At 40.6% G+C, this 72089-nt stretch overlaps 2 protein-coding genes across 7 annotated transcripts; both read left to right on the top strand.

The window, feature by feature from the left end:
- The first annotated feature begins 49362 nt into the window (after positions 1-49362).
- Positions 49363-55307, top strand: LOC118121682 (protocadherin beta-15). The gene is made up of 4 exons (XM_035177729.2): positions 49363-52068; positions 53197-53258; positions 53342-53454; positions 53816-55307. The coding sequence occupies exons 1-4, from the start codon at positions 49513-49515 to the stop codon at positions 54085-54087; spliced, it is 3003 nt and encodes a 1000-aa protein (XP_035033620.1). The 5' UTR covers positions 49363-49512; the 3' UTR covers positions 54088-55307.
- Positions 55308-59120: 3813 nt separating this feature from the next.
- On the top strand, positions 59121-67162 carry LOC118121650 (protocadherin alpha-C2). Of its 6 annotated transcripts, none has more exons than XR_004698368.2 (3): positions 59121-61692; positions 63162-63238; positions 64141-67162. XR_004698368.2 is itself a non-coding variant. In XM_035177669.2 (3 exons), exons 1-2 carry the CDS (start codon positions 59260-59262, stop codon positions 63171-63173), a joined length of 2445 nt encoding a protein of 814 aa, XP_035033560.1. In that variant the 5' UTR covers positions 59121-59259; the 3' UTR covers positions 63174-63198; positions 64141-67162. The 6 variants fall into 6 exon arrangements, 4 of the variants coding, with proteins under 4 accessions (XP_035033560.1, XP_035033559.1, XP_035033558.1 ...); XR_004698369.2 differs by having other exon boundaries at positions 64138-67162; XM_035177669.2 differs by having other exon boundaries at positions 63162-63198.
- Positions 67163-72089: the final 4927 nt, after the last annotated feature.

Below are 72089 nucleotides of genomic sequence, written 5' to 3'. Positions count from 1 at the left end.
CCAATTAAAGCAGAAAGTCATGTTATTCTAAAAGGTTGACATACTTGTTCTTGTTGCTTTATTTGCTTCTGAAGTATGTTGCACAAGATCCAAACAACACACACACACATTACTCCCACTCTCATAAATCAAGACATTTTTGACCTTGACTGTCAAAATCTAAAATAAATTATAATAAAGACTTTAAAAAAAAGGTTTTAAGAATTCCGTTGGACCCTGGAGAAGGATCCAGGCTTTCTTATTTGTAAAACACATTAAAACAGGATGATAGTAACTGCCATTACTGTCAAGTCTTTAACAGCCTTTGGTATATAAGTATCATAGGGAGGAAACTGTTGCCCTGAGACATTGCTAAAACATTTAAACAATCATCGTGGAGCAAAAATGCGGAGAAAGCATAGTTATAAGTGCATCTTTGTTGGTATTAAGTTTTGTTAAAGGTGGAGTCTTTTCATCGTTATTTTCCAGTAATTATACAGTACCAGAAGACTCTTGGTACACTTGAATCTACCAAAACTGTGAAATACAAAGCCAGCATTGCAAATCAGTGGGTCGCCAATTTAATGTTTTGGAACTGCAGCACTGGAGTGTAGCGACACAGCTGGAGTGTGCAAAACAATAATTATTCAATTAAATTGGATTCCTGTGTGTTATTTTATTTAAAGTGTTTTTATCATTATTTTCTGCTTTAAACATTAAAAACTAATTTTACATTGAGCTCCAGCTAACTTTTTAACAACTTCGACACTTGAATCCCTTGTGATTTAACCGTAGACTTAAAGATATGATTACATCAAGAAAAACTATTAAACCTCAATCAAACACGCAGTTTTAATGTCCCTCCTGCAGATTCCAGAGCATAAAGTGTATGGATGCACTTAATTTGAAATCATGTCTAAGCATGCCTTCAATTACAAGGCTTTTCAGAAACATCTTTTCTTCTTAAAGCGCCACTATGTGAATCTTGCAGAGCAACAGCAGCCTCTGCCACCACAGGTTGTAATGAATTCCTTCATGTTAAGAAAACAAAGTCACAAAGGACACTTCAGCCAAGGTCCAACTGTGGAGTCGCACTCAATGAACTGAAGAGGCAACAACAAGTGTGGGAATGAAGGAGGCGACATTCTCCCTATTCAAAACTAATTTGACGATGTTATCTGGAGGGAAAATAGTTGCATAATGTTTCTTTAAAAAGATTAATACCAGCCAATCAGAGCGCAGGACAGGGTGACGGAACAGACAAAACGGAATGCCTGTCTCCTGGGCTGGGGTCAAATTCGTAAAAGAAAAATGTATCTCGAAGCTCCTCTTCATTTTTCTACAAGTGAAGCGTTTCACCTCCTCCAGCCTGCTCACAGAATGACACCGAGAAGCAGGAGGACCAATTGGATTCACTGCATCTCCTCTCGCTTGTGATTCCATGATTAAACACAGTTTGGGGACGAGTCAGTGGTTTCTCCTGGGGAAAGGTCGTGTAGTGTTCGACCCCCATCGTCAGTCAGTTGTGTATTATGAACTCACAATGACTGCAAGACTCCCTATCACACGTCAGGGGAGATGTGTAGTGGGAGGGTTATTTTGGAACCCCAACAGTTGATGTACCTCCTGTACAACAGCCTTTAATATTTCTCCTGGACAGTTGTCAGATCCTTGGCCGTGCGCATGATTCAAACTTTGATGTCACATGAGTGTATGCAACAATTCCCACTTGGTGCATTTTATGTGTGGCGCAGAAAACTCAGTGTAGTGCTCATGTCCATGGCTTCCACAGAACTGCAGAGGAGTTAAGTACAGCTGTCAGCTGTGCTTCAGAGGGCTAGACCTGCCTGTGTGTGTGTGTGTGATGTTACAAGATGCCTGTCCACTTGATAAATCGTTAAGAACACAACAGAGGACTGTTCTTCAAATATGTGTTAACCGAACCAACATGCTGTTATCCAGCTAAAATAATCCTGTTAAATCTCTCCCAGCCAATTTGTGTTCTTTGAACACAGTTTGAAGATTGATTTGTTAATCCTGGATTAAGTTATTCTGCACCCGTGCTTTAAATACGGGTACACAGTTGAAACCATGTTGAGAATTCATTGACTGACTGCTGAACATGAACATAAAGAATCTATATGTGAATATATTATGTGTCACTGCACTGTAGGGTGTCCTTCGCATCCTGCTCTCCAGTGTTTCCACATTGTCATCACTTTTACATCAGATATAACCATTGATTATCTACAAGTGACGTTAGTGCATGGAGGGAAAGAGGACGCTTTTAAGCAATAAATATATGCCTATATGGAAATTAAAAGTTACTAAAGTATCTTAAAATGTTGCTTCAATAACATTTACAGAAATGTGAGTTCTGCAGATAATTTAACTATTTACTTAAAAAGTTCCATTTTAAAATTCTAATTAATTGCTATTTTCATTGAACATGTAATAATCAGATTGTTTTCACGGTGTCTCAACATCTAAATTTAAGATTATTTAAAGTGATTGTTAGATATTATATTGTGTATAAAAGAGGGGATTCAATTGTTAAAATTACATTTTACAAGAGATCATATTGATTTATACGTTAAAATATAAAAGCATATTTATATTGACGTTCTTTTATTATAAATGTAAGAAGGTAAGCTATTTGTGAATGAAAGATTCATTCATCTACACCATTAGGCCAAAAATGTCTCCAGTCAATAGGCTGCACTTTTGCAGGTTTGGGCTTAAGGGCTCTGAGAACACCAGTAAAATGTTAAACCGTCATTGGCAAATCAAGAATTTCAGAGTCATGTCAAATCATCAGCATTCAAATCTGCAAAGCTCAGTTATCTACTCAGATCAGGACCCAGGTCTGAAGCTTAATTAGCTTTGCAGCTCTGTTTCTCTTCCCAAGATCCTTTCTCACCCCCTTTAACCTCACAAAGTAGCATTCTGCCACTGAATGTGTCCTGATGCTTGGAGCACTGAATTACTGGCTCTGTACTCGCCCCGCTGTCCTCTTAATGAGGCGGGCTTTTATTTTCCAGTCACACGCTCAATAAAAGCAGAAAACACAATGTCCTCGTCATTCAAAGCTTCCAGGATTATTATTTATGAATATTTTTTGCTATAATCATGCAACAATGATATTGTGCGTTGGCTTTGTTTGAGAGCTCTTTAATTGTTTCCCTTGGGAAGCCATTAGTTTAGGTAGACAGAGGTCTGCAACATGAATTACATCTGGATGAGATCTAAGCTCACATGGAAACGCAGAGTATAACCATCAACTATGGAAATGACAAGAGTAAATATACAGTATTGGCCTTTTTTCATTACAGACATTTACACATGTGACAGTGGGAAAATTACAGGTGTAAATAATCAAATGAATGATGGCTGGCTCCATGTAGCTGTCTCAGTTTCGGGGCGCTGGCATTATGCATGCTGACTCTGTAACTCGTTCATAAAATGTTCATAAAGATGGAGGATTTTCCTCCGCTTGTTCAAATTGTGCAAAGATTAAACCAAATTATTTATTTATTTTGTTTATTTATTTGCTTTTAGCCTGTTTAGCCTATTTGTAAGCCCAGGGGTTTATTTGTGAACTCATCTTAAGCTTATTATGTGGCTTTTACCATTCTTTGATTTAGTTTTTATTATCTCTGATGTTATTTTAGCACTTTGGTCAGCTCTGGTTGTTTTTAAATGTGATTTATTAATAAACTTGATTTGATTTGAAGTTATCACAAACATGATTGCCGCCATGTTGTGTTTTTGATGTGATCTGAAGCCAGCGTCTGCACAGCAGTGATCCTGGTGTGGAGCCGTGGGATTGATGCCCTGATGATAAACTTGTCAGTCTCAGCTGTCAATCATGATTCCATTTTACAGCTCAAAATCACTAATTAAAACCAAACTCACCAGAAATGGAATACATATATGAATGTTATAAGACTTGCCTAAAATGAGAGAACATATGAATAGTTTATTTCCCTTACATGAAAAAAAATAAAACAGGTATCTGCTATTCATTCAAGTGAATAAATGATGTCTTTCTCACACTAACTCTCCCTGTTTGTACACGATGGCACTGAATGGTTGACTCATGTCGATGATTAAAGAGCTTATGTAAAGAAATGAGGGCATAAACTGGGTCTTTCAATATAAAAATGACTGAAATGTACTATAATTTGAAAAGCGGTGGGTTTTTTCTACAGATCTATTCAGCTATTGGAGAGAATGGAAGACATAGTCAATCCCTTTTCCTGTTTGGAATCTGGGAATGAATATTCATAAACTGGTACAGTAGTTAGTATGCAAAAAGATAAGCTCAAAGTGCCATGCACTACACATCCCCTAGCAACAGGAATCCCCCTGGCAGGCACTAACTGAGGTGTCAACAAGCAGCTACTGATTGCCAGTTTGGTGCAGATACTGACTCAGTCAGCCCATAGCAAGGCTTTGCACAAGAGGAGAGAGCTGCATGTAGGCAGGCGTGGAGAAGGAGTCTCACTGTGTGTGTGGAGGGGTGGGAACGCTTTGGAAAATGTTCACATACATACTAAAAATATTTTAAATAATAATGCTCGGTTCCTTTCTCGTTTGTTCCCCGTCTCCTTTTCCTTTCTCTGTCAAACATACACTGCAATGAGCTGTGTCCTACAGGCTCAAGGATGCATTTTGCAAACTTGAACTTTGCAAAATTGTGAAAGAAGACAAAGGTTGTGATAAAGTAAGGTATGTGTACTTCTATTTCACAGCATGTATCAATGCAATAATACATTTACAAAAGGCATTGGACACTGTGGCTATTGTGCAGTGAGCTCTGACAACATGTTTTGAAGCCAATGTTTAAGTTTACCACAATTATCTTTGAAGAAGAAAATCTATGCAATTGTTCAATCAAGTTAAATGAGCAGGCATGAAGCATGACTTCAAGCTTTTAACACTAGAGACACACTTATTTGACTTATTCCTAAACCGATACCTGGGCTTTGGGTATTTGCTAATTAGAGTATCAATCTGATACCACTGTTTAATTAATAAGCTGTATGCCTCACTGTGTAGACGAATGGGCTCATTGTTTTAATCTACAATGCATACATACATAAGGCCTGACTTTTTAATTGTTTGTCGAACTTTGTAAAAACGAAAAGTAACAAATCTACGAAATTACTATAATAACTTTATTATCCCATAGCAGCAGTAACCTTAGAACTTACCTGTATTAAAACTATTGACCCAGTGTTACCTCCGCGGGGGGAGGTTATGTATTCACCCAAGATTATGCAAAAACTAATGGGCGAATTAGCACAAAACTTGGTGGAAGGATGTGGAATGGATCAGGGAACACCAGTTAGATGTTGGTGTTGATCCAAATTTATTTATCACTTTCTTTCACATTTCGAAAAAGGACGTGTTCAACATTTTTACTGATTTTGCAGAAAATATGGATCTTGATGATAAAAAAAACGAGGCATATTTAGGGATTTGATTTCTGCAGTGTAAGCATCTGCAATTTGGTGCAGCTTATTTGAATTGAAGGACTGTTGTGCCTTGGCGGCAGCGTGCGCTCTACTGAGTGCCATTTCAGTTTTTGATTGCTTCCCTGCTTATTGTAAAATGAGATTTATTTTGTAGATTAATTCATCTATTGTCAGGTTTTACTGACAGAACTGGTTTAACTGATTAATAGTTTCTACAGGACATATACATTAAAAATGTATAATATAAACAGCAGTTTGTTTCTTATTTCATATCAGGGGCATCGTAATAAAACATTGCTGGTAATGTTGTTGATGGTTGAGACTGGCAGACTAAAATACGATATGCACCGTAGACCTTCTCTCTGCTTGTAGCATTGCATGTGTGTGGATCTACATGCAGATGTAGACATATATAACATAGAATCGAACTGAATAACTCAATCAATGATAACAGATGAATTAGGATTGAGCAGATGCATTAGCGCATCCCTCTTTGATTCCAAAATGTAAATAAATGGCCACACATAGTATGCATTTCTAGTATATTCAATAAGTCAAGCCAAACATAAATGGGTCAGACCTGTGGATGTGTGTTTGGAACAACTGAAGTGGGCTCGGTTTAGATACATGCGCATGACATCATTTGCGAGGGGTGGGGAAAACAGGACATGGGTAAAATGCTCAAATGGGATTTAATGACCCAGAATTTGTTCAGCTGCCAATGGGGAAGGATGCTTGGCTGTGATTTGAAAGAAGCGTGAGATTTAGGAGCCACAGAAGTCATTTGGCTCTGAGGGACAGACGAGAGGGGGAGAGTAACGGATTGGGGGGGGGGGGGTTGGAAACTGCATGTGCTCAGGTAAATGTTGCAACTTGCTTGAATAATGACTATAACAAAAACTGTATTCATTTTAGAGAGATCAGAAAAGAGAGGAGAAGAGATAAATGGGATTTTGATTCAACATGGATTTCTGATCTGAGAGTAAGAGGTTGAGGTGCTGAATTAATAACTAATGATAATGCGGAAATCAACAGGGGAGAGTGAAGATAATCAATTTTACTCCCGTGGAGTAAATTTAAATAGTGGGATCAAACAATTCAGTGTCTGGTGTTTAGAATATTATACTTATTCAAGGAGGTCAACAGAGGATGTTCTCTCTCCGTGTGACAACTGACAAAGCAGAGCATCTGAAATGGGGGGCCCCGGTTCACTTTTCGCAGCACAGTAATTACAGGCTTTTTGCTCTGGCTTCTCCTACCCCCAGCGCTGCAGCTCCAATGTACTGCGTCGACAGAACCCTCCCTTTCTGCTACCCTCCATCAGCGAAACAGGAAGGAAAGATGCCAGAGTGAGAAAGGGGTCAGGAAGAGCTGTCACCATTCCTGTCCACCCTCGATGCTATCTGCACAAAAGACTCCTCTGGGAGAGAGGTCGCTCATCACCTCAACAGTTTGTTCCCGTGAGATGTCACACTTCCGAAAACTCACTCGTGAACCTGCACATCCCTCCTGCTCCCCTGGGTACCATCTACACCGTTGTAACTCTTTCTCATATCTAGATACTTTTTTTTTTCACCATTTTTTTTTTTGTTTTACAGTTGTTGCAGGATCATGAAATACCTCCACACATTTAACTTCTTTCCTGGTCAAACTGTGAACATCAGAACCGTCACTCTATGATGTAACACCGTTAAAAAAAGCTGGATTCAGCACGTCAATTTATGCCCGACACCTTTGTCTATTCAGCGTTAACTTAAATGTCACTACAAGTCAATAGCTACTTGGCAAAGCAACACCCTGAGCTGCAGCAGTAACCTCAACATCAGATCATAAAGTAGCACTTTTGAAGCATACACAGCCACACAATGCAATCATAGGAGTGATTCACTTAATGAATTTTTGTATTCTAATGGACCAGGCTGTGAACTCAACAAATCTCAATGCAGTTATTGTGCTGTTATACTTTCATCACTCATATTCGATCTTAAACCATAGAGTTATAGAAAGTCTGCGTCTAAATGTTTCAGTAATTAATATTTGTATTGAGTTTTTACTTAAAGGATATAAAATACCAAACAAAATTTTGCACTGGGTGACCCAGAGTTTGTTTTTCGATGCTAGTTGAAAATAACCATAGATTTGTATTTGTATATACCTTATATACAATTCCTTGCACTCATTATCCATTATTTTTTATTAAAATATTATTTTATTCTGATTTTGATTGTGGATCCCTTCGGTATGTCTACATGGAAACAGAAACAGCGCTTGCCCCACATTTTACCGCATTGTTTACCTTGTATCTCTATGCATGTGACAAATAAAAATGTTTGAATCATAGAATCACTGGGTGTAATCTCCACACCACACGTGATGAGACCGTCACATGTTATAATCATAGGCCTCATTTTAATACCTCGCAAAAACAGGCATAATCTGGATCCAGCCAACACACAGCAACATAATCTAGCCAAGACTGACTCTGAGTCAGTCTCAGAGTCTCTGAATCACCTGCTTCACTCATAGACACAAACTGTATTTTATTGAGGAACAGTATCAGGTGTCAGTGGTAGTGATTTTCAGGTGGGGACACACCGAGCAGATACGGATATCAAATATCAGTCTGAAACTGACCCGAACTAGCTGAACTGGCTACCAGAGACAGTAGGGCTGATCTATTCAAATCAATTCTATGTATGTTTCTATCTATATGTGTTGCCTATGTCATGCAACAGCAGTGCACCATTAGACCTGTACTAAGAGAGAGCAAACATACACCGAGGGAGATATGAACAAAGGGTTACAGCTACAAGTGATCTGTGGAGCCATTGTTTTGAGGGGTGAGAATAGCCCTGCAAATTGTAGCACAACCAACTTAAACAGTGGTGTCAGATCGGTAATCACTCATCAGTATTGGTATGAGGGCTACAAAGTCAGATTGGTGCATCCCTAGTTTTGGGTATCAGGTTTGCCTCCTATAATAAGAAAGCTGATTTCCATTCCTCTCACAAGCCCAAATTACTCTGTGCAAACACATGAATAAGCAAATTCTGTGGCATTCTGCATAAAAGGCACAAGTGCACGGGCCCAGGTTGGGGGATAAAACGGTTCATCTAGTGCTCTCAAGTCCCACTCCTTTATATCTGTATCAAAATGAAGGTAGTGTTTATTTTGGGGAAATACTTCTTGTATTTTTCTTTCCCTACTACTAACGTGGGATTTGCAAATGAGCACATTATTGTGAGCTGTTCAGATGTATGTTTATGCCCACTGGATGCTTTGTAGGTGCACAGGGAATTTTATGTTCAAATCTGGTAGCTCTACATATTTGTCCCTTCAGGGTAAATGCATGACTGTGTGTTCATGCTTTGCAGAAATAAAGCTGCATTGGCCTGTTCATAATAAACTCCCAGTGTTATACATTTTAATAATTTTTTTTTTGTGGATTTTCACTCTGCGGTAGAGCAATCCAATCTTGTTTCGTGAGGATTTTTTTATAGGTTGCACATGAGCCACAGCTCTAATTAAAAATATTTTCTTGACATTGTAAAATTAAGATTTGTGGCTGGCAGGGCTTCAACTCAGCGAAGAGCACCGTCAAATCGTCTCCTGCACAAAATACTGGCCAACAAAACAGATAGGCTGAGAAATGAAAATCCTCCTGAAGTCCCTGTGTAATTTATATTTCCTGTTAAAACACTCCGGACCTATGAGCGCACACACACACAAACGCATCCATATCTGCAGGCTATGAGAAGCTATGGGGGGATAACAATCACAGCTGATGTATTTGAGAGCATCACCTGAAGCCTCGTCTGTGTTCTTGCACTTCGATAGAAAATTACTGGGGACCGCTCTACAAGGATGTCTTTAGAGCATGTTGTTATAATGAAAATCCGAAATAGTAGTTAATGCATCGCAGGTCACAGATCGAGTTCAATAGAGGCAATCGGTGCCAGACAACTGAAATAAACCAGAGAAAAGTGGATATTGGAAAATTGCATCTGAAAATTAAAAAGGTTTAATGGAAAATGTACTATATATAAACAGTTTATCATTCAACTAAATAGAAAAACTTTTATCACTTATATTCATCACAAAAATATTAATTTCTAAGTTGCTTTTCTTTATAACGTGCATAGTCCTGAGGTCTGGTGCAATTATGTCTTCATGAGCTTTGTCTTCATAAATTTGGATTTGCCAAATCCCAAAGGTGGATAATAAATGTAAAATGTAAGTACAGTCAAACTTTCATAAATGCAGGTTGATTCTAAACGGTGTAATGCCTTCAGGTTTCCCTCCTTTTTGTCACAACTAATTGGGTGTTGCAGACGTGCTCCTGAACAAGATTATTCTCTTCTTCAGAACCCTCTCTCTTACACACACGCAAACACACCCTAGTACTTGTCATTCCCTATTCCCGAGCCACTTACCCTACCCCTAACCTAAACTAATTCAAACCTGAACTTTAAAACCGAGTCTTAACCCTCAAGCAGCCCTTTGAAGGACAAGTTAAAGTGCACACACACACACACACACACACACACACACACACACACACACACACACACACACACACACACACACACACACACACACACACACACACACACACACACACACACACACACACACACACACACACACACACACACACACACACACACACACACACACACACACACACACACAGAGAGAGAGAGGAGCTGGGGAATCGTCAGTGCTATTGCCCTAAATTAATAAATCACAGAGGAATAATTGTATAGCCTATTTCTTGTTATTTTCCTGTGGGTATACAGTTGGTGGTACAAGACACATTATTAATACAAATCAAGGCTTTTAATTCCCTTGTTAATCTGACTAATGAAGACACGCACTTACCACCTCTCAATGATAAGTCTCAAATCAACAGTGATGTGTGAAACTAGTGCAGTCCATCTATACTGACGACAATAGAGTGGTCTATAAGAATAATAATGATAGACTCTGCATTTATAGATGCTTTCCCCCCTCAATGCGCAGGTAGAGGCTGAGGCGATGCATGCAAATGTGCTGCATGTTCCTTTTCTCTACAAAGCAGATAGTGTCTCTGCTTCCCAAAACTCCCGTGTAGCATCCCACATTTCATACTCTCCTGGGCTGTAGTTATCACACACAGAAACTATACAATTTAGGGTAAACAGTTGTTCCACCAGCTGTCTCCGACTCTTCCTCACCGTCAGCAGACTCACAATTAAGCGCGACACGTGGACAGAAATGTGATTCTCACTGTTAAGAATCGCTTGTGTAATGAGGAAGTTATGAATAATACAGTAACTAAGTAATAACGTAGTCATTATTAAGCCCTAACGCCCATTAGGAGCCGCTCTCGGTTCCAGCACTGGCTTATGCGGGCTAATGTTGACCACAAAGGCTCAGTAACAGTGAGCAGACTTTGTCCTGACCTGCTTTCTTCTTTTATAAAAAAAGAAGCCTTATTATATCCAATTCCTTCCTTTTCTTATTTCTGTCATTGAGTGATGGAGATTTATGAAACATAATCATATCCATTTATTCGAAGCCTTGTTGTGCGCAGATATATGATCCACCGCACAAACATACATAAAAATGCACATAAAATGCTGAGAGAACTCTTAGTCACTGTACTCCAAACAAAGAGGCAATGTTTGACAGGCAGATTCTTCCACTTTTGACACTGAGCAGAAACAATGAAAGCTGCTCACTTCAATAAAAATCTTCTCAAGCACGTAGGAGAGAGAGGACTGGGTCTTGGCATCTTTCAAGAGCTATGTGGGAATCGGATAGTGACTACTGGTGACGAATGTAGTTTCTGACCCCTGTGATTGATATGCAACTTCACAGCATTCAGGTCGGCTGCCATGGATACGAGGTATCGCGTTTAACCGTAGATCAATATAATTCAGTTCCCAGCACCCAGTCAAGTCATTAATCTTAACATCAAACATGTCAGCCGCTATGCAGCCTCAGAGTGACATTATCCAATGAGGCATGGCCTAATGAACAGAGGTATAATGATAGAGAGAAGGCAAGCAAGCATATTCCTCCCACCATCTTATGCAAGATTCATTTACATTACAGAGGCTTTGGTATAAATTCGCTTCAGTAGAACATTTTTTAGTTTTGAACTTAGACACATCCATGGTGCAGACACAGTCTTTGTGCTGCTCCCACTGTCACTCATTGCACACATGCAAAAATCCTCCCTAAACTGGGAATCTGATTAAAAGATGGTCGTGGTGTATCTTTTCATTGCCAGTGTTTTAGACATGTGGCAGATGCGAGTGTGTTTTTCATCATTTATACGGCGACTTATAAAAATGAATTTTACTTTGCATGATAATCAGTCCAGAAAGGTAGTTTATTTTTACCCAGAATAACTGACTTTCACTCAGAACAATTCTGACAACTGTGACTGTTAGGCAGAATGACGTCTGCTTTCTGCTTGGGAGGATACTGGCAAATTAGACAAAGCTAATTAGAATCTCGTAACTTGTCTTTTTCCACGTAATTAAGAATTTAGGGGAAGTTATTAGTGGTAAGCTGTCAGCACTGGCAAATAAAATCACTAATCAAACAAAAAAACTGTATAATCTCGATCTTTGTTGGCTGTGTCCTGAACACATTTGAGTCTACAGCTCTTAATAAGCCTTTGTACATCTACACTGTAGTTCAACTCACAGCATAATTGACAATGTCATAGAACACATTTAAATACCAAGTTTTTTGAAAATGCTGAAGCCAAAGCTCTCTGTAAATGCAACAAGCCGATGTGAACACATTGATACTGCATGGGGGAACATTAATTAAACAACTCTTGTCAAGTGTGATGCAAATTAAGGATCGGCACTTCATATCAGTAATTTGGAATATTTAGTAGCTTGTGTAAAGCTTTAGAGCCAAATAGATTCAATCCCTTTTGTACGTTTCCTTTCAGTAGATGTTATTCATGTAAATCAAGGTTAAACTTTGACCTGATAGACATGAAGTCAAAACTTGAACACTTGAAAACTGATTGACTCTCCCTGTAGGAGATCATTGGCCATCACTGACAAAATACATGTTGTTGACACAAAATATGTTCCTTGACTAAAGTGTGCCGTTTTTTTTCTATGTTGCTTAGTGAAAGCCCTCTGAGTTTGTTTGAGAATGTCTCACTCGTGCTGCTCCACGTCTGTGCGAGAGCAGTGTGTGCCCCTGTGCTCTTGGCATAGATTTCTCCACAAAATGTAAACACCTTCATCACCGCTGTGCTCCTGCTAATTAAAACTCTTGTCTGTCTAATGAGAGTCGTGCCTGTCAGGCCCCTCCGCACACTCTATAAATCACCGTTCTTCGGGCCTGCTTTATCCCAACCGCATTCGGAGAGGGATGTACCGTATGCAACTCAGATACTCCGGTGGGTTCTCAGCATTCTCCGTGAGACTTCCGTTGTCCTCTCCCCTGCATCTGCTGACTCATAACGTGGGTATCGTTGAGTGGCAGCTCAGTTGCATCGTCTCTTTCGGTGGCCATGGTTACTGAGCATGGTTTCTATTGACCATAGAAACAATGAGACAGCACAAGTAGCCGAATTATAACCGCCCACTTAAAAGGCATGCCATGTGGGATTTATTCTAAATAGTAGCCCTGCAGTTTCAGTGATCAATGGCAGATCTACATCAAAACAAATGATAACCCCTGCCGCTTTTCTTAACAGCACTATGCACATTTCTCTCTGGCCCAAACAAAAGCTATCATTTCTCAGATGGCGCAGGACAGTACAGGAATAAGTAATTTACAGAGCACTGAGTGACCAAAACAACAGACATCCCTTTACATTATACTGCAATCGGATGGAACAGTCCTATAATAAATTGATGTAGTTTTGTCCTGGCCTGTTGATTTCCATTAGAACAAATTGGTTAAGCCTCTGAATGGATACAATACTGCTGTTAACCCAGACTCTATGACACATAAACAACTTCTGCATATATCTGTCGGACCAAAGAAGGACTTTTGCAGACTGTGATTGAAAACCTCTTGCTTCACAGAAGAACAAGGAGATATTTACTGTACATAAACATGGAGAGACTGAAAATGCAATGTGATCGATAGGAGACAGGTTAGATGCAAAAGGGTAATCTTGTACTTTTAACTGACATTTGGTTGCATTTTGTCATTTGATTGATAGTCCGTGGCTTTGTGGAAGAAGATAAGTTAACCTCATCACCATACTGCTCAAGTAAACTTCTCTAGACCATCTCTTATCATTTCCATCCTTTCTAACATTAATTTAGGACAACTAACATCTTCTTACATAGGGGAATCGAGTGTCTAGCTTGTAGTAAACATGGGCAATTTTCCTTTCTCTTTTAGAAAGGGAACAGTTGCTTGGGTAAACGCCTAGTATAAATAGTTTAGGGCTTAGATATATTGGGGAGGAGATACAGCAAATCTTGGACTTGCTGTATCCCCCCTGTGTAAGATTTCACAGGGGAGATGTATATTCTTATAATCCAGTTATTTGATTAGGTATTGATGATTGGTGTCCGTGCCTGTATTGTACATCATTCATCCACTAAGATGTCCTCTTCAAAGTCTTGTATCCAGTCTCTTCACTTACTTTCAGAGTTCTCTTCATGGTTTTCCACCATTATGTTGTTTAATTGTGTAACTCGTCCTCTGCTGAAACAAGTCTCTGTGCAAAACATTTCTTTTGTGGACAGTGAGGGTAGTTGCACTAAATCTTTTAGGCTTGCCGGTATAAAACTTGCAAAGCTGCAGTACATCACTCCACATCAAGATTTATCACTTGAGATTGTTATGGCACAGGCTATTGCAGACTATATAAAAATTTGGCCTGCCTGCTCTATCAGTGAAGACGGATCAGCATTTATTCTAATTTAGTTATGAAGCTATTTCACCCAAGCTCCCTTCATACTGTATCTCTCAGCCCTGCTTTCTTATTGTTAGCCATTGTACCCATTCACACAGTGTGAAGTAATACTTTGAACATACTTCAAAGAATAATAAACACATAACCTAAGTTGACATCATTACTACTGCTGAGACAGTGTTTAAGGTAATTAAACTACATTTCAATCCAACTGTATTATGATAGTTTTAAACCCTTTCATGGTTTTATTTGTCTCATTGCAAATTCCTTCAGCTTTACTTACTTAACACTTACTTTTACCAGGTATTAATCAAAACAGCTATCATTGATCTTTTATTGCAAACATGAAATTATGGGTTCTCCTTTAATATGTCTTTTGAGGTAATAAATAAATCAATGAAGAAAATTGATGGTTACACTCCAACACAGTAGGCTGCCACCCACCACTAGACCGAAGGAAGAAGGAGAAGTGATCAAACATCAAGGGTAATAAGAGATACAGTACCGAATGGGGAAGAAGAGGAAGAAGTAGGATATTGAAACACACAGTGGATGGCGGTAATGCACCTTGACGTTGGTTGCCACCCACCAATAAACTAAACGAAGAAGAAGAAGAATGGTAACAACATTTCCAAGAAGGCTAATGTGTGCCTTATTCATAAGAGAGTTGTGAGTAGACATCCCATTTTCTCGCAGTGGTCCAAAAAGCAAATAATGCTCATTGTCATGAAATAGCACATGGTTCAACTGAAATCAACATGAGGCAATGCCAGTAACCTGTGAGAGACCCCCACCCCATAAATATTAGTGAGTCTTTGCTCCAGAGGAGTAGCACGCTAAAAGCTAACTGGAGGTGTTTGAGTGTTTTTCAGTTTCACATATGGCTGTTGCAATAGATAAGAGTCACGTCAACACTATTCTAGTCTACACAGGCTGCATATGTGTATTACACATAGCCACAACTCAAAGTGGATTTTTATGCTTCAAGTCTTATTTTCTTTCATTTAAAATGGATAACAATAGTGATTGTGTGTTCCGAGCACCGCAGAACTGTGTGACCTCCACAGTGGAACTGTGACTCAATGCATACTGTGTGGACACTGAAGAAAGACTGAATCTACCACTGTGCTACTGACGCGCAGCTTTCACTTTGTAGACACGGTAATAGAAAAATAAAAGCCCAGAGAGTAATTACTGTGGAAATGTGGCTAAAGGAGTGAGAGGAAAATGTATAGTCAAGGACAAGCAACATTTCCAGAGGTATGCCATTATGAAGTAAAAGGTCTATACTCTGAGTTTTTTTATTTTGCCTGTTTGAGTTTCTCAACTACTAATGTCAGTATTTCAGACACTTACAGCAAAAAGCATGGACGAGTTAGCAGATGTTTTCCCTGGTTTTCCCTGGTGTGCATTATCTTGAAACATAACAGCCATTGCTTTTATTATCACTTACTAAAAGAAACTTCAGCTAAAAATTCAGACCTGCAAACTCTAATGATGTTCAAGCAACATGGTTTATCTTTGGTGTTCATCTGGCCATCATCCTGTCTGACCTATATACTACATATATATGTAAGGTAATACATCCATACATGTACATATGTGTATTGTTACACACACACACACACATACATATATATATTAAGGCTGTCAGAATTAACGTGTTAACGCGGGATGATTCATTTGTGGAGTTAACGTGTTGATTTTTTTTAACGCATGTGCAGAATGACCCACTCCATGTACCCATACCCGCCGCCACTCACTCGCTCAGAGCGACACACGCAGTGAGATCGGAGCTCGTTCACGTTAAGCAGCCGGTCGGTGACTTTGTAGAAGAACAGTGAAACCCAGACTCTCACAGTCAGGACTCGGTGTTAAAATGAGCGGAGCGACACGCAGACATGATCCGACACCGTCGATTCATATGTTTGCTGAGAGGCATAGCAAAGAGACAGCCACATTTAATCATGGTGTGGTATGATTTAGAAGATAGAAGACAATTTAACAGATTATTGTTTCAACAATTCACCTTAATGTTGTCTTTTCGAGACCAGAAGGATAGTTCTCCTTTGTGCTATGCTATCTTTCATTCAGCAAGAAGTTATTGCTCTTTTCTAGGAAGAAAAATAACTCTGACACAGGCAACATTTTGATTATGACATTACAACATTCGTAATATCAACACATACCTGAAAGCATGAGGACAGTATTTACATTTAAAAAGACATGGAAGAGAGACATGAGCCAACTCACAACCCTAATGGGGATGGCTTACTATCCATCAACATTTGCATCTTACCTCTCATCTATAAATGCACCACTGCAGAGAGGAAGCACGCCCTTGTGGGATACACCGCACAGCGTATTTAGGAAAATGAAAGACCTCATAACTTAAAAAGCCTGGACCAGCTCTATAATAATCAACCCCAGGAAAGAGCGAGAACTCCAAGTTGATATATCAAAATGGCTTAGGTGCAGGCTTACTGCAAGATGGCAATTAGTTATGCATCCAAATCACTGACTGACAGTGACGTTAACGCCGCACAGACTGAGAAACAGCTTTAAGGTATCTTGTCAGGCTTTAAGCATTCCTGCCGTCTAACATATACTCGTGGAGAGGAGCCAATAAAAGCTGAGTCGATCATGTGAAGAGTACATATACAGCAGCACCTCACAGGCTTCAGAGGATGATTCCTCAGCTTTATGGGTACAACTTAGCCATCATCCACAAACCTGTATTACTACTATTACTGTAGCAACTTCTGTATGGAAAAGCAATCTCTGGTGTGAGGCAGGTTTGTGCTTCTTTCAATAACAAATGGGAAGCCAACAATGTGCTAAGACAACAGCTCACTGTGCAGTGCTGCATGTCAACTTGAAGGTTCTCTCTTCGCCCAAAAAAGTCAAGTAGAGCAGACTATGTCCCCGAGTAGCCATTTTATCATTCTTTTAAAATATATGTGCGTTATACTTTTTTAATACCATGACTCCATGAAGCCCAACTGGTTGCAGGTGCAGTGATTGATCAAACACCCTCATTATCACATGCACTTGCCTCCCACTCTTCTGAGATGTGGGGATGAAGAGGCAGTGCGCCATAAAGAAAAAAGGATAAAAACAATAATTAGCGTGTGTGATGAAGTCTGGTGTGGAAAAAAACAGATATAAATGCCTTTGAACTTGACTGATGATCTGTTGAACACATAACAAAGAGCAGAATTTACTGATGCAATGTTAGTTCTACTTGAGTGTACTTTATTTCCACTGAGATGAGTCTCGACGCATGTTGTACTTTGTAAATTAAATCGCCGGTTTAAAACGTGCTGCAATGGATTAAGTTGCATGGACTCATAGAATGGCTTGGAAACTCTCTACCAACATTCACATACAGACCTCCCTGCTTTATATAGCAGTGACATGAATATATGTTAGAATAGATGAATGGTGTTTTAATTTTTTTTATTTTGCTATGCTATTATTGCAGAAAAGATTTGTGCGTGAATCAGTAATTTGATGGATAGTGGAATGATTCCAGTCATTTATCAAACAACTATATCACACATTTGCCAGTGTCATTGTATATAACAGCATCCCAAAATGTCCAATGCATGGTTCGGATTAAATCATAGTTTTTAGTCGTGGATCAGGTAATGTTTCTGATCAGCAGTTTCATAGTAACTCCAAAAAAGGTAACACTCCTCATAATAACATAAGAGATCGCTCAGTTATTGTTTTGAGATGTAGATTCACTGTAGAGCTTTTACAGCATCATCCAAAAAGTTGTACCGTCAACGCAGACAGTCAGACCTCATCAGTTTTTATTTCAACATGTATAGTTGATGAACACACAACTTCTTTGATTTACATTTGCATGGTTATTACTTAAAAAATGACAGCAAGAGGCAAACTTGAATAACTTTGCACTTTATCTACGGCTCACGTGCGTTCCGAACCGTGTGCATCGATCCGTACAGATCACGGATTCAAAGTGGCACGGTATACCCCACCAGTACAAAGCATACAGATCAAAACTAGGTTGAGGAGAAGGGTCCCCTGGTGAGAAACTCAGCTGACTATTGAACACCCAATAAAAGTTTAACCTGAACCCAGACAGCATCTACCCACCTGCCCCCTGCAGTGAGAGCCAACACGAACTGCAGCATAAATCAAGGGTCCGTCCTCTTCTGGACAACAACAAAGGCCAGAAGGTCACAGTAATATGTCTGTCAATCACGCAGCGTGGTGTTCAGCCCAGATTGGCTTTAATAAAGTATAACGACTCATTTACTGAATGGGCTAGGACTCCAGTGGAGCATCTGTTATGGATTACCAGGCTTTGTTCCCAGAGTATTTTCATCAAGGGACTTTGCTGGATAAATCATTTTGGTGTAAATGTGCTTTAAAAATCACAAAAACAGCTCTGGGCTGCAGATAAGAATAACAAATGAGTGGATGCACCCTAAGACAGTGAGGGGTTGCTTTCATTTGACTATAATTTATGCATGTATTAAGTATTTAATTAATCTATGTATTCATTATGAACTTTATCAATTTTCCATTATTATTAGCAAAGCAGATAATACACATTTTGTCTTAAACAGCGTAACCAGTGGAGGTTGTGTGCTCCTCCTCAGACTTTTAAGTATTATGGGAGTTTTGTTCATGCTCACAGATTTCACATATTTATGTATTTATTTTTCAGTAATATTTTGCTGATGTGTTTCACCAAACTTCACAATTCAGCCGCTCTGCTGCTACTGGCTAAGTACTGTTGGAGAATTTATTGGGCGTTTCAGTTGAAGGATGTTGCTAATTTGCTACAGTATGATACAGTTTGATTTGTAACATGACGAAAGCCTCCCTTTTACAAGTTTGCTCCAAACTCATAACTAATCACCGAAGAGATAATCGCCACAAAAGTCCATAAACCCCGATGTAAAATTCAAGATGCTGATGTTTCCCCCCCCCTCACTTGGTCTCCTGGAGTGCTGTTCAGAAACACCTCAAGCAGTGCTGCCACTCTTGGCTGCAAACTATATTGTAGTACGTAAAATATATTGCGCTAGGCATAAGGTGCTATAGAAGGTCATCTACTATAGCAGCAGAGCTTCTGCAGGTATCCGAGCAGATAAAAAGTGAAGGACAGCCGTAGTGAATAAATGAAGACACCATAGAGGACTTTTGATGTTTGGTCATGACCTGAGGACACAACTTTAATAATGTAGTTTTCCCTGGTGATTTATGAAATGTGAATAGGTCTGTAAAAACAAATGAAACATAAAGGGAAAATTATTGTTTTCTTCTCGAATAACACCCTGTACGTCCATTTTACCATGATTGCGATGTCGCTCATCCTCGAATCTATCCGTCTGAAGTGGTATTTTCAAATGTTCGTTAAATGATTAGGTCAGGCTCCTTCAGAGTATTTTTTTCCACTTCTTCCCTTTATAAAGCCTGTATAGTAAAATATACTGAACTATTAGGTTTTAAGTCCCTACATCAGTGTCTGACCTTGTCATTAACATCAGCAGAGCTACAGAACGGTCTTCATAAAAAATCCTAACTTAATCAGTTAGGAAGTGAAAGTGTTACTTCCCCCTTTTTTTATGAGGACTTAAGAATAATGTTCCAGAGACAGTTTAGTGCGACTGATAAATCGGTCGTATTTGCAGGTAGGTGATCTTTTGGTGCTTTAATTGCCTCGTATCAAGTCGGTGTGACAGCAGCATGCAGACCAGAACTTACTCACAATTAACGGCTCATGAGACAAAAAACTCAGCAGTTTGTGTTGGTTGCATAGAATGTATTAAGATTGGTCTCTTTTACGACTGATATGAGTAAAAAAGAGCGATGGAAAATAATGCACCATCCGTTTTGCACCTGCAACCTGCTTCTTGAAACTTGCAGCTCTCTCAATCTGCTGGTGTTCACAGCACTGGCATGTGTAGCAATAGGAGACAGTAGGTTGACGATGCATGACTGGAAATTGAGGCAAAATGCATGGCGTAAATATGTTGAGGTGCAAAGAGGTTAATTGTGCATATGTAAGCCATTCTTAGCAACATAAATCCATAAAGAACAAATGCTAACAGAATGTGTATTTATGGCAGTCGTCTGTATCCTATTCATCAGCCACTTGCAGTTCACATTTAATGGCACATTTTGGTTCTAAAAAGGAAATAATGGAACATTCACAGAGTGCAGTAAAAAGTGAGGGTGTGGGGGGTCAGGGAGGTGGATGGATCGAAAGCAATTTGTCCTCAAATGTGACACCCCCGGTTTATGTACCTCTTCTAGTTGTCAGCGTTGAAGTTTTTTTTTTTTTCCTGGCAAAATGCATGCTCTGTCTCATTTACCATTCCCAGGAGCACCGCAGCCAGTAAATGTGAAGATATACTTCCATCTGCTTCGAGTGCGGCTCCCTGACAATGCGACGGAACACAGGCAAACGTTACGTAAGACGAGGGAGACCGAGTTGAAAGACAGTCTAAAAATGCAGAGGGAGTGCAGGTTCTCACCTCTGTTCGACACTGAGGAAATCAACTAGGGCATGTGTTTGGGCAGCAAACAAGAAATATGCTACTAATTTCATGAATTGATTTCATTATGCTCATTAAATGATTGGTTCACGTTGACAAGAATGTTTGTCCAATGAGAACAAGATATTTCAAAAACAATGATCCAGACATAATTAGCTTTTTGCTTATCCTCCGCAAACACCGGATGTGGGGGGGAAAAAAAGTAGGACTTTGCTAGAAGCAGGAGGGGGACATTTCTGGGCAGCAACCTGAAAGGGACACATGGAATAATGTTTTCATCTAATTCCTTCACAGTCTCAATGTCACGAGTGTGGTTCTGTAGGAGGAGTGATAACAATGAGTGATTAGATTATTACTTTTCCCCAAAACTGTTTTCACTCACCACAGGACTAAGCCGGCACGATATGAGGGAAATCTGCAATGTGCACGTGCAGTTCCGGCGTCTTCCTCAGCTGTCGTGCCAGTTACCCGCACAGCCGCCACCAAAGTGACACCGGTTACTGTGAGAGTCGCTGACGGCTGACTTCTGATTGATGCATCCGTGGCTCCATCTGATAAGTCGAATGTTGGCATGCAGGTTTTCCCCTCGGTTTCTGGAAGGCTTATGTTGAGGTAACAGAATTGAAGCTGTGGGGACTCTCATCATCATCTGCTTCTAATATGCATGGTGAATAAGTGTATCTTAATAGTCAGTGTTACCATGTACTTTATAATATTGAATTCCTCTTATCATTACACCATCTCTGGATCTTTTTTGATCCTCTAATTTGGTCATGATTCAATTGAGGACAATGTTAGAACAAATCCAGTTCAATTGAAGAAGGTTAAAAGTGTTCACATGGTTGTGTCTCATGTTTGGTTTTCCTTCGTTTGGTTTTCTTTTCGTATAATTAGGTTAATTTCCTTTCAGGGAAAATTGTGATTCAATTCTCTTTGACCTCTTTATTGTGTGAATATTCTGAAAACCTTCAATAAAATATTAATCATAAAAAAACCTTACTAGTTCATACAACCAGACAAAATAAGCGAGGCTGAATGTAGTACTGAACATGACTAGGGTTAATTAAATTAAAATGAACTTAACTGGGCGATCTAAGTCAGATCTGTTGCATTTAAAGCCAAACCAAGTGAGAATTTGATATTTAAATCATACACAAGCTAAAACTAGCTTTACTTAATGTACCTGAATGGAAACAAGTGACACTTAAATTACATTAATCCAATAATTTCTGTTTTGAGTCTTTGTCTGCCACTCTGCATACCTTTATGCTGCAAGGTCGTAGTTCTTTGCACCAAGTTCCCATGAATGATTTAAACTTAGACTGACCTACAGACATTTATACTTGAAAGTGTGGTAACGTCACAACCCTCTTAACACAGAGGCAAGGCAGGTACCTGAGGAGAAAGAGATTCTTGGAGAATGGAGGGAAAAGGCTGCCTCCAGTGTATCCCCAGGAGACGGAGAAGCCAAGAACGGGTTACAGAACAATGACGACTTTACAATGAAGACATCTGACAATGGTGGTGCAACTGTTATCTGGGGGGTAAGAGACAATATATCGATGAAACCCACAGACTCAACTCAACAGCCTGTGTCCTTCTCTCCTCTAATGCGCTACAACTTCTCAAAACTGAACTCAACAACATATTCCCTGCTCCACTTTAGAGTGCACAGGTAAAGAAAATGATTGTTTTGTTACCACACAGTCCTGCAACAGTCAATTTTTATCCGCTCTGTGAGACCTGAGCAATCAGAGGCGGGTCCATTGTTCGGCCCAGGACACTGCCTCTGTCGTGTGTCCGTGTGTGTGATGTCCGCCTGACTGAGGTGCTGCCACTTGCATGTGTGTGTCACCAGCACGTCTGCTGTGGCACTGCTACTGCCGACCCCATCTTTCTACATTGAGCACAAACCCGCAGATGAGACGCAGCGGATCAATTTGACCTGCCGGCACGTGGGCTAGCAGCTCGCTTTCAGTCCCGCTGTGTGGGGCTGTCGCCTATTGTTTTGGTCCAGCCAAATTTAATGAACTGTTTTTTCTTGTTTTGTGGTTCACTGTGGCCTGCAGGACAATCAGGTGCCATCCCTTCCTGTTGTAGTGGTGTGCAGGGTTGTCCCAGGAGAAATGTTGGCACTTGTGTCCCTTCTATGGAAAACCTGTCTATTACTTTCACTGCGATATGCACTAATTTGGGTGTAAAAGGGGACAAGTTTTGAATCAGTGTCCATGAGGAGGTAAAGGCACATGGAAGAGACAGGCTTACATAAATACATTTAGATTCCTTCTACCCTGGGCTAGAAAATAAGATAAAAACAATAAATGAGACAACACAATAAATAGGAAACATTTGAGGTGAAAGTGCTGAAATATTTAAAGGAATTATACATTTCAGTATCATATATTTATAATCAGCCTATATTTGGTTTATGCTTAAAACATACAATTCTTTCCCAGTTTTCCCATTTCCCGGGATTACACGCAAGCAGACAGCATTTATTTACTATTATTTTATTTAGTGTATTTCTATTTCCTTTCATTTACCGTGAGTTTTTCAAACTGAAGTAATCGAACATTGTTTTGTTTTTTTTACAATTCTTATCGGTAATTACAACTTTCTTTACCAGGATTTACTGTGAAACATTTCATCCTCGCTGCATATAAAAGAACTGTCAGAAGCAAACATGGCAAACACTACACATAAATGAAAAATATAGATTTTGATACAACACTTGCATCGATCTCGCACCCTGGGACAAACCAATTGATGGATATTTTTCATGTCTAAAACAACATCTTGTCGCTTTCCATCAAAACCTCAACAGCCCTATACAAATAGCAACTCAGCTTCAAATACTGATCCTCTGCATTTCACTTTCTGTGGACCTGTCCTTACAAATCTACTGTATCTACAATAAACACATTTTTTTGTCTTGTTTTTTCACCCAACAAGCTTATTTCTATAATGTCTGACCCGGACTTTGAAGTGAGGAATGTTTGATATCCAGTTCAGAGTTGAACACTTTGAACTCCAGTGTTATGAAATATAAGTTTAGAGTTGGCTAAAACTTATTGAATGGCCAAATCCTGAAAAAACTATATATATATATAATATATATATTAATATATATATATATATTAGAATAAAAATGAGTCTCCAATGATCAAACTCCAACTGAATTTTATTTTTGTCATTGCACAATAGAGCATACGACAGCAGATCGGAAAACACATTCTCTTTGACCTCACCGTCATCTCCCCAAGTGTCCTGCTGAGTGTTTACAAAGGCTCTTACAATAAAGGAACAACTGGCAAGGAGCTATATACATTCCCTTAAAGCCACTTCCTTGCTACCCCAAATCCCACAGGCAGCTTATTTGGCAGTTCTGACGGCACGACTACTGACAGCACAGTGAGAGACGACTCTGCTAACTGCATTTTCAGCAAACCGAAGTTTTAATGTGGTTGATTGTTCACTGTTCACGTGTGTCGCTTATACAGATTCACTTGTTATTTTTTCATGCATGTACTATAAGCTATCTCAGGGGTCTGGTAAGAAAACGACACACATCGTCAGACCCAAGTTCACTTATTCCAAAATAAAAGCTCTGTAAATCAGCACAATATATATATATATTCAAATTATCAAAATTATATGGCGGGACAGATATTATTGCTGGGGAGCAAATGTTGGTCCATAGGCCACCAGTTGCAGACAACTACTGTATGATATCTAAAGAGGTGTTCAACTTGGTCCACAGACCGTAAACGCACACTGCCCTGACCCCATGACACTGTTTGCCTATTTATTTAATTTTTTATAATATTGAACATATCATGTGTCCTAATTGCACCACTTTCCACACTGCACTTCCTTGAGCCCTTGATAATACACATGCCATGGTTGAAGCCGATAACATAAACGGTTCTCGAGATGTGATCCACAGGCAGACAGACAGAAATTTGTGGAATTATATAGATAGATATAAAGAGATATAGATACTGGATACACAAAATACATACTCAAAGACGATGCCCAAAATATAAACATGTGGTTTGATCTTACAACTTTTAAATATCCCAAAATACAAAACTATAAAGATGCAGGTCACAAGGAGCAACGAGTTCAAGCTACTGACAAAATTAAAAAACAAGTCGGGAGTGGAGGAATGGCAAACCCAAACCTCTCTGCCAGCTGGAGACTTCTTGAATGGGAACCCTCAGGGCAACTTGAGCTAGAATGTAGAAAGTTTAGTTTAGTCTTTCTTTGTTTTGTTTCTTATTATTATTATTTCTGTTTGTGCTATTGGATATGTGACCATTTGGGTATGTGACATTTTTTACTTCAAAAACAAAAACAACTCCCATGCACATACTATATTCAAGGGATAGCAGTCAAACAATAACAATGAATACATACTGTGTACTGGTTGGCAAGTTCAAAACAACAGCGCTCCAGGTAGTAGCCCGATGCGCTCCACAAGGGGAAAAAAATCTAAATTCAAAAACTGATGGATGGCTCTTCCACACACATACGCAATTCTCTGCATTATTTCTATCTCTGTCTGTCAATTTCCTCAATATAGACTGTGTATGGAAATGACTGTAATGGATTGTCAAAAGAAGAAGTCATTTCCTGTAAATAACATGGCAGAGTTGGACGAAAGCATTGAATTCATGGCCGCTCCCGACGACAAGATCGGATTTCTCAGTAATATAAATTGTGTGTTAGTGACAAAATTGGTTGTGTTGTAGGAAAAGAGGATTCCCTTCAACCAAGGTAGAGTTAAAGAGCATCAGTACTGAGAAACCCAACTGCTGCTGGCATAGCATTTCCAAACACAACATTATACGGTAATGTACAGCATCATTTGTAGGTGATATGGTCGTTATTGTAAACAGGCTATAAAGCTGTGCACCATGTTGCCCCCGTGAAAATGTTTCTTTTCCTTGTTTTTGCTCTGCCTCGCAGATTTGCAGTCTGCGACTCTCAAATGTTATTAAAGATATTTATTCATAATGCAGCATCTCAGTCGTACTATAGCGCACCTTGTCGTTAAGTGCATAATGGAGACGCTGTGACGCGACCTGCAGTTTAGCCTGTTTCACAGTCCCACCGCTTCTGTAACGTGACAAAATAAATCCCTCAGCACTTCTTAGCAGACAGCCATATAAACAGATTTAGAGAGGAGAAAGAGGAGTGCTTGATGATTGCCTGATGGGATGTTATCATCAGCTAGACAAGTGATTTATTGTACCGTGGAGAATTCGGAGCGGACCTCACAAGATAGGAGAAATACTGTGTGCTATTGCTTTGAGCTACAAAGCAAAGCAGCCAGTGTCATTTTCCCCCAACTGTACTTTGGAGAGACACGATGAATCAGCCATCACTGTCCCTTAGCTCAATCCAAGCTGTCACAGTCTATGAACGAGCGTGGAAGCAATAATCATTGGCCGGAGAACCATCTCTTGAAGGGGGCATTTGTGATGGCAGTGAGGCAGTGATGTGCTGCTTTACAGTCTCAAACATATAGAGATTAAAAACAAACAGAGTTCAAACTCCACATAATTGTTAGTTCAACTCAATTTGTTTCTGCATGATGGCAACAGAATGTTATCCAAGAGGACTTGATATTTCAATATTTCTGTTGTAAGACAGGTTTTGATTATCACTCGTAACACTGTAACCGACTCTCCTACGAGATTTGTGTAACAATGTTGTATGCTCCTGTAGAAGCCCCAAGTCAGTATGATATCAACTGCCTTTTAAAGAAAAATGTGTTTTACTACACTACCCACAATCCTCAGATGTAATAGCGACATCTGATTGGTGGAGCTTGCTGTTACCATGGAAATGTTGAAACCACAACTGTAAAATCATGATCTGATGGTTCGGCATTGTGTTGCATTTACCATAGCCATGATTTCCCTTTCTAGCATGCTGCGGTTTTTTAAAGATGTTGTGAAAATCAGAGGTTAAAAGTTCAATAAAGAAGAAGTGCTGGAGGTTGTTGGAAAGGGATCAGTTGTAATGATTTATGGGATGTGTAGTTCCTTTGCTTTTTAGCAATTATGTACACAGTCTTGTACCTTTGGCTTTTTTCTGTTTTCCAATATTTTTCAAACTGAATAAAAAATGTTATGGTCACAATTCATCTCAAAGCTGGTCGCTTGGATTCCAGGTTTTTTATGAAACGGAAAATGAATGGGAAATAAGTAAATAAGTAAATAGAAAAGAAGCTTCTCTGTCATGTTTGACCAGTTCAAAATCCTTTCTTATACAAGTTCCACTGAAATCAGGACAGTGTGTAAACTTTCACTTAATGATATGGCATACTGAGCTGTGCATGAGTATGTTCGCCATTGTAATATATGTAAATCTACAGATTTTCTATGCACTCCACGTCATACTGTATGTAATTCATGTCTGTCAGGTGCTGATCCTACATCTCAGCAGCATCGACCCAAACCTGCTGATCACCGGAATCATGGTTAGAGAAAAGACCCGGCGATGGGACCTTGTGGAAAATCCTCACCCTCTGGCAGTGCCCCCATAGAAATGCCCCGAATGCCGTACAGATTCAAACATATCAGGGATTATTAAGAGACCTGAGAACAAGGTCAAAGACTTGCAGAAGAACACAGAGCAAGTTAAACTTAACTTCCACTTCATCCCCGAGGCTCTGAAAATACTTAGGAGATAGTTGAGGCAGGCTCTGTTGAAAGCTCCCCCGCCGGCACGCAAAGCTTTACTTTTGATGTTAATTCCTTGAAAGCTGTTTCTTTAGCTGGGGATTAGAGCATGAAGAGCTAGGCTTACCATGCTCTGGCTAATAAAGATGAAACATCTAACACAGGTACTCGTACATACACTCGCCTGGGAACAGTGCCTATAAAGTTGCCTTAATTATAGGGGAACTCACTCCGCTTCAGTAACTATAAGAATAGGACAACATTTGTACTTTGAAAATACTGCGGTATTTAATGTTGGAAATCCGCTGTATTCTTTAGACACAAGTCTCGAGGTAAAATAATGAGTATATGGGCACATGGCTTTCTCAGCTCATGCAATCAAAGCTGCCTGCACTTCTTAGTGTGCCCTCAGCCTCCCCAGCTTAGGTCTCCTAACCATAAGACTGACAATTATGAAGTGTGTCCATTACAGCTGCTGATTAGCCTCCATGTCTGCTGTGGCTTGAGCGACTGTTGTAACTAATGATTCCGCGGGAGCATGCATAGAGAGCCGACACCACAATTAACGCGCTTGGCCAAAATGTCCATGATTAATAGGTGTTTCGCCAGAACATTCGTCCCTTTGAATATTTGAAATGGTTCTCCCCATCACTGAGTCCTCTGCTCTGACAGTTTAAAAAGTAAATTAATCAGTCCAATCACTTCATCCATCCTGCTTTCAAGTACAACGAATGGCTTTCCTTTCATCATCTACTTGGCCATTTTCCAACAATTATGCCGGGATGATTAATTCCAGTGACCTTTATTTACTAAAAGTAAAAAGGTATAATTCAGTGTCACCTCGCGCATATCGACAGGAGCGACAATATCAGCTAATAGCCCTGATAAGCTTTATAACCTTGCACCATGCATTAACTCCGTAACGCCAAAGTGGCCTAAAATCTAATCCTATGATCGCAATTCATTTTACGGGGATTGATTATTAGTCATTAGACCACAACATGCTTCTATACAGCTTTGGTTCATTCTCTGATCATCCTTGTTATTGGTGTCCTGTAGAAACCTCATTTACAAGGTATATTTGGATTATGGATCAATCTTTGACCCAGTTTACTCTTAAGGGAAACGCAATATAATTAACATTATGTGGTCATGGTTGTCAACTTGCTTGTAGTTACAGCATGAGGCAGGAAGGCACAATTATGTTAAAGCCAATGAGGTCTCTAAGAAGGGTGGTAAATCTCATCTATTGGCTGTGGAAAAACACATCTGCCCCACCTGTCATCCAACATATTATATCAAGCTTAAAAAAAACATTAAACATCTGCATAAAAACGACTGAGGGAAAGTGGTCTCTGAAACTCCCGTCATGGTGTAAATTCAACATGTTAATTAAACCATTCGTGGGCCCAAATTGCCTCGTTGGCAAACATTGCCTTCGTGTTTCATAGTTATGCTGTAATTACTGATCGTCAACAATATCGTCCTTGTGTAATTGTCCCACAAACAAATCAGGTGTCCTTCCCGCACGTCGCACTGGCGTTTTACACTGGACTGTTTCTGGTGCTTAAACGGCAGTGAAGAGAAGGTGATTCACCTGTATATAGATGACATTGGAGTCCATTTCCTGAGGGCTCGGGAGGAAAACATACATCATAACCCTCCTGTCACTTTAAATGGGTTCTTTGGTGCAATTTCATCATGGAAGTCAGGTACATTTAACTAAAAATGGAACATTGATAGAGAAATATGGATTTTTTTTAAAGCATAATGTTTTAATATGTAACAGTAATGGAAGAAATAGAGGTTGAAATTGTAACGTTACAATAAACGTCACAAAAATAGGCATTTTATGAATTAAGCCACTGAAAGGGTACAATGATAAATTGCACATGGCTTTGATTTGCTTTTACAGGAAATATAAATCTAGTTTAGCAAAACAAAGTGATGTACCTGACAAAATCTTAACATTTTTGTAATTTATTTCTCAGAAGTATAAAAACGTGTTGCGTTGAATTGCATCACATAAGAATTAAATTCTTTCACTCGGGCAAAACAAGGGAAAGAGTTGCATTACTCAGTGATGTCATCAGATAGGTTACCATGGAGAGGCGCTATTAAAACAGTGGGGATGAATGAAACGTGTATTACTGAGACGTGTCATCAGCCGATAGGTAGCAGGGATCCTCACTTCACATTATCCATCCAGTGCCTAAGTACGTATGAAACAATCTGATTACAGACAAATTAGTCCAAATAAAACACATTAAACACTTGGGTTAATTTTCTCTCAAACAACAGAGGGAACCATGCAGTATAATCCCCCTCAGGATTTAACCCGAAGTATGACTAGGGAGCATGACTCAGTGTATAAGAGTTGCTTTTGAAATGAATAAATAAAATAAAACTCCACGTGCTATATGATCCTTATAGATCCATACTGAGCAGGTATGTGCCCCCCCGTGACCACTGAGATCTGTAGATGGAGCCCTGCTGGTCACTCCCAGGTCACAGTTTGAGACGAAGGGAGATCGAGCCTTTGCTATTTGAAAACACTTTGCCCTCTGAGCTCAGACACACTCTGTCTCTAACTTTAAATCCTTTCACTTTTTGAAAGCTTTTGGGAATAATTTATTTGCATTAATTTATTATGTTATATTCTGTTTTAAAATCGATTTACTTTTGAAATTGTCATTTTTATTGATTTACCTCTAAAGCTGTTTTCAGAATTGGGATCCGAATGGCCGCACAATTGGGCCCGGACTTTCTCTGGAGTTTGCCCCTCACATTTGAACGACACAGGAGGAGATTCTCAGCTCTGACGCGTTCACAACATCACAGAAATCTGTGTTCATGGGAGAGGTGGTGCGGCAGACAGGTGGGAGGATGTAACGTATTAGTTCCGCTGCAGACATCATGTGTTTGTGTTTACAGCACACTCACGCCGGCGTCACCCCTTATCACCTAAGGCTCTCTTTACATCTTCTACGTGTCTGTCGCCTTTTAGAAACGTCACCACTTGCTGGTGGTGAATCCTGCGGACGATCTCCCACTATGTTCTCATTGGGACATTATTTTTTACAAGGGGGCTGGTGGGAGAAACTCCGACATTTGCGCCCTCACCGTACGGCTCCTCCAGAGACTCTCATGAGATTTTCCAGTGTATGTCTGAAAGCATTAAGCATCTGTTCACGCAGTTCCCACTGAAAAGACACTCATTAAATAATCCAGTAAACAATTCTTTATTGTGAGAAAAGCTTGAATCCTTGTGTTAATGTGTTGTTTTTTTTGCCCACCACTACACAACAAATTTATAAGTGATGATTTCTAATGTGATAGTGTGTGTTCAGTGGAGTAAGGGGGGAGTGAGTTAAATTACCGAACTCAATTATCGTTGAATTACTGTAACAGACTTAAATAACATTATTGGACAAATTGACCTGCATCCATTAAAAATGGGTGTTGATTTTATTGGATGGCGCCCAGTGTCACATCACGCATACATTAGCTGTTAAAAGGGCAGCCTCCACTTGCCAAAACGTCACAGAGGAGCTTGTTGTTTGAGACCATCGAGGTAAGAGCTCTGGGATACAGTTGGACTAGCAAGATAAATATCCGAGGCCTGGATGTGTTGGGGACGTGTGTCTGGCCCGGCCGCTACACCATTTGAAAGCAATAGATAATATTAAATTGTTAATCCTGATCGATAAGGTGTGGGAAATCACTACAACAGCTGCAGGAGTGCACGTTCAGATGTGTTAGGATGAAAACAAGCACAGTGAGTGTCTGTTATCCCTTCAGGCCTCACTCAATGGGAATCTCACTTTCTAATTTATCTTACAAGAATCACGTGGATAATTTGTTCTAATGACAGTCTAAACTTGGGTGTTACCTTATTAAGCACACATTGTGTTCTGTGAGAATGGTGGAAGGGCTGCTGAAGCCGCCGCTGATTGAGTACCTTGTCTGTTAATTGCAATTGTGTTTTTCATGCTGCTCAACACTTTGACTTGTTGAGGAGATTAATGTTTTCTTATCCATCTTCGTCCCTGGGCTGTTGTGGTGGAACCAAATTATGAATAGCATCACTATTGATGAACTGTCAAGTGCTCAGCATTTGGCAGATGGACCCTTGTACTTGATAACATGTTTGAGGCTAGGGGCCATGTTCCATTTAGAGAGCATGGGGCATAAAAGCGTATCTACTGTATCATACCTGACAGCTGCATCACCACTAATTCAGAGCGAACACATGTTCATTACCTTATGATGCGTGTTGTATTATAAGATTAATACCTCAGATCCAAATCACAATGCATTCTCCACTTTGAAGGATTTCACTTGGAGCGTGCTTGAATGCATTTCTTTAACGGGGATCGCTCCTCGTCAGGAAGGAGACAAGAGAAAGGAGGGAGGGGGGAAACGCCAGCTAACCACCTCACCCTATTTTAACACTGCTGTCCCTGTAGTAGTGCTCAATCAGGATAAGTGCTATATATCGATTCAGCAATCTGTTTCAACCCCTGCTTTTGATTTTCCTCATTAGGTCAACGGAGAAGGTGAACCTATTACCAGCATGCCTCATCTTGATAACTAGCATTTGGGTTTTTTGCTTGTTGACACAGGTTGATCCTTGACTGAGTCGTGTGATTGTGAGTGTGTGTGTTTGTTTGTGTGTGTACGCTGCCTTTGTCAGGACCAGTTTCAGTGGTCCCCACATGTAGTCGGGATGGTTAGGGTAAGGGATTGAATTAGGTTGTTAATGAATATCCTCGCAAAGATAGACGTGTGCGCGCGCGAGAAGGAACCAGAGATTGCCTCAGTCTCTCGAAACGTGACATTTGGGGATGTGCGCTTGATGTATGAGATTTATGAGTTGCACTCATCCGTCTCTGATATTCAGTAATAAGTCTCTAAATGCTAAAAACGAAACGAAACATGAGTGAGTAATTTGGAATGAGGACTGTTACGAAGAAGTGAATTATAATCTCATCAAGAGCCTGTAGATAATCCTCTGTACGTCAGTTCAGGAGAAATCGAAGGCCCTGGATTTTGAGCTGCTGTCAAATCGCTGTAGCTCTTTTTCTTATTTTTTTGGGCTCATATGCTAAAAAAGTTTGATATTTGACTTTTTAGAGGGAACTTGCTGCATATTGCTGCAGTATTTCAGGCTTTATATTGTAATTCAAAATAAAAATGTAAAAATGAAAGTAATGGCAATAAGTCTACTAAACCTAAATATAAATGTAAGAACATATGGCTCAGTGGCTGTAAATGCACATTAATTGCCTGCAAATTAATTATTGGCATATGCAGAGTGGAAGTGTTTTCAGTAGCTGTGTTAACATGCCCCTCTAGTTTCAGTAGACAGAATATATACATATAAATGAGTGAGAGAGAATATATGCAGTGGATCTATCTATTTATCTATCAATCCATCCAAATATATAAATATATGCAGTTTTCAGTATATTGAATATACATATGTATATATACACAGTATATACACACACAATCACACACATATGTATAAACATACACATACAAATATAAACACACACATTTGTAAAGATATAATATATAATTTGCATTTAAAGCAAGGTTAAAATCAGTATGCAGCATATACATGACAGTTATATAGTGGATCATATTGAATATCAATATTTAGATTAGTATATATAACATTAACATTCAGCATATACAGTCAGAGACAATGTCTGACTTCTGTACTTGCCCAGAGATACTATCCCAGAAATCCCAGAAGTGAAATGAATAAAATATTTATTTTCCGACCATCAATCCCCTCTTGCTCAAATTTAAAAAAATATATATAATAATGTGCAGTTCATTTAGTTTTCTCTCCCACTGTAACAAATAAGGATGATAAACATATCAGAGCACATTCCATCCAGGGATAAAGACTGACAATCAAAACTGTCCTGAAATCCTCTGCAGTCTGCCACAGCTCCATTTCTTCTTTCTCCAGAGAGAAAACCTGCAGCGTGTCATCCAGCTGAGAGGGTCATTGCTTGCCAGTTGCTCTCCACTGAGCAGTCGCCTAATGCCAGAGCAAAGAGGAGGGCAGGGAGGATTGCCTCCGACACTGCCCACCCAGGCAATCAACTGTTGGAGGATTTGTGGCTCTGCCTGCCGCTTCTGCAGCCTCTTCCCAATACCTGTCCGCCTACTCAGCTAGCCCTCCAACCTGAACTACATCTCTCAACTGACTGCCTCCATACAAACCCAACACGCTGAATGATCTTCTCTGTTTATCCAGTTGCACTGCCGCATTTTGCTTTTCAGTATATGTCGCCTTTCCGGACAGAAAAAGCATCCACAGTTTTAGTGAGATTATGGATCCAATTTTACTCCCGCCATTTATTTCTTCTTATCTAAAGTCTGAAGTCAAAAGTGTGTATTTCATATATTTTTCTGTGGTCTTATAGGTTTCTGTATCATCGATCAGTCTACTGGTGTTTCGGTGTCATGTACGCCCACAGGACTGTGGGTTGTGCTTCACTTACAATATCCATCAAGTTCTGATGTGTTCATTTTGATGTATTCTATAAGCGTAATGTTGATATCATCTTTAATTATATAGAAGTGGATGCTGATATTATTGAAATACTGTTTTCAAGACAAGTCATCCTGGAACTGTTGTTTGCGGCTGTTTTTTTTTCATCTGTTTGTTTGTGTGTTAGTAAGTTAGCAGGGTTATGCAATAACTACTGAACCAATTTTCATGAAAGGTGGAGGGGTTGGGCATGACTCAGGGAAGAACCTAATCAATTGTATCTGGATAAACAGACTGAAATATTTTCCACTTTTTTTTAACATTGCGAGATCGGGTGTTCGCAATGTCAAATAATGAACAAAAGAACTTTACACCAACTTGTAATCCAAGAGTACATTGTCTCCTATAAAGACTATTATACTATAATATGATACGGCCATTGTTTTGCGATAATGTAAAAAACTGTATAATTCCACAATAGTCAAAGTATAATAAAGTTATGATTGTAGAAAGGGGGACTGTCGATATGTTTTAATTCAATTCCTGGACGTTAAATTGAAATGTGAAAGAGAAACACATCTGTGCCTCTCTCTCTCTGTCTACCACTACCGAGTTGCTCTTGAGCATGGTCATCTGCTGCTTCAGACAAAGGCACACTGTTGTTAAACCAGGTGTCTCCTCTGTGTAAATACTGATAGTCTAGCTCCGCAGAGTGCATTTGTTTGTCCTGGGCTGTATGATTTATTTAAAGAATAAAATCCTTGCGTCAGCTTTCACTGGAAGTCCGTGCGGCACCTGTGCACTTTGTTACACAGTGGCAGAGGAGTTTGTCGTTTTATTCACCAACACTTCAAAACCAAAGTCCTGCTGACAACTGGCAATGGAAACTCTCCTGAGGCCGCAGGTTGGCCCAGAGGCAGGGACGCTGATTGATGAATGAAAGGTTGCTGTTTTGATTTCTGCTAGCAGAAACCTGAAGGTCTACCAGGCCGGGAACTAGAGGGTGACTGATATTGCATCTATATTACACAGCAGCACTACAGTGTCTCTTTGAGCACGACACTGGAGCCAAAACCGCTGCACCGCCGCAGCACCGCCCTCTCCAATTAAACACACGTGTCAACTGGGCTATTTGTGTACGTATCTGCGAGGGATGTTCCTATTACTCAGAGTAGATGAGATCATGTAATGTTCATCTAGGCCCACATCTGAGAAATATATTCGCCTGGCAGTCAGCCATGAACATGTGCCACTTTTTTGGTGCAAATTAATTTTCAAATTAAAGAGCAAAGTGTGGTAATTAATTTATATGTTACAGGCTTTACCTGAGGCATTGAACATTTACAAATTTAGATATTAATCCTTTTTGGCATGTTTTGACATTGAGGGATTTCAGCTAATTATAATGGGTTAGATAAAACTCAGGAGAGAAAGAAAAGCTTTGGGAGAGGTAAGACATATAACACAGAAATGTACACCTTACAACACAATTGAACATTCCTAATGACTAATATCTAAATGACATATTTAAAAGCCTGAGAAGGAAAGTTATACTGAGAAATGCCAATTGCCAGTGGGTATTTAGTTTTGATGAGTTTTAGCTGAAAACTATGAAGCCTTTGAATCATGTTGAAAAATGGCACTGTTATGACATGAGCTCTAACAAGAACTGACACAAACATAATAATTACTTTGGCATGCAGCTGCAAAGGCAGAAAAACAAAAATCACTTTCTGAGATTTTCCCCAAGCTGCTCACCTCCCCAAGTGTCATCATACTTGTGTCATCGTGCTGGGGGATAGATTTCATTTTTCTAAATTACACCGAGTGTGTTAGTGGAATAACAATAATCACAACTCGACATTAATATTTTGTGCCAAAACACTGTTGTTGTTTTTTCTTACCAATAAACCACAACAGGACTGCTGAATCACTAGCATATTTATCCACATTATATCCAAATTCCTTTATTAAAAGATTAGACAGATGCTGACCTCTACAGGTGTGATTGTGCCTTGCATTCTTGACAGTTATCACTTCGAATTATGGAGTACATTAAGGGGCTTTTATCAAAATAGAAAAACTGAAATAAAATGGCATAATTTACAACATGTCAACAGGGAGAATTTATCTAAGTAATATAGACATGCATGCGAGTATGTACCCTATCGATGTTTTAAGATATAGGCGGACACTGGTTCATTAAATTGAGCAGACCGATGAGCAGGGGGTGCTGTAAGACATGCAGTGTTGCTGCTGCGGCACTGATAGATAATGAAATGTCTCACTGGAGCCAAAATGCAGTGGCAGAGCAACAGGGAGGCAGACAGCTAAACCAAATAACTGGGCTATCAGCTGCTACTGACAAACAGCCACAAGCCTGACTGAACTGGAGAAAATAGAGCAGTGGAGGAGACACGGCGGCAATGGAGCACAAAGTGGAGATGACAGCCTTTAGGACACAAGTGACAGCAATTGAGGGTAGACGGAGTACAAGTGAGTGTCAGGCAGAGGGGAAAGCCACGCTGGTGAAACAAGTATTAATGGTGACTGGCACATGAGCTGAGGACAGGCACAGGGGTCTCGCTTTCAAGGTCCTCTCAGGCTGCGACTAGCCGCTTACTGGTCAACGGGGGAGTATATAATGATGTTTCACTGCAAAGATTTACAAACTCTTTATTTTGGGAAAGTTTTTTTTTTTTTACTTCTGCAAAGCCTCAACAAAAAGTTCCAGCCGAGAAGTTTGGGTTGCACATCTTAGTCAAAGACGTCTTAGGAATTCGAAAAAGGAGGTGTTAAACTCTCACAAACAGTGATCGCATGAATCAAATCAAGATGCACTGACACTGAAACCATTTCATATATTTGATTGGCATTATTCCTTTCTGCTGTGCACTAGCACTCATCAAGTTTCATTTCAGGACGGAGCAACTACAGAGTGTGACCTTATATGGGAAGACGTATGGGTCCCTGACCAGTTGACAGAAATGACCAACCTGTCACACTGACATGACTTGATAAATAAAAATGGTTACACATTTCCCAACACGGCGGAGTATGAGCCGATAAATCAAGAGGACATCCAAAGGTGGTAACAAAAGGTCTCCTGAGTGAAAAGATAAATCAACTATTAGAAAACTTTGTGTTGTAATATAACTCGTACATCATAACACTCATCTAGACAAAATTAATCACCTGATGTCTAATTCAGGATGAATCACCGTTGCCCTGGATACGATTTATTCATAATAAGACAACATTTGACAGTAAAGAACATTGATAAACATTCAATTTGAGGATGTTATATTTTGAAAATGTTGTATAATCACACATCGAAAATAGACTAATTGCATAATGTGCTCCAAATATAAACCATTAGAGTCAATCTGACAGTACAATGAGTAACATGAAAATGCTATATACCCAACTAATTTTAGATGACAGCAAAATGTGTGGTTGGAATTTAATCCTCAGAAGTGTTCCAATATAATGAACACACAGGAAAGGTAAATAAATAATGTTCTGATTGGTCGCAGTGAATCTGAAGTGGGGCCAATACGGACTAATACATTTGATTAACAACTAAATGAGAACAATCCACAATAAATTCCAGTTTCTTCTTCAACACCATTAAAAATTCAGTGATCAACATTTGCTTTCATTCAGTCAAGGCAAGTTGCATAGTGTGTCCGACTGATCAATCTAGGTTTATACATTTTGCGTAAAAAGTTTGATTACCTTCCTAATTAAAGTTCTATATATTTGGTTGTATTAGCTATTATATTCTGCCAATTTATATATATATATATTTCCGTATTGGAATTTTTTCCTCTGTCAGAATCAGGTTTGCAGGTGGACCCAAAATGCAGGAGTCAGGTTCACAAAAAGTGAGATTTAATTAAGGCAAAGGTACTTAGAAAAAACAAAGTCTAACAACAGAAAAGAATAGAAAAGACTGCAAATAAGGCTAAACTAAATAAATGATAGAAACACTGGGATGTGGGAGAAAGAACACAGTAGAAACATGACAGCAAAGACTGTGACAAACAAACGACAACAAACTGAACAAGAGAAAGGGAAGCACAGAGACTTATATACCCAAGGGAGGCGGGGATAACTGAACACAGGTGAAACCCATGAGGAACAGACGATCACAAGGGCGGGGGGAACAGGACAAAGGCAGGAAAGAAAGTTAAGAATGAACACAAATCCAAACACAAGAACACACAGGTAAAAGTCCATAAACAAAAAGAGTCCATAATCAAAAGAGTCCAACAAAAATCCCCAAACTCTTTACCTCAGAGCTCAGAGCTTGGAGTCATGACATCCTCTCTTATATCAGTAGAGATGTCTGCCCCCACAATTCATATCAGTTGACCTAGTTTCCAACTTTTAGTGTCACTGGAAGCCTGGGTGTTCATCATGTTACCTTGCATAAGGTAACCTGTTATATTAGATATACAGATACCAGACCAGGAATAAGTATGATGGAAACTTAATGCTGCACTACATTGGCCTATATATTTAGCTTGTTGCTATATTTTATGTCTGTGCTAAATGTTTTGATTTATATTTTTTATTGTAAACTGTTAAATAAAAATTTTAAGAAAGGCAAATAGTGCTTGTTTACAGTAAACCTTGCCTGTAATCTTGAACTGTTCTTGTTTTAGGTGAGTGTTCATCAACTTGTTCAACTTATGATAATATAACATTTCTATCACAGGTATCTTACAAAAACACAATTTTCTTTCAAAGCCGACATATGTTTTCCCTCTTATCCCCTTTATTTTGTCATTATTGTTTTTTTAATTCATTGACACCTTTTTTCTTTCTTTCTCTCTCCTTTGGAGAAGTAACTACAGTAAAGGATCAGACTCAAACAAATAAAGAGTTGATGTTAGAATATCGCTACACAATATTTGTATTGCACTGAATACTTAACAGCTCTGACTTTGCAAGTGCAGCTTTAGTCGAATAGTGAGAAAAACATGTCACTTGTTGAGGATGCAGCATGAACCTGCAGTTCATGAATGCTAGTACGGTTCCTGTTGTAAAAACGTGAATGTATAATGTGCGTTTGTGTGTGTTTTAGAAGTTCAACTAACCATAGCCTGTGTGTACTATTAGTGCTCTATGTTAATTTTGAAATGATTACATCAGAGACACCAGAATGTTACTGAAGAGATGATGATGATGCTCAGCAAGACCCAAAACTAAGCCAAGAAGAAAATGACTTTACTTCAGTTTGCTTCGTTAATAATCGCCGTATATTGATTGTTTGGCATGAGGGGAGACTGAGGGAGCCGCAGCTTCCCTTTTAAAATGTGGACTATTGAGATGCAAGTCAAATTGAAACGCTGAGAACAAATCAGCATGCAACAAGAAACATGAGGTTCTGTAGAGAAGCTATTTGTACACAGTGGTGTGAATGGCAACAAAATGAAATACAATTACATGATAGACCTTCTTAAAGTTGCAGTGTGTAGAATTTTGTGACGTAAAGTGGTAAAGTTGCATGTTGCAGCTGAATACCCCTCAGCTAATCCTCCCCTTCCAAACATGAAAGAGAATCAGTGGTAACCCTCAGTTTTCATTAAAAACTCAAAGTCTGTTTAATTCGTCCAGTCTGGGCTACTACAAGAAACATGGCGGCCTCTGTAGAGAGGACCCCCCCCTGTTGTAATTATAAAGTATTTCAAGATAAAGGGCCCAATCTAGGGTAAATAAAACAACAAATTGTACAATTTAGATGAAACACACTCGTGAAAACATCACAAGGATTATTTTATATATAATTTCTGTCAATAGATCCCTTTCACCTAAATCTTACACACTGGAACTTTAAGTAACACATATTTTTTAATGTACTGAGCCTGCAGCACTGAATATTGTACAGCCAGGGACAAAAGAGATGTTCTCTCTCCTGACAGTGAGGGGCGCTGTTTGCACTGTTTGAGGCCACAGCAAAATGTAAAGACAGGTCTCATTTTACTCAGTTGCCACAGCTAACATTCATGCATCAATAAATCCCTCCTTCATCACGGTTATAGCGATGCTCAATTTGTTTAAACTAAAGGTGCTGATTTAACATTGGCCATTTATCCGGCTGTTGTTCCTGCTGCTGCTGGATTCTATTGCCTGTTACTGAGAAGGGCTCTGGTATTTATGTCAGTGGGGGAAACTAAACACCTCTCAGTATATTAATTCAATAGTACAAATATGGTATTATAAATTACCTGGTTTCCATGGGTATTGTATTAGACTGCAATGGTTTTAGTTTAGGTGGACCTAACTGAATGTAATTCCACGAACAGAGGCAAGATTAGAAGTTTCAAAAAGATTTGTGTGCAAGCTTAGTGAACATGGAGCAATTACCAGACTGCTCCCTCTATAAAGGCACTACGGCTAAATCCCAAATATGGAATGCATACACGGAGACAGAGTCACGAATAGGGCAAGGATCATTGTGGGTGATGAGCGGCCTCCTCATTTGAACTGCTCCCATCTGGACGACATTATGCCCCCCCCCCTCTATTTACAAATAATAGATCAAAAATGTGTATTTATACATTTTATACACAAATTAGGATGTCAAGCTGGTCTGGAGCAAATGTCCGCCTCTGTCAATGTGGAGCTGTTTTAGGATGCAATGCAGGTGTGGCTCCGGTCACACGAATGCAAATGTGCGAGCGGGAAGGTGAATAAAACATTCACTTCCTTTGGCGTATAGCAAATCCTCAGCAGTGATATTTGCTTCGAATGTGTGACCGTGCCATGAGTGTTGGTTATGTATTCTGTTGTTTTGTTGTTACGTAGGTGTGTTTATTGCTAAAATGCAATTTTTTTACAGGGAATAAAGAATCGGAAATCGGAATAAATAGCCAAACAGGCTGTGCGTGCCCGGCAAACCACTGGTTCACCAAACAAGTAAAGAAGCTTCACTCACCATTAAAACGCCTGAAGGCCTGGGGATGGCGTCTGAACTCCCCACACTCATTAATTCAGATGGGGGTAAGTGTCTTTGTCTCAGGAGCAGCTGTTTCCATGTGTGAAGCAGCACTCTCCTGTCTTCACGGAAAATGTGGGAACATTATGGAAAAAAAACTGTCACACGGTGCAGGCACAGCGATGTCGCAGCTAGTTTGACTAAGTTCCAGTGAAGCCTGGGTCCACTCCAGCTGCTGGTGAGACGATGACTGTGAGAACCAACCGAGCATTGTAGAAACTCACTGGGGGATGCTGCAGTTTAGTCCAAAAACAACCATGGGCCTTCAGTCAGCGGCAGTGCTAGCATCCTGTGGGAACCCAAGAGATTAGCAGGTGTAGCACTAGCTGGTTTATGATGCTAGCCGCTAATGCGTTAGCTTAGCCGCCGTTGCCTTAATTTTTCTCTATCCCACCTGTGTCCTCATGTGCTGCTGCATCTACTGAAAAAAACGTGTAACAAAGAAATTATAGAAGTTAGCTCTGGTAATAGTTGGTTACATTTCACACTGTGAGGTCAAATCCATGCACTACCACCAACGACCGGCTAACCACAAAACCTAGCAAAGCTGATTAGCTGCATGCACCGGCTGAAGCTAATCAGGTGTGGTTTCAATCAAATGTTTTGTTTTGTTTTGTTTTGTTGTTTGTTTGTTTGCTTTGCTGCGGAATGTTTTATCTATGCAAAATAATATAATAATAATATTTATTATAATTGGTAGTAGTACTAGTAGTAGTATATTTTTTGTAGTAGTTATAATAGTAGTAGTATTGTTGTTGTTGTTATGATCAATTATGACAATAAATTGATGCATTTCTATGTAAAGTAAAACAACCCCTGTAAAAGCACATAGAATAGAATAAAATAGGATTTGTATTTACCAGGTTCAATTGCAAGATGCCACAGAACCATTAATGCAGCGGGAATAATAATCCATGAATATATAATTTTACATTTTTGGGAATCCAAGGCTTTTGCTTCAGTGGAGTACAGACATTGTTGTATATCATTTCAAAATGTGTCTCTAAGCCATGATGTGTGTGGTGAGCCCCCCAACCTTGCTTTTAAAGCAGCTAAAGGGAATTCATTATTAATCTTAATTACATACCTGGTTTTCTTATGTCATGTCAAAAAACGACATCTGTGAAAAAGAGTTAAAAGTCTAAAAAAGTTTCCTCACAGGCCCTGCACATAGCACAGCAACAACCAGAGGTACAACAGCCTCCCTAGGGCCCCGAGCAACACAAGTTCTTAGATATCCGCCCACAGTCCTGTTCAGACTGGGTGCCACTCGGCTGGGTCATTTGGTGGATCTGCTTGTATCTGATGCTGGCTGTATGTCTCTGGTTGTACTAGTACTGGCTGCCTGTTCTTCACCTGTATATTTTCTAAAGATTGCTGTGCTGGGTCTGTGCTGCTGCTGAGGCTGAGGCTGAATGTGGATCAGCAGTATCTGTACTGACTGGTTGGAATCTGTGCTGTTAGACTAATGATCCAGCATGTCCTCTACCAGCAGACCTAAGCATAGCACCAGTAAATTAACAGAAATATTACTTATCAGCACCATCAGCCCCATTCAAAATTTCTTAGAAGACATTTTCAAATGTTAAATAATATTTAAACTAAGTTGATTGATTGGTTTTATTAACTAATGGGCTTTTTTTCATCTTCTTGTGCCCCAAAGGATAGTTCTGCTTCATCAAGTTGTCAACACAATGAGTCCCTGACACTTGCTTTGGCAAGGGATGGAGACGGGCAGGGTCTTGCTTGCTTTGCCGAGCACTACACTATACGTAAGGAGCATATGAGGGGTTCCATATGCCAACAAAACAACAAAAAAATTCTCTCTGATTCAACCTTTGCTCAGGTTAAAAGGGGGAGTAGTTGAGATCATTGGAACTTATGTACTAAGAATGATAAAAGCTAACAGTGAAGCCGTTTTCAGCCATGACATGCAGGTAAAATCCGGAAATATTGGCGGAGTTTACCGAGAGTTTGCCTTTCACACATGCACAACCCAGCGGGAGGTTCTCTGCACTGACACGTTCACAACAGAGACAAATCCTACGCGTTATTCAGGCGAGAGGTGGAGCAGCCGGGTGCGGCAGACAGAGGCAGGAAGTGACTTATTAAGTTCGCTGCGGAGATCACGTGATTTTCTTGACGACACGCAAACACCAGTGTCAGCTCTTATCAACGCAAACTCTCTTGACATCTCTGTCGATGTCTTCTACATGTATTACACCGGGAGATATGTGTTTTGTTGCGCGTTAGAAGAGTCATCAACTCCTCCTTGATTTCTACGGACTTTATACTAGGAGGCCAGGTGGAGAAAGTCCGCAGAGACTGTGGATGCATCTCACTCAGACATTTGCATTCACACATGCTCCTCTTACAGAGAAAGTACAGAGGAACTTGCCGAGTTCAGTGCATGTCTGAAAGCAGCTTGAGAAATATGTGGATTCCCAGATCTGACATATACCGCTCGTACTTGCAGGGTTGCTGGGGGGCTGGAAGCAATACCAGCTGACAGTGTGAGACTGCACCCTGGACAGGTTGCCAGTCCATCACAGAACAGACATACAGAGACAAACAACCATTTGTACCCATTATTTACCTCTACGGGGAGGAGACCAGAATACCTGCAGAAAACCCACACAGACACAAGATGAACATGCCAGCTCCACACAGAAAGACCCTGGTCAACTATCAGATTCAAACACAAAATCTTCTTGCTGTGAGACGACAGTGCTTAATTTTTCTAAGGATAGATTAAAAAGGCTGTACTATCATTTTGAAACATTTCAAATTCTAGACATACAAATGATAAAAAATGACAACAGCGATTTTGTTGATGAAGCTGGAACAAAATGTGAATGCCAAGGCTTTATGATCAGGTCAGCGCAGCAGTTCAAAGTCAGTCAAGAGAAGTCCCCGCTCTTGTCTGACTCTCTGTTCCTGGAAAAGTAATGATCTTAGCAAGAGAGAAGCAGCTCCTCAAATTGGCTGTCTACCAGTCTGTCCTCCTGGGAAAGATGCTCATGCTGTGCAGACTGAGCACTCTCTCTACTGATGCGTGGTGTTGGCATGTTGGAGCACAGAGACATCTGCTTGTTGGTCGGGTAATTGTTTTGTCTTTCCATATAGCGGGCTGACCTGAATTGCTCTGTGATCTGTGAGTCTGTGTTTTCTGAGCCAATTTATTTCATATCCAGGCAGAAATGTCCTCATAGTCTGGTACTGATGTGTGCATGGGGCCCTTTCTATAATGGTTTCTATGAAATACTTATCTGTACCTGGAACACATACAGTGAGGTAAGGGTGGATGGTTATGGTGGTAAAAACAAAAGTGTGTAACTTGATCGTTAGAGTAAAGTCACCAGCCTGCAGTGTCTTTTAACCCCAAAGATAACTAGAAGTGCATGGAGAGTGCATATCTCCAACAAGTTCAGTTATGAAACCACATTTAAATTCACTAGATCCAGATTTTTGGGGGGATCTGCACCAAACTGCCCACACTTATATGAGTCCCCTTAAGATCCATGAATTATTCTCTGAGAAATCAACAAAAATATTGAAACACGCCCAATCTTGCAATGTGAAAGAAAGGGATAAACTGACTTATTTGAATCAACACCAAAATGTAATAGGTTCTCTCTTGACCCATACCACATCCTTTAAACCGAGTTTGGTTGCAATCCATCTGGAGCTTTTTGCATAATTCTGATAACTAAAAAGACAAACAAATCCGAAACAACCTCTTTGGCATATATGTAAAACTCTTTGCTTATGATCTGTCCCTAAACCCTCACAAAGCAGTGACCTAAACTAAAGCAAGATACTCTGAGAACTATTTTGTTATTTAGTTTTGACCAAAGATTTGTGTTTTTTTATTTCTGACACATACGATCATGTTTTGACCTTATGGACTTATACATAGACACATGATAAGACACTGCACTGTTAAATTATGAAAGTTTCAAACTGCACATTCTGCTTGTTTGTGAAGTTTAACACTGTACTTTGATAACAGTTACATTTTTGTCTGCGTTTGCTGTTTGATACTTAGCAGGATTACCCAAAATCTACTTCACCCATTTAAATGAAATTTTGTGCAGGGGTGGAGCACAACCCAATGAAGAACACATGAAATGTTGGTGCAGATCCAGATCAGAGGGCGGATCCCTAAAAATGTTATTATGTTAAGATGAAGATCCCCATTTTCATTGATTTCTTCTAATTTATGGATCTTAATAAAAAATCCCGGGCAAGTTTAGGGGACTGATATTTATAAGTGTGAGCAATTCAAATGTGTTTTTTTAAGGGGACTGTTGGGCCTTGACGGAGCTCTACTGGGTGACATTCTAGTTTTATTAAGGTATCCTTTAGAAACACTTTTGGAATTAATGTCCTTGATAATAGTTAATGGAACATTAAGTTATGCTTTGAAAATCAATTATAATCCCTGAATAAGATCCACATTTGGATTGTCAGGTAACGGAAGCGCCTCCAACATTTGCTTTGTATTTCCCTCATCAGGAGGAAACATCACTTGGACGGTCTGAACGCTTATCATCTGAACAAATGGCTTCAGGATCCCTGGAGCAGAATCCGTTTATTAACAGCTTAATTAACATGTACAATGCTGATATGATGTATTACTGAAAGAACTCTTACCCTTTATAACAGCCTGTGACTGAAATTGATAAACTTATGCTTCTTTATAACTGACATACTAGCATTCATGACTATACATTTGTGATTTGAGACATTACTCCTTTATTAATGACTCACAGTAACATCAATATAAACGCTGACTTTGTGGCTTCCTGGGCAGAGATAAATCCACGAGTCATCAGTTATAAATGCAACTCGGCCATTAAACATAATCCTTGCATTATAATGAACCACCACGTCAGCAGTTATAAATGTTGGTAAATCATTAAGGGCAATGGCTCCAACTGTTTAATAAACCATTAATTCTGCCGTTACAAATGATAGAAATGTCAGTTAAGGGTCATCTGGTTGTCACATTCAGTCATCTGCAAAACAGAGTGTTAACAAATTATTAATAAAGGATTCAAACAGCAGCCTGGTCCATAAAATCTCTTCTCTGAAGCAGTAAATGTTGACCGTCGTTAATAAGGGGATTTCAGGAAAAGATGTATTTCCTAGAAGGTAAATGTTTGTAAAGCCTTTATAAACAGGGCTACCAGAAAGTGCCTCTGTAATTGTCGAAGCTTTATAAGAGACAGTGCTATTAAGGAATCATTACAGGCACTCAATCAGTCAAGAATGCATAAATCTGACAGGCTAAGACAACTCGTGACATTACCATATGTTACCATCAGCCCGCGTCTGTGAACCTGACATATGGCAACGCTGTTAACAGCCAACTACTAAGTGCACATCAAGCCGAGAGCCAGTTTCTCCCTCAGTCTGAAATGGAAAAAGGTGTAAGAGAGTAAAGAGGCTCTTTTTTCCGCCGCTTTTCACTTTCCTGCCACTGTGTCTCGCCCTGACAAGGATTCAGCACTGATGAGTCCGGAGGCTTTTCTGTGCCACCGGTCGGCGCCAGGAGGTTTCCAGGTGACTGGTCCAATAACAACTCTTGTGCTCACCTGTCCCTCTTTCGTGTCAAGTGCTCAAAAAGAAACGCCACACAGGGGCCTTGTTTAATAATGCAGGTGATGACCTCATGAAGAGCCATGTGCCGCTAGATTTACGGAGACAGGGAGAAGGAAAGAGTCCCATAACACTGTGAAGCCACTTTATGACAGCATGGACACAATCTGTGTTTTATATTAATGATAATACCCCAAATATTTACATGCTGATAAATACAGGCTCTATGAGAAGGACGATGGAGTTCTCCTCTCCTCTTCTTTTTGTCATTCACTGATATTTCTGTACTCTGAGTAACTACAATGAGCAAAATTCATTTTCTTGGTGAGCAGAGACTTGTTACAGTATAATGAACACAACCACCACTCAGCCATGCACATGAGGTCATATCCTAATAGATGTTTGCAGACTATTGATTTGCTTAATTTATTAATGAAAATCTATGTTTACAGATGGAATATCCAAACTGCAGCCAAAATCCCTTACTCCTGCTAATGTTATGTGTTCTTATGCATTTGATAAACTCAAACCATCACTTTATTTTTAACCACACTTATTAAGAAAGCTGCACGCATACTCTCACAGCAGGTTTGCATCTGTTTCACTGCCTTTCTCTTATTTGTGCCAGGGTGTCAAATTTCAAACTGTGTGGTAAATCCTCCCATATTATTATGTCTCTATTTAGCACATCCACAGCATAACACCTCATTAATAGAGTAGAAACGGAGACGATATGTCTTGGTGCATGTGGTAAGACAAAAAGGAGAATAACAACAGCAGTCAATCATGTAAAGTCATCTCAATTTGCTTTTGGCTCTTCGTACCACATGGTGCACAACATCTGCAATGTTTTGCAGGGGGGTTTTTTGTTTCAATAATTAGTTGCACTCAGACGATGTTACACGACAGGCATTTTACCATTTGAGCGGAATGCACAACATCCTTCCCGACTAAAACCGCTTAAGTGTTAAAAGCTGAAGAATATAGGCTAACCTACTCTAATCCCACGGTTTTAAAGCTGGAAAGTAGTTAAAGACAAAGGGATTGATATTCTACTTTTGCCCTTGAGTGAAAGAGATAGTGTGTGTGCATGTGTGTGTATGTGTGTGTGTGTGTGTGTGTGTGCAAGTGCGAGTGACAGGGAGATAATCTCTTTTGTATTTTTGATCCCTAAATGTGGTGGTTGTGTCCCCTTATCCCAGCTACTCAGTTCCTGCAGTGCGTAAGTGATGCCATGCACTTAGGCTGTGAAAAGCAGGTCAATATGACCAGCGAGAGAAAACCACATGTGCATCACATGGATAGCCCTGGGATTATTCCTCACAAAATGTCTTAATTCCTCTGTTCACTAATGATCCAGGGAGAATGCCCTCTAATCTCCATTCCATTAATTAAAAAGAGCATGAGCCCATGGAAAACCTCACCATCTGCTGCAGTTTTCCTTCCTGCAGACAGATTGTGTTTTCCGTTTACAACCGTGGAACTGGGTTTGTCAGAGCAAGTGGGTTCAGGGTGCATTGAGGTGCACGGTAAATAAATACAACTGCTCGGTTTGAGTAGTAAAACACTGAAATATGTTGAATAGGCTGTTTTAAACAGGAGCAATCCTCAGAAAGGTGCTAATGTCTGTGAATAGTGGCTTCAGGACAATTTTACAACTTGCAGACTTAGTGTCATGAGACTTCATTGTCATTTTATAGTGAGTAATCGCTTTCGATATAAGAAGATAAGATAATCCTTTATTAGTCCCAAAATGTGAAAAATGTGCTGTGGTGCAGCAGCAAAGAGGACAGACATCAATTTAAGTAATAAATAAGTACACATGCAATAATAATGCAAGGAAATATACTAATATAAATAGAATATAAATAATGTAAATAGTGTAAACAGAATATATACAATCTGAGCAGAATACATATATACAGGATTACACATTAGCCATTGAATTGCGGACAGAGATGAATATTGCAGAGTTAAATGAGTTAAACCTGAGAGAGTTACTATAGCTGTATTGTCAATACATGGACTTTTATTTCCTTAATTGAGAATGCTCTGATGCACACTTTGTGTAATTCTAAAGGACTGTTGTGATTATTATTTCATTATTTCTATTTAGTTGGTGATAAGGCTTCCTCACATCCCTTTCTCTGATTCAGTAGACTCATTAGAAATATCCTATTTAGTGACATAAGATAAATTAATGTAATTATATAACCTATCGCTTCCTTTGCAAAATGCAGCTCGTGATGACAGTATTTTTAATGACATTTTTTGTAATAGCATCTTTCCATTCAAATGTTATCAAAGCTTTTTCAATAAAACGAACTTAATTAAGAAATAAAACCGTATCTTAGAGGTGACTGACTGAATATGTAGCAGATACGTTTATTTATATGCGATCATACTGGAGTATATTATTTCAAAGTGATGAAACTCTCTGAAAAAACTGAATGTGGGATGTTTGACCTGCGGTGAGAGCCTGGAGGCTGTGACATGAATTTGATCGGTGCTATAGGCAGGAAAGATTATCCGAGCAGATGTCGTTTCCCCTCTATTGAAGTAGTAGGGCCAATAATAAACACACGCACACACACACACACACACACGGACTAATCTGAGATGGGCTGGTAGCCCTTGCGCGTCCCTTTCTCTCCCCTCTCTTTTCCTCTCGGGCAGACAGTCGCTGTTCCAGTCACACCAAAGTCAAGTTTTTTTTTTTCTCTCTTCCACTCTGCATTTTGCGCAGTTCTGCTTTGATCGTTTCATGTGACTACACACTTTAGACCCAGTCCACGGTGCGAGATGCGGCTCAGCTTCAGCCTCCAGATGGACACTCAAGGAGCGAAGGGGAGACAGCATGGGGAATGGCATGCAGTGTTCCGTGTTGCGCTGTTCACTTGCTTCTTGGACGCGGTTCTGGGACAGATTCGTTACTCCATCCCAGAGGAGCTGGAGCATGGCGCGTTTGTTGGCAACATCGCAGAGGACTTGGGTTTGGATTTGGACAAGCTGTCCGCTCGCAGATTCCGAATAGTGTCCGGTGCCAAGAAGCAATACGTGGAGGTGAATTTGGAAAATGGAATTTTATTCGTCAACGAAAGAATCGACCGAGAAGAACTATGTGAGCAGAGTTTGTCCTGTTCCTTCCACTTGCAAGTGGTGATAGAAAACCCTCTGGAGCTTTACAGGGTGGAGATGGAGATCCTGGACGTTAATGACAACTCCCCCAGTTTCCCGTGGACCGAGTTTAACCTGGACATCTCGGAGTCTGCTGCGCCCGGATCCCGCTTCCCACTCGAGAGCGCACAGGACTTGGACATCGGGACCAACTCGCTCCGCACCTATTTGCTGAGCGTGAATGAGCATTTCCTATTGGACATACAGACGCGCAGTGATGGCAGTAAATTTGCAGAGCTAGTCCTGCAAAGCCCACTGGACAGGGAGCAGCAAAGCGCGCATCAAATGGTCCTCACAGCGGTGGACGGAGGCGCGCCGGAGAGATCCGGCACTGCGCAAATTGATATCACCGTCCTGGACGCGAATGATAACGCGCCTGTGTTTGACCAGTCCTTCTACAGGGTGCGCCTGGCCGAAAACGCGCCCAAAGGCACAGTTGTCATAAAGCTCAACGCGTCCGACTTGGACGAGGGTCCCAATGCTGACATCACCTACTCGTTCAGTGGCCACGCTCCCATCAAAGTGCGCCAGCTTTTCAGCGTGGACTCTCGCACGGGAGAAATAAAAGTCAAAGGGGTGATAGATTATGAAAAGGCCAGGATGCATGAGATTTACGTCCAGGCTAAAGATAAAGGCCCCTCCGCGGTGGCGGTCCACTGCAAAGTGCTGGTGAACGTTCTGGATAAGAACGACAACCTCCCAGAGGTGATCCTGACATCTGTCTCCACACCTGTGCAGGAGGACGCGCCCCCGGGGACGGTGATCGCCGTCATCAGCGTGATGGACAAAGACTCGGGTGAAAATGGGAATGTGGACTGTGAGATTCCCAATCAGGTCCCATTTCAGCTCCACTCCTCATTCAAGAACTACTACACACTAGTGACAAGTGATTTTCTGGACAGAGAGTTGGTGGCAGAGTACAACATCACCCTCACCGCCCGGGACATGGGCTCTCCACCTCTGTTCACTCGGAAAACTATCCTGGTCCACGTGTCTGATGTGAATGATAACACACCTCATTTCAAGCAGCCTTCGTATACTGTGTACCTGACTGAGAATAACGCGCCGGGCGCATCCATCTGCTCTGTGGGCGCACATGATCCAGATTCTGGTCAAAATGCGTATCTCTCTTACTCTATTCTGGAAGGTGACATTCAGGGGATGCCGGTGACCACGTATGTGTCCGTGAACTCAGACAACGGGAACATTTACGCGCTGCGATCCTTTGACCACGAGCAACTTAAAAACTTTCAGATCACAGTCCAAGCGCAGGACGCAGGGTTCCCACCTCTGAGCAGCAACGTCTCAGTGAACATCTTTATCCTGGATCAAAACGACAATCCGCCTGTGATTGTGGCACCGGTTGGGCAAAATGGCACAGCATCCGAAGAAGCGGTGCCCAGATCAGTTGACCCGGGTTACCTCGTCACCAAGATCAGAGCGGCGGACGCAGACGCGGGCCAGAACGCGCGTCTTTTCTACCAGATGCTCCAGGCGACAGATCCGAGCTTGTTCAGCGTTGCTCTGTACACAGGCGAGATCAGGACGATACGGCCGCTGATGGAGAAAGACCCCACCAGGCACAGACTGGTCATTCTGGTGAAGGACAATGGTCAGCCGGCCCTCTCGGCCACAGTTTCCATCATCCTGTCAGTAGTTGACAGGCTGCCAGATTCGCGACCCGATTTGGATGACCTGTCACTAATCCCCCATCACAGCTCCCACTTCTCCCTGTACTTAATCGTGTCTCTGGGCGCAATCTCCTTCACATTTCTAGTGGCTATTATTGTCCTGGTTGCAGTGCGCAGGCTGAAGGGCAGGCCCTCCGACAGAGAGTCCAACTTCCCCTCCATCCCCGACTGCTGCTGCGGCTGCTGCTCTCGCTCGGAGACATCCACCACCACGGAAGTGTTCAAAAAGACCAACTTGAACGTCCGCATGTCCGCCGGCGCGTCCGGCTGCGCAGAGGCAAACAGCAACGGCGCGCTGCCGCAGGTCTACTGCTACAAAATGTGTCTCACGCCGGAGTCGTCCAAAAGCGACTTTATGTTCCTCAAGCCATGCAGTCCGGTGATGTCAGTGCAACAGAACAACGCCAAGAGCACGGACTATCTGACCTCTGGCTGGAGCGCACTGGACCGTAATGAGCTGACCAACAACAGAGCAGCAACCCCGAACGAGGTAATACACAGGAGTAGAACGCAAACAGAAGCACGTCATATAAGCAAAGTTTGTTTTCCTCTTATCATCGACTTTAATAATTATACACAACCTAAAATTAAATCACCAACTCATGTCTATAGTAGTCCTGCTCTCACTTGAGGTAGAAATGAAATGTTCACTATAGGGGCAAATGGCACAATGCACACATTTAATTCAATTTGATTTACATATAGGACCAAATCCCAATACACATTATATAAATGCAGAAACTGAACAGTTCCCAAACCACTGTGGAGAGAGAAAACTCCATATAAGAAGAAACCTCTAGCAGAACCAGACTCAATGTGTGTGGCCCTCTGTTTCGACCGGTTAGGGTGAGATTAGAAAAATGGGGGAGAGAGGTGGGTGGAAAAGTGGGTGTGAGAGACCAGGAACAGTTAAGCGTCCTATTTAACTTCTGTCAGACTGGTTGTTTTTAATGAAAACAATAAGAATGGTATTTGTAAAGGCCACTCTTCCACTTTTTATTTTGGCCAATTCTGCAATCATTTGTTTTTCATTTGATTTGTATGAAGGGACAGACTGTCAAATGTGTGCGAAGAATAATCAGATGACTATCACAGACAGGATATTACAACAGTGGTTTGTAGGTTTTTTCCCCGTTTCCACAATCAACCTCAGTCCCCATCTTGTAGCATCAGACCCTGCAGGCTGGGCAGATTATCACAGTGTGTCAGGTTGTGTGACATTGACATAGCAGGTGCTTCTGGGATAAAAAAAAAAAAAGAGATAAAGATTTGTATCACAGGCCTGAAGCAGTTTCTTGATCTTTAACTCTGCTATTGTATTTGTGCTGTAGTCAACAGCATCAGTATCCATCCATTTCAAAATTCACATTTGTCATATTAACGAAACTCATTTTGTATGTTTGACTTCATCTTCTCAGCCATTACAACCTAACATTATAGGAATAGCCGATACATTGTTTAATTTGTCAATGTAATACAGAAAATTACAGAACTCATGCTTCCCCTCCTCATGTTTTTCCAGCTGCTTCACAAAAAAGTGTCTTTCTATAATTTCTTTCTGTGGAACTTATTCACTCAATAACTTGCAATTAATTTTGTTTTCTTCTTTCATTTGCAGCTGAAGTATTCAAACAAGGACTGGACATGGACCAAGAACCAACGCAACTCAGCGTACAAGAGGTGAGCACCTACAGTTCAGCCAGTCACCAAGCTCGCATGCACACACATTACAGACTACTTATTTCCCCTCGTTATCTTTCCAGGTATAGTTCAGCAAATATGGAGGGTACTCTTTCACGCCAGCAAAAATACGATGCTGACGGGTTCTCCTGCTCCGTGGCGCCGCAGTACTGGACCTGGGGAAACCATATGAAAGGTAGGTGGTGGCAAGCGCGCAATCTGGGCCCATTATTGTTCACATGAAAGGGGAGATGAAAGTCGTCTGTGTGCCTGTGCTTAAGGATTTAGTCTGAAATATAAAACGGTAAACCGAAAAGCAGATAAAACCATGCCCCGAAATTGGGGGGATTTTAATGCATCAACATGAGGATTAGTTAAGCCCCTGCAAGAGGTTTTTTTATTTAGCTTTTTTTTTTTGTGAAAAGGCTGAAATGAAGACGATGCCTTTAAAACCACCTTATTCAGATCAAGTATACTGTATGCAAATATGAGCTCTTTGCAGAAATAATCCTCTGATAAAAAAATAAAAAACACTGTAATTTATGTGCATTTTACAGACTGCAAGATTTCACTCCAGGAGGAGGCAGTGCCAAACTACTCATGGACTCCCAAGTACACCCAGCCTCACTCGGACCCACCCGACTACCAGCACAACGTGTACATCCCCGGCACCACGTCCGGCTACAGCACCCTTAAGCTGCCACCCAGAGGCGACCTGGACATGTACAACACCTTCTCCACGTTTGGGAAGAAAAAGAGATTCATCTCAAACTATGAACAATCTTTCGACCAGGATGATGGTCTCATAAGCAATGCCATCTTTAAATGACGCACTAACTCTGCTGTATGTTCCGCGTGCGACACATATCCACATAAAACAAGTTCGAATACTAAGTACAAATGTGGAGGCGGGCAGACTTTACTTCTCCTTTCCCCCCATGTTGAATTTAATACCGCTCCTAGCAACAAGTATGATACTTAAATAAAATAGGTCTATTCCGCGAGCAAAGACGGACTGCAGAGCAATGTGGGCAGTGAAGTGGAACACTCGGAGAAAGTTAATTTTTGTTTCTGCCCCAGCAGCAGCACTGACCTCGGGTAAATGTGACTTGATCCGTTTGGAAGCTGCTGCTTCTCAGTGAGGTGAATGGTGAATGTTTCTCTCAACAAAAAAAAAAGGTTCATAATTTTTAGCCTAAAACACAAAGGTTATGCATTTACCAGTTACTTTTATGTAGACACGCCTTTGTGTTGTGTAGGGACAGAAGTACTGAGTATACGATGCTGTGTGCGTCAGTCGTGAACCAGCTATGCTAGCAATAAAGTTTATATATATTTTTGGCTTCGGAGTAGATGTTTCTATCAAGAAATCTGTATTTAACAAAAGAAAGAAAAAAAAATCACTCACTTAACAAAACAGAATCTTTGTGGCCACTGTTATCCATGAGTAGATCAAGCTGTGCTACAGGTGGAGGTGTCTTATCAGTTCATTTTCAGTCATCATCATGCTTGGCTGCATTCACTGACATTAATAAATGTGAATGCAATCCAGGCAAAATACAGAAATAACTCAAAGGAATTGAAAAGAGAAGAGAAGTAACGGAACATTGTTGTAGTAGAAATTTATAAATTGGAGGAAACATACAACAACAAATGCATTAAAGATATATATTTAACATTTAAATAAGTGGTGTAATGCAACCTGTACATCTTGGTTCCTTTAGGGAATAGTGATTCGGACTGATTTAGTTTGTGCAGTCGCCCATTGAACTGACACATCAGGTTGAATCGTTGATCGATGCTGTGTGTGTGTGTGTGTGAGAGTGTGTGTGTGTGTGTGTGTGTGTGTTGCTTGTCATGTTCGAAACAACACACCTCTTGGCCCATCAGATTTATTGATCACCATTTCAACTACACATGTCAGATTTGTGTTTATCATCGTGGTGTGATTTGTACATTTACAACATGACCACAAAGGTAATCCAATAATTACTCTGTGTTAATAGTTCAAATATTAATAAAATCTATCCTCGAGTCTGTCGATGTAAAGATGTTTTTTGTTTCTTTTCAAACATATTTTTTGACAACGCAGCCACACTTTTACTCTTGTTGCTCCGAAACAACTGCTGAAGGGACAGAGTCATCAAGGTCACATGAACTAGAACCTTCACCAACAGTCCCTTTATGAAATCACATTTAAATTCACTAGATCGACAAATTACATTTGATCTGCACCAAATTGCACAGACTGATAAATATCAGTTCCCTAAACATGCCAGATTATTACATCAAGATCCATGAATTATTCTCTGAGAAATCAGTGAAAATGTAGAAAACTGTCCAATTTTGCAATGTTAAAGAAAGTGAAAAAAAATTATTCTTGATCTGCCCCTTATCTGGAGCAACAGCAAAATATAATAGCTTCTTCCCTGAAACGTATATCCCATCCAAGTTTTGTGGTAATCTGTCCAGGAGTTTTTGCGTAATCCTGCAAAAACTCCTGCAAAAAATATAGCCTCCTTGGTTTTTCCAACTTTTCCAGCTAGTGTTCCATAGATTTTCAAGATCAAACATATGCTCCAGACATCCAGAATAATGAGGAAAGTGTGGCAGGAGCACAAATATCTTTCTGGCTTTCAGAAAACACGCGTATATAAAAGAGCTCTTTGCAAATTCAGTTTGTGCACCGATGCTGACATTGAGATCTGACTCCGCAGGGGTCAGAGGCGTTAGGCCCCATCACCCTGGCACGATAGAATCAGGCAGAGTAATAGATCAATAATCCCTCTTTCTTGGTCTAGAAATTGAAAGCAAGAGACCATGCATACCCTCACTACATCACATGGACACCAGTGTTTATGCGGCTTGTGGTGGAGAAGAGGTTTGTTATAACCACTGGGTTATGACATAAGGCTCAGCTCGTAATTTAACCTCTATTCGTTAAATTCTGCTCAGTAAACTCAGGGTTTTAAACTACTGCTGAGGAGATTATCCCCAAGATCCGTCACCTCTAACTGATTAATTGCAGACCACTGGGTTAATCTTGGGCTTGGGCCCGGCTGCTCCAGTGAACTACTTCATGCTGAAAGAACTGAGCGCCAGCAGCCAGTTTAAGATTTATTTCGACCTCTCTGACGAGCGGGTTGGATGGATACAGTTAAAGTCATTTCCCTGTCATTTTTTAGAGACAACCAGGAATTAATAAACAAATCCAGATATACCCACGACCATATCCTGCCAATAATTACAGATAATCATGCCAAGACTTATCTTTGACTGTATCACAAGCGGTACCAGAAATAGCCAGGCTTAGCGGCCATAGTGTGTCCCTTGTGCTGTGGGTGCAGAGGCACAGCATATGTCCTGAGTCTGTGCCATGGGAAAATCTATTCAGAGCCCCGTCTGTGTTGATTTATTTCTCTATATCTCACTCTTTTTTTCACTCAGCAACCCACAGCCTCCGGAGCTCTGAGCAGAAGAATTTCCACTAGAGGCCGCCTTTACCTCACAGATAGAACGTCCTCTGCAGAAACTGTCCACCAGTGTGTTTGTGGGTGTGAATGGTATCAATTTTGGAAATCCCGATTGTATTTTTATGGCAGCCCTACCTTATAGTTTCCTATTTTATTACTTTTCATCTGATACTTCAGCTGCATGCATATATATGTTTGTTCATATATGTTTTGTATTTACATTTTAATTAAGCTTCAATGTATTTTAATGTTAAAAAAATACTTTATTAAAAAATAAATTCTTTAACTGGTCTGGAATTTGTTTTTGTATATTCAGTAAAAGCCCATCCACATTCAATTTCAATTATTATATAGGCTACTGTTTGTTAGTCCTGATCAGACCTCTCTACAGACTGTGATGGGCAGTTAATATTGTTGTTTTTTTCATAAAAACTCAATATAAGCCTTTATATGCCCTTTGTCTTTTTCCTTGTTTCATTAAGAAATAAATGAAATTGACCCTTGAAAATCACACTTTGATGTAAACACAAACCTCATCAGCAAGCTTGAGACGCAGGGAAATATTGTTGTTAACAGAAAATATAAAAAACCCTATTTGAAAATGACATTACATATAGAACATTATAATAAATAATTAAATTAAATATCAACTAAACAATCTACATATGAAAACATAACCAACAGAAGCAACACTGAATGGAGAAAACTGAAAACTATATATATATATATATATATATATATGGTTTTCAGTTTTCTCCAAATATATATATTTATGTCCATTGCTGATTCCTCATGTTATTTATTTTACATGTTGTCATTAAGCTGCTAATTGGTGTGAGGTGTTATTGCCTTGTCTCTTATCATGTCAGTCTACTATCAGTCCATTATGACTGTATTTTTCCTCCTTCATTTAATTAAAAGAAGCAAACATGAAGTATATAACCATCTCTGTGTGTGGCAGAGGAAGTCTGGAGCTTCCTGTAAGTCTCTGAACAGTCACTAGGTGGAGCTAAAGGACAGGGCTGCTGAGCATTGTTCTCAGCTCACTTCACAGTTTAGTTTGGGAAACTAAAAAGCTTCAAATATAAAGTAGGTAATCAACAACAGTGAATGACAGAGAGTACATATTCTAAGAGCCTCTTATGATAGTATTGCATCACATTGGCAGTAAACACAAAAGAGAAAACCAAAGATGTATATAAAGAAAATCTCAATATATACCTATTCAGTTCTATTTTAATTGCAACCTTATAGAAGCTGGAAAAAGCTTGGTAAGGTTTGTTTTTTTACATCATATTTATTCGATATGTGTAATACCATTCAGTTTCATACAATCCTAAATCTATTTATTATTTTACTTATACAATGGAAACCGCTTATAGGGATCACGAATATAGTGATCAACAGTCTATATGGATAAAAAAGATTGGGATACAATTGCTCCTACACAAATGCTGTATAAAGTAATTTGGTTATAGTGATCAAGTAATCCATTTACAGTGATCATTTTGGATCTTTTCATACATGTTTGGACCATAAAGAAGTTTTTACCAGCTCTCTCAGTAATTTACTGCTCCTCTCTGTGTCTCTATCATTCACACAGCTCACTGCCAACCAAATTGAGCCAAACTGAGATCCCTGCCATCTCCTCCAGCTGCCCATACATTGTCTAAGTTTACAAAGTCTGTTGATTTTACCCAGACTAAGTTTACACATGTCTCCAATGTTTGTGTGTGTGTGTGTGTGTGTGTGTGTGTGTGTGTGTGTGTGTGTGTGTGTGTGTGTGTGTGTGTGTGTGTGTGTGTGTGTGTGTGTGTGTGTGTGTGTGTGTGTGTGTGTAGTATGTGTTTGTGTCATTGTGTGTGAGAGAGAGAGAGAGAGGAAGGAGTGCGAGCGGGACAGGCTGATAAATGCACTTACAGTTATGAAGAAAGATTTAAAGATTTAGCTGAGTCTGTGTGTGTCTGTCTGAAGAGAGAGAGAGAGAGAGAGAGAGAGAGAGAGAGAGAGAGAGAGAGAGAGAGAGAGAGAGAGATCACTGTATTATTCCTTTTATTTTTTTTACTTTAGATATATTTTATACCTACTTAAGAAACCACAGCATTGATAATTCCGTCCATGACCTGGTTGCAATGTAATTTCATTCTACTGTGCACTTGTCTTGTAACTGGTGTGAATGACTTGATTCTTAAAAAACAATAATGATTTGTTGGAATTACATTTAATATAGTGGGAGTCAAGTTGCTGCACAAAATGATGACTCAATAGACCTGTTTTATATTTTAGAAATTTTGGTGCTTGACTTTTGACATGTCCCCCCCCTCCCCCTCATTTCAGTGAGGCCACCTGATCGGGCCACACAGACGCTTCGTACGCCCCTGCAGAGCGCTGCTGCGCTGTACATGGCCTAATGCAGCTGCAGCTACAACTCGTGGATGCGAGCATGACACCGGCTTCCAACTCCATCAAGACAACCTGATCGTGAGGGCGGATCTGATTCATTTCTATCTTCAAAATATATTCTAACGATGGCGCGTATCTTTGCACCTGCACGGGCACGCTCGATCGCGGCTGTTTTCACGTTTATTGCACTGTGGGGATGTGCGCTCTCCATCACCCGCTACTCTATTCCGGAGGAGATGGAAGAGGGCTCCTTTGTTGCCAACCTGGCCACGGATCTGGGTCTGGATGTTCGCAGTCTGGTGCAGCGCAGCGCGAAGCTCGATGTCATCCACAGCAAAAACTACCTCGACATCAACAAGGAGACGGGGGAGCTGGTCATCCGCGAGCGGATCGACAGGGAGAGCATATGCACGACCAAGACAACCTCGTGCTTTCTGAAAATGGACGTCATCCTCGAGAACCCCATTCGCATTTTCAACATCGAGCTGGAGATCATGGACATTAATGACAACGCGCCCGTGTTTCGCAGGAAGACGATGCCCTTGGACATTTCGGAGGCGACCCCTCCCGGTGAGAGGTTTTCATTGACTAACGCCGTGGATGCGGACGTGGGGGCCAATTCAATCAAGACCTACTATCTCAGCGAGAGCAAATACTTTATCATCGACATACAAACTGGCAGCGATGGCTCCAAATATGTCGATTTGGTCCTCAGTGGTAATTTGGACCGAGAGGAGCATTCAGTTCATAATCTGATTTTAACCGCTGTGGATGGAGGGGTGCCTCCCCGCTCCGGCACAGCCAACATCATCATTAATGTCCTGGACATCAATGACAACGCCCCCCTGTTCAGTCAGCCGGTGTTTGCAGTCAACATGTCAGAGAACACGGCTGCAGGGACGGTGGTCTTGAAGTTAAACGCATCAGACCTGGACGAAGGCACAAACGCCCAGTTGATCTACTCATACACACTGTACACCTCAGAGAAGACGCAGGAGCTCTTCTCACTCGATCCAAACTCAGGTGAAATCAGGGTTAAGGGGGTGATCGATTATGAAGAGATTCAAAGTTTTGAGATGCACATACAGGCTCAGGACAGAGGGGCCAACCCGCTGTCCGGCCATTGCAAAGTGATGGTGTACATCACCGACGTGAACGACAACTACCCTGAGGTGACCGTCAAGTCTCTGAAAAGTGCACTGACCGAGGATGTCTCTGTCGGGGAGCTGATCGCGGTGGTCACCGTCAGCGACAGGGACTCTGGAGCCAACGGCGAAGTGGAGCTCACCCTGAGTCAACAGAAAACCTTACCCTTCGTTCTCAACAAATCCTCGGAGGGTTACTTTGAGCTGCTGCTTTCAAAGCCTCTGGACAGAGAGGTCATAAGCAAATATGAAATCATACTGAGGGTGACGGACAAAGGCTCGCCGCCCCTGTGTGAAAACGAAACCATCACCTTAGATATTCTTGATGTCAATGACAATGCACCCAAGTTCTCTCAGTCCTTCTACACAATCCATGTGGTGGAGAATAACGTGCCAGGGGCGCTACTGACATCTCTAAGTGCGTTTGACCCAGATCTAAATGAGAACCAGTACTTGGTCTATTTCATAATGGAGAAGGAGATTGTTAACACGTCTATGTCGATGCTGTTCTCCATCAACCCTGAGAACGGGGATCTGTATGCCCTGAAAACCTTTGACTTTGAGAGGGAGAGGGATTTCCTCTTCCACATTGAGGCGAGAGACTCTGGTGTTCCCCCGCTGAGCAGCAACGTGACAGTTCACATCATCATTCTGGACCAAAATGACAACACTCCGCTCATAGTATCACCTTGGCGGGCGCAGGGCTCCTTGATAGAGGAGGTGATACCCAGGTCCACAGACAAGGGCCACTTGGTCGCCAAAGTGATTGCTATTGATGCGGATTCGGAGCAGAACGCGAGGGTCACATACCAGCTCCTGCAGATCAGTGACGCGTCCCTCTTCAGTCTTGATCAGTATAACGGTGAAATCCGGACGGCAAGGATGTTCAGCTACAGAGACCCAAGACAACAGCGGCTTGTCATCGTTGCCAAAGACAATGGTCAACCTGCGCTCTCTGCCACTGTCACCATCAAGATATCCACAGTGGAACACGTCATGTCCTTTTCAGAGACGACAGAGTTGCCACTAGAATATGACGTCTTCACAGACCTAAACTTGTACTTGGTGATCGGTTTAGGAGCTGTGTCATTTCTGCTACTGATAACCATCCTGGTTATTATTGTGCTGAAGTGTCAAAAACCAAAGCCGAAGGTGCTGAAGATGCCCCCGGCCAATAGGAACAGCGTGATCAGCAGAAACAGCATGATCAGCCAGAGGAGCTCCACCATCGCAGATTCCACCCTGATCTCCAGCGATGCCTACTGGTACAGTTTGTTCCTCGCAGAGACCAGGAAAGGCAAAGTGGTGATGAGACAGCCCATAATCCCAAAAGGAGCTGGGTACTTTGTGTCCAGTATACCCAGGAGCATAGGGCCAAGTGAGACCACAGACTCCAGAGCGTCCACACTGGAGGTATGTATGACATGACATGGCTGCGAGTTAAACTGATACTGATGATTGATAAACAGATGTGAGACAATATTTTAAACAGCAGCTTATGGTGGAGCTGAAAAGGGATTCACTGTGGTTCTAACCCCCCCCCCCAACTTGCATTCTGTGGATGCAAGTTGGTAATACAGTACTGTCAATAACTGTTGCTGGTCAAAAGTAAAGTCGTTACTACTAAATATATCCCTGTATTAAAGTAATTCACACATTTCACATAGGTCAGCAGTATATTTAATCGTTAACACGTTTTGTCAGTGTCAACTATCTAAATGATGTGTTTCTCGTTATTTTAGGTGCCACACATTTCATGAATACATTTTATGATATTTCATTTAGGGCGAGAGATCATCTTCAAGGTCTATGCACAGTTTTAACAAGCAGTGGGGGAAAGTAACTAAGTACATTTACTCAAGTACTGTACTTGGTTAAGTACTGCACGTAACCAGGATTATGTTTTGGGGAATTTTTATTGATGCCAATTTCTACATGTACACCTTCTACATTTAAGAAGTAAATATATATATATATTTTTACTCCACTACATTTATCTGACAGCTAATGTTACTAGTTACTCGATTGACATTATATACAAAAACATGGGCTAAACTACTGAACTGTAAAGAGACCTCTCAATATATATTTTTATTTATTAAAATGTGATACAAATGAAAACCGAATCATTGATGTTGATGGTGTAAAATATAGAATTTGATAAAAATATTTTCTTGACAAATTACATCCATTCAACTGAAATATATAATAGATGATAATGCACCCATGAAGAATCAGGGTAATCACTATTAACCAAAATAGGACCATAGTCATGCTGATGTTCGTTATCTGCGTGTTTCCCGAGCAAAGTATCAGCACTTCAATGCATAATCAGGCCAAACAAATACCCCCCCAAACTGAAAATGTGCCACTGTTCGATGTCTAATGTAGTATGTAGGTCATTTATTACAGATGCATAACACACAGGCAGAACATAAGCAGTGGCTGAGAGGGGGAGTACTTCAAAGAGGCCCAGACATGGAGGGGCCTCTCTCTCTCTCTTCAAGGACAGAGACGTGTTGCTGAACGAAATGAGATGCATATGGTGCTGGAGGAGGGGGGTGGGGTGGGGGGATGGGGCTGTCGAGCCTCTGGCAGTGTCTCCCCCCCCCCGCACACAGTCGACTGTGAGCGAGTGTGGAAGTGCTGATACTGATCCAGATGTTGTTTGTCTTTGTACAGCTGGACCTGCAGACTAAACTGCAACACGTGACGCTCTGAAAGATTAAACACTATGAATATGCATAAACGCACAGGTGTATCTGGGGAGAGGGCGAGAGAGAGAGCGAGAGTGTGTCTCGTGTGTGTGTCTGTATTGGAAGTGTGAGTCGAAGTTTTACACACGCGCACAACTGAACCTGTCTCTTTTTTCCATTCTTAAGTACTCAAAATGAAAGGAAGTCCATTCTACAACTGGAGGTATGCTGGTTGCTGACTACATTCTGTAGATCCACTATAAGTGTGTAGACGTTTTCTATCCTTTCCTGTTTGGTATACATGTTTGGTTCGGCTCCAAAACTTTGTCACAGTTCCCGAAGGCAAATCTTTGGTGTAATCCCTGAGTCGACACATTTTCCTGATAAAACGGAGCAGAATCAGCTCATTTCCTGTTCGTCCTCGGCCAAGGCCGCTTGTCCCTCGCAAATCCAAAAACTCTGCTCAAACCCAATCCGACGCCATTGTGAGCGCTAAAATTTAAATTGGCCAGTCTCTCGAGTAAGAAAACCTATCAGCTTATACAGAGAGCTGAGATTAGAATAAAAATTGGCTGCTGGTCAGATATGTGGTGTGCACATCTGGCTGGCTTGGCAGAGATTCGGGGCAAAGTGATGGCACAGATAGAGGGGGGAGAAAAGGGATTAAAGAATGAATTGTCCTGAATAGGTTCTCAGCGTGTAACGTCAGGAGAGCCTCATCCACATCCCTGCACACTATCTCTGCTCGAATTTCAAATCTCAATAAAACATTCTTCCTCCCATCTTTAGCTGTAATATTGGCCCACCAAATACAAAATAGCACGTTGTGATGCCTGCTTGTGCATGCTTTATTTACACCCCCCACCCCCCTGTAGTAGTTAATAGCATTGTCGTATTTAATTTTAACTCTGAATGTTAGTCTGACTGATTTCTCTGCAGGATTTCGTGAAAAATTAATACTCAAAACCACTGATTTGAAAAAAATGAAAAATATTTACCCAAGTACAGCAAAAACCTGAGAGCCAACGACAGGTCAACGATGGTCGCAGTAACCAGTCACAATCCACTGTTGCATGAGTGGGGACTTTCTACAAGTTTATATTGAGGTTGAACTTCTGTCGTTGCTAATTTTTCTTTTTCTTTCTTTTTTTCTTTCTGTCAGCAGGAACCCAGGAGAGAACTGCCATGATATAATCGTCTCTTCGTGGGAAGCTGTGGCTGAAACTCTCCCCCTGTGACTCACAAAAGAAGAGGATGTCCTCCCCCAGTCTCTCTGCTCCAAAGCTCCTTTCTTTCCAGTTCCTCCAAACCCTCCCACCCCCATACGAACATCGACCACCAATCGCCTCAGCTTTCTACCTGTTTTTCTTTCAATTCTAAGCATGAATCTGCATGATTCTACAAAGTATTTCCAAGTATTCGGACAATAGGAATCGTTATCATTCATGGCAGGATATCTGGACGTTACTAGAGTGGCCTCATGTAGTAAATCCCCCTTCTCCTCAACGCTTCGAAGCTCCTCAGTGGACAAACTTGCCTTCTCTCCAGGGTTACATTATGTGCCGTATCGTTCTTAAAACCATCTGTAGGGTCACGATCATGCAACATTTCTTCAGCAAACACGTCTAATTATAAACACACATGAAACAGGGTGAATAAGATTCTTCCATAAACCTGGTAAATACACAACTGTAGCTGGTTTTGTCATTGATTCAGGCTTTGCACTTGGTATTTATCTTTCTTTCCTTTTCTTTTTTTTGATAAAACAACTCTACTGTATTATGAGTCTTGCTGTTTACCAAGGCTCGCTCAACTAATAACTTTACAATGACAATAATTGGTGATAAGGTTTTTTTTTACAATGTTTGTTGTACTAACAGTCATGAATGTGAGAAAATGACAAAAAGAGAATGAAAGAAAACAAAACTGTAAAACAGGGGTAAAAAACAAACAGGAGACACGTAAGGTGTGTCTCAAGTCATGGGCTGCGTCCTTTGGAGGAGGCGATCTACGACTGAGAAGGCCGGACCGAAATGAGACGGTCTGGTCAGGATTTCCATGATCACCAGCTTGTCCCACCTCCATTGCTGTTGCCTAGCAACAGAGGGGCAGTTGGACGCTCCAAGAAAGTTTGGCTGTCCTTTGGATGTTAGGTTGAGTTGAAGCATTGGCCGTCTTGTCGCTGGCCGGCACCATTACTTCTTTGAAAAATTGTTCGTCACTGAAGCGCAATGAACCCTGGGAAAGGTTGGGCCAGGAAGGATTCTCCCGTTGGAGCCTTCGTTTCTTGGGGATGGAACGAAAGCATTTGTCGGCTGCAGTTGAAAGAACCTTCAAAATAGGATGGCCTAGTCGTGCAGCTGTGCAGCCTCCGAAGGATGCAGGCCCTGAATTGAGACACAGACTTTTTATTTGATTGTAGATAATGTAGTTCTATAGATTTCTGACACCTGCAGAAGTGCAGTTCATACTTTACAGAGATTTGTGCTGCTGTACAGTATCTGACTGGGCACTCATTAATATGGGTGTATTAGGAAAACACAGGAACACTGGAACATTGATTGTTTTCAAACAGAAGCTTGTTCCGAGCCAGGGTGCATGAGGCAGTTGTATCCTCAGGTGAAACATTAATGCAGTGGGACGCTGACATCACAAAATGGGCCGGTGCTAGAATGGGCCCTAAGGTTCAAACACAATTCAAAATAGCGTCAAAATGAGCTTTTCTTTGTAATAAGATTTTGCTTATCACACATACAGTATAAGCTATTAGATCCTCCGTTTCCCCAGGCTGATGAAACTGCACTACAAATTTTCACTGCATTTATTAATTTGCACATGGTTCAAATTATCAATCATTGGAAATTAAACAGAAAATGTGTTAAATGTTAAGTTAAATGAAAAGAGCAAGATTATTCAAATGTACTTATCTTTGCCATGGTAAAAAGGGAATATAAAGCAAGGTGTCGTTTTATGACTACATGTTTTTATAGATATTTTACGTATTGACTATTAATGCTGCTTTCGTGAGCTTCTTTAAGGGCGTTTTTTGTGTTGCGTTTTTGTAGTTTAGTGCAGAAAATGTTGTTTTGATAGTGTACATACTAAAACAGGAGTACTTTTCTTGACCTCAGACGGTAGCGCAGTTGCACTACTGTGAAGCCCAGGACTTTCTCAGAAACCAGGATCTTATTAGGATCCGTCATTAGGGTGCAAAATTATTTACAAATAATTGGTTAAGGCGTAGTGAGATGAAGAACGTTGTGTTATTTATGGGTGCAGTATTCTTGCACTGATCCTGCAAGTAATAATACAAATAATGGTGCTGATCACATATAGGGTGCAGAGAAAAGTGCAGAGCAGATGACGGCACTTTGAAATGTGCGCCCTATTCCTGATGTGAGCGCAGTCTTCAGACGTATCGGGTAACAGTCTGAGTCAGGGAAATCTAACCCCTCTCATTGTTAGACCAGGCTGCTGAGCACATGAACACAAGTATCTGTCTGACTCATGGTGTCATTTAATAAGGCATCTCTCGCTGTGGAGAACATGTCGTACGCGGCGCCAGAACCGATTGATTCCAACAGTTTTTAAAGTATTAATAAATTGCACATATATATATATATATAGAAATGATGAGCCCCTTGCGTGCCTTCAGCATTGTAAAAGATTCTGTATCTGAGACTGTTGATGAATGAAATAATAGCATTTCGTACAGTGTTTATCCCCACGAGAAAATACCACCTTGAATAGGAGATGTTGGATATAGGGACTCAGCCTTTTTGGTTTAGAACCAGTAGATTACTGTAAAATAAACTGCTTTATACTTTGTGTTTTTTATACAGTAGACTTTTTTGATATCTTCTGTATTCACTGTGATCGGACGGCACAGGGGGGCTTGTGCTCAATATAGTAAAAAAAAAAAAAAAGTGTTATTTCTCATTTGTGTGTGCAGCTCAGTTTTCTTTCTTTTCCTCTGTTGATTTGCCAGTACAGATTGTACAGTAACGCTTCGAGAGTTGCATCAGACGTAATCCAGCTCCATCCCACTAAGTGGATCAAAGACAATATGGGAGAGAATGGCCTTGCTTTATTTTCAAGTTGAGTTAATTGTCAGATTTTGATGTTGCTTATTTGGCGTAAATATTCTGCCTGATCATGCTAGTTTGAATAAAGCTTTTTAATCCGTCTTTCTGTGGCGCCTGTGATGAAAAATGGAACTGAAGTGACTTCTCCATTGTGACACACACGCATCTCTCTCTTTCACTCTCTCGCTCTGAAATTCTCTCTCTCACACACACACACACACACACACTCACACACACACACACACACACAGACACATTTTGACCCAGTTTCTCTGTACAACGCTCTGTACTAATTCTTGGAAATTGAAAACTAAATAAAGGCGATATGCCTGCAGTTCAAATTGCAAAAGCAGACAAATAATAGCTTTGTCAGGATTAGTTAAGGCCCAGAGCCAAATTGCAGCTCTTCAGTGTGACCACACAGGCCTGTCAGTCCGTGGTCCTACAGCAGACTGGTGTGAGAGAGCCCCCCAGAATTTAGATAATCACAACAATTCCCATCATAACCAGAGCCTGCAAGTTTTCTTTTGTGGTCTGCGTTTGAAATGGATTTGCTTATTAATGCTAATTACAAATGCAAATGCAATTGCTCACATTATATAATCCCAAATCCTAAATCCAACCCAAACTCCTAAACCCTTTTTGGATTCAACACTCATATATATGAGTTTTACACTGAACTGAAATATCCATATAGAATAGCACTATAAAGTGTATGCCTCCGCCAGGGCCCAACAGATCTAGCTGCAACAAATTGCAAACCCTCATAAATATCAGTCCCCTAAACATGCCTGCTTTTTTTCATCAAGAACCATGAATTTATTTTCTGGGAAATCTAGGTTCCACTAAGTTTCCAAGTAATCTGTCCACTAGTTATTGAGTAATCATGCTTAAATACAAATTAACCACCCAACGAGCGACTGGGCAGGGGTGAAAACATAACCTCAGAGGTAATAAAGTGATTTGGAACACGGAATTCAAAAGAGTCATGCTGTTAAACCAATGGTCACCACTCACCTCAGCACCGAAGCACTTTGCAAAACTAGCCGAACTATTGTGGAGGCCTTAAGGTCCTCTGGTTACTTCGCTGCTTTAAAAGAAATCAGAAGTAGGTCGGTGGGAATTAGCGGGGCACCTGTGGCTACACTCTGAATGCCGCTGTAATACGTCCTGTCGTGGAAATTTATCATGAGATTTGAAATAATGAGTTTCTCAGACCGGAGTTGCCTTAGAGTTTTAATTATTAGCTCTGCAGAGGGTTACACAGCCAGTAACATGGCTCAGAGTGCAACAACAAGAAAGTTAAAAAGGAGGGTTTTTATACAATGTGATGAATGGGAAACAGAACAGAAAGCAGACAGGGCCGTCTGCTGTCACTGTTACAGAAAGAGGAATCAAATCCAGCACACAGTTGCACAAATGAAGGTCAACAGGAGGTGGAAGACATTGATGTTGTATCAGCTAAGTGCACAGAAAACAGTCAAAACAGTAGTAAGACATTCTTCACAGTAGTAAGACATTGATCAGTGGAATTTTCCATTACAGTCCCTTCTCCTCCCCAGTTGAGCCACATCAGAACTGGTGCTGTCCATAGTTGTGAAAGCGTTGTGCAAACCAGCTGTGACATTGGTTAAATTGTTTACTTGAGGAAATCTTACAGTTTAATTATTTACTCTGGGAGGCGACTTGGAAAAAAACTGTTGCACCCATACAGCTATCTCTATCCAGTATTGTAGTATGTAGGGCAGCTGTGAATAGCCACCCACATGTTTGTTATTCAATTAAATAGCAATTCAGTTTGATTATCATGCTCAGGATTGGAAGTGCACGTGTAGTCCCAACATGACCCTGAAGAGAAGCAGGCCAAATTAGAACATCAAGGAATAGACTGTGAATGATGTATCTAATGTCTAATTATGTGCATTGTATTATAGAGAGAAGTGTTAGGTGGCAACAAGAGCTCTTACAGCCTTGGAGTGTTTTCACAGTGTTCGTGCATTCGTCACGGAAAAACATCCGAACTGAAAAACTTTCGCCTCTCCGCAGATGAGTAGTAGCACAACCTTATTGAGATGGTGTGGTGTCGAAGTGGTTTACATTAGGCACCCCATCATACACCATCAGCAGTTCTTTGTGCTGTGCTTTTTGTTTGCACTGAACTACACAAGTAGAGTGCGGTGTATTGATCCCGTACTGGATTAGAATATTAAAAAAAGGATATATCCAGAGAAGGCTGCAAGCTGCTTAAGCATATTTTAACCGGATTAAATGGATTTACCCGATGTTTGGTCACTATGAAAAAATAAGATTTGATCAAATTTAAAATCAGTTATCGACAGTGGAAAGACTTTCAGACATGGATGTTAAACTCAAAACTAGTTTCCTGCTGTGTTTGTCCCAAATTGTTTATCTAAAGCATTTGGAGACCATTTCCCTGCTTAAGACTGCAGATGGCAACAATCACTTTAAGCTTAAGCAGTTACATTTTGGCAGAAGGTATTCTCTGGTGCCCCCTGTCTGTGTTTTTAGGCCTGGAGGATGAATCTGGGGGATTAGTGATGTGTCACTCGTGAGTGAAAAAGAGGTGAGCGTTATAACCAGTGGAAACCACAGTTATTTCACTTGTTATTTTGGAATTTAAGGAATAGATTCTGATGTTTGTGATGGACATCTGAAAATACAAGAGGCTGGAACACCAAATTTGCATATGTGTATTTTAATAGGGTCTTTCTGCAGAAAGAATCAACACAGAGAGTCACAGGGATCTCAGAGTGAAGATGCAGAACAGTCAAATGCAAGGATCTTATATAGGAGAACTAAGGCTGTTTGTCTGAGCCAGTTCAGACTGGTTCTGTAGGCGAAGTTTGAGACAGGAATCAAGACACAGAAAACTGATTTACACATGTTTCCTTTGGAGATAAAGCAGACATAAATTCAGTTCTTTGGAGAGTAAATAAGTAATAAAAAGGTCATAAAGGTTTCAGGTCACACAGTTCAGATCATAAACAGTTCAGGTCATAAAAGTATTTAGACAGGTCTGCAAAACTTGCATTTACAGAGTTTAGGACCAAAGCTGGGGTTACCACTCACACAAATACAAACTTTAACTTTAAAGATCTTTATAATCATTATACTATATATATATATATATATACAAGATATAAATATACAAAAGTGTAATATTTTAGAAAAAGATCAGCGCGTAAATAGAAAGTGTAAAAACAGTAACAACAGTGGCAGCATGAGTTTAGGACTCAATGCTGAGACCATAAACCATCACTTCCACCTATGGATGTTATATTTTATCCCATGTTGCTATTAGAAACAAAGAGACATCAGTGAAAGTATAGACGGGCTGTGGGTGCTTGACCCATTTGTGTGAGTGAGTCAGATCAGTGGAGAGGATACCCTGGCTGCAGCCCATGCACAATGGGGTCATGAGTCTTATCACCTAGAGCTTTGACTTGCACTACAGTTGGAGGGATAGAGTGACGAGAGAAAGTGTCCAGTAATGTGCAGCTCTAACCGAGGTCTGGAGGGAGCGATGATGTGTGGTTTTGTTTCGTCACTGGGATGTGGAAAAAGATATAGCAGTTATTAAACTGCAGTGGACACACACACACATATATATATATATAAATATATATACTGTATATGAAGAGGTTGTCACTCTGGTTTAATTAAACGAGACAGGATAACAAATCCATTACAGAATCTGCAAAGTCTGTGATTTTTATCTGCGAGATCTCAGTGGAGAAGATCTGCCCCGCTGCCTGTATGTTACATCAGTGGGATTTTGTTTTTATGAGGCGAATGCTGCTGTAGATTAGAGGGAATTTATGGCTTAATTATTGCAGTATTTATATGAAGAAGTGTAAGCATTAATAAGGAATGGGCTCCACATTCACAGGGGGAAACAATGACTGGAGAAGTCGACTGTGCTGATCGAGAGTACTACGATGGAGTTAAGTGCAGTGTCATCTTTGGTCCATCTTAAGTGATGCCTGTAGCCGGTTATTTGCAGCATGCGTGTGTTTGTGTGTGTGGCTGCCGTTGCCATGGGCTGGCCATCCTGTGCTGGTGGTTTTAGACGACTGCATGTGAGCTGGAGTCCTTCATATGTACTATTCTGCATATATCTGTAAAAATAACTGTGTCTGTCTACAAAACTTACACAAAGGTGCATCACAATAGTCTTTAATAATGATAGGGTCATATTTGCAAGAGCGAATTTGTGTCACGTCCGATGCACACGCGAACAGACGGACTTGCTCAAGGACACTGCAGCTGTCTCCACAACAACAACTCCATTCTGCTGCCCAGTCATTTAACTCACATTAGGATGTATATTCGAATAATGAATATAAATTGCAAAAGGAAAGTCAGAGATGTTGTATTTTTGGAGTGCGCGACTATCATGGCATCCTTTGCCTTTTCATTATGGCGACATGTAAATCAGCACATGTGGGGATGGTACATCAAATTTAGAACAACTGGCACAGAAACATTCATCAAATTGTTGTTGCTATGGAAACAGTGTTCTATGCACAAAAAAAAAGGAAAGAAAATCCAAAATGGTCGCGATAGTCAGGCAGGTGAACAATCAGCAGTGTGTATTTGAATCCAGTGCATATTCCGTCAATTCAAATCCTTTGAACAGGATTTTGGCTGTTGTGCAGTCGGTGTGTACGAGTGTGTTACTGGTGAATTCAAAAGTCAAGCTCAAACACTCTGAGCTTTTCTTTTAGTAAGTACAAGTGCAATGTAGACTACATGCATGCTTTTATATAATTCTGCCCTCATTAATAGATATATTTCCAGTTCCCATTATCACAACAGAATAATGGATCGTCCCAGCGCAGCTTGAGGAGGCTGAAATTATTTATCTCTGAAATTATTTCAATCAGCTTTCCTTGGGTTTTACTTTTTTCAGTTTTATTTCATAGGCTAGATACATTATATTGATACTGTTCTTATTTAGACATTTTTTGTTATCTATATTATAGACATTGTTTTATTTTGAATTGGT

Source organism: Hippoglossus stenolepis, chromosome 15 (assembly GCF_022539355.2).
Source record: "Hippoglossus stenolepis isolate QCI-W04-F060 chromosome 15, HSTE1.2, whole genome shotgun sequence".
Taxonomy (NCBI): domain Eukaryota; kingdom Metazoa; phylum Chordata; class Actinopteri; order Pleuronectiformes; family Pleuronectidae; genus Hippoglossus; species Hippoglossus stenolepis.
This window is presented reverse-complemented; position numbering and strand designations above follow the sequence as displayed.

Excerpts from the sequence above, each read along its gene's own strand:
- LOC118121682 (XM_035177729.2), top strand. The coding sequence starts at position 49,513 with ATGCGGCTCAGCTTCAGCCTCCAGATGGACACTCAAGGAGCGAAGGGG. Across the intron at positions 52,069-53,196 it reads GAGCAGCAACCCCGAACGAG|CTGAAGTATTCAAACAAGGA; the intron begins GTAATACACAGG and ends TTTCATTTGCAG. Across the intron at positions 53,259-53,341 it reads CGCAACTCAGCGTACAAGAG|GTATAGTTCAGCAAATATGG; the intron begins GTGAGCACCTAC and ends TTATCTTTCCAG.
- LOC118121650 (XM_035177666.2), top strand. The coding sequence starts at position 59,260 with ATGGCGCGTATCTTTGCACCTGCACGGGCACGCTCGATCGCGGCTGTT. Across the intron at positions 61,693-64,137 it reads CCAGAGCGTCCACACTGGAG|CAGGAACCCAGGAGAGAACT; the intron begins GTATGTATGACA and ends TCTTTCTGTCAG.